The sequence below is a fragment of the Rhinopithecus bieti genome, unplaced genomic scaffold (assembly GCF_001698545.2).
Source record: "Rhinopithecus bieti isolate Rb0 unplaced genomic scaffold, ASM169854v2 scaffold_23898, whole genome shotgun sequence".
In the NCBI taxonomy this organism is placed as follows: domain Eukaryota; kingdom Metazoa; phylum Chordata; class Mammalia; order Primates; family Cercopithecidae; genus Rhinopithecus; species Rhinopithecus bieti.
Window position 1 is genome coordinate 284,082 of NW_016811065.1, and position 72,089 is coordinate 356,170.

A 72,089-nucleotide genomic window follows, 5' to 3' on the forward strand; every position below is an offset into this window, starting at 1 on the left:
TGAGACAATTTGCGTGCATGTGCTTGAGGATCTTGAGTCCCTGATTTCCTCTGAACCCTCCATGCCAGCCAAAGGAGGTATTTCTCCCACCCTACAGGAGAGCAACCTCCCCTTACCTGGAGACCTTGTGAAGTGCTCGTCTGAGGTGGATGGCTTGTTAAATGACTCCTGTGTCTTCAAGATCTAATTCTGCCTTCCCTGACTGCTTTTAGATTAACTAATCTCAGATTTCAGCTGAGAAGAAAAATACAGTCCTTGAACTGGGAAGAAATAGCTTATTTACTAAAAGAATTTTAGGTAGTGGTTAGTAAGTACTGGTAGTAAGTTGGAGAATATGAGTGAAGATAAGTCTTGTGTGGGCTGGACCAGAGAGGCAGAATATAAGGCTGGATAGAGGAGAGTTTACCGACACAGGAGCACTCTCTTATGACTCAAGGTATAGTATCTCATCTTTAGGACACCTGAGCTGGTTTTAACAGGCTGTTGGGGTGGCTTGGTCATGATGGCCTACACTAAATGAGGCAGGAATGCTGGAAATGCCTTATCAAAATGAAGAAGAGGTCAGAGGCAGAGAGAGGTGGATATGTTGAATGCATTTATTTAATGCCAAGAGAACAAAGGTAGCATTTTCCCAGGAAGGGCCCAGAGAACACTCTCTTGACTAAGATAATAAAGGATGTTACTGAGGGTGACATCAACATCTTTGATAAAATCATCAGAAGCTGTACCCTACAGGCCAGGATTCACAGTAGGATATGATGCTGTAGAATTAGGCTCTTTACTACTAATTGAGATGATAGGATTCCTTAGTGGCAGGAGGCAAGTAGTGGCATCCAACCATCAGCAGCAAAGTGACAGCAAGCCTGAAGTAAATGCTACCTATGTCACCAGGAGTATATATGGTAAACATTCACCCAATCTTTCTTCAAAGGACTTTAAACCACTTCGCAAAGTGAAACAAGTGGAATACTCAATCCTCGCAAAGGCTGTTGTATACAGGGCTCAGTTGCTTGACATCAAGTGATCTAAAATTGTCCTCATTGTCCCTCAAATAGAGTGGACACCACACCAAATAGAGTGGGTACCAGGGAATAGATGGAGTTTGGGCTCCAGTCTATTTCACAGTATTTTCAGTTGCTCAAGTGGGGTTCCTCTGATTGTTTCCCTGGTCTCTAGTGCATACCTGATAAATATTCTTAATAGCTTCTTGTTAGTTTCCTGACCTATGGAAAAAAAAATCCATTGTGGCAGGGAGGATCAAGTGAAAAATCCCTAAAATTGTACCTTCCGTATCCCAGCCAAAACAGCAAACCAGAAACAATACTGCATTCTGAGTGGAATTTTGGAGATTAGCACCACTTCCAAAGACTTACAGGATGCAGAGGTAGCATCCTCTGCATTTACCTGTATGGCATTTGCCATGGTGGAAGACAAGGGAATATTATCAACTTAATAAAGTGATAGTGCCAATCATGTCTACCATGTCAAGTATGGTACCTTTCCTGGAACAGATCAACACAGCCTCTGCATGATATGTGGCTCTTGTTCTGACAAACATTTTTTCAATCATTAGGAATATCAAAAGTGTTTACATTTATATGGAAAGGATAGCAATATGGATTAACTTGATTGCTCCAGAACTATGTTAGCTCTCCTGCTCTCTCTCACAGTGCAGTCTTTTTTTTTTTTTTTTTTTTTTCTTTTTTTTGAGACAGAGTCCTTGTCGCCCAGGCTGGAGTGCAGCGGTGCCATCTTGGCTCACTGCAGCCTCCACCTCCCGGGTTCATGCGACTCTCCTGCCTCAGCCTCCTGAGTAGCTGGGACTACAGGCACACACCACCACGCCTGGCTAATTTTTGTATTTATAGTAGACCTATCATTTATTTTCCGTATCATTTATATCTCTTACACTAATGCCTTTTCTTCAACTTACTTGTATGATCTCATGGAAAATCTTCAGTGGTCAACTGTATCAGTTATTTATTGCTATAATTATGTGGTAACAACCAAGAACAACAAAACACTGTATGATAATCAACAGTGAGTATTTGTTATTCACATCCACAGCCAGCTGAGAATTGGCTAGGTAGGTTTTCTGACCTTGGCTGGTCTTGCTCATGTCTTGGGTTGGCTGATATATGAACGTAACAACTCATCTCTGCTCCATGCATCTTTCATCCTCATTAGACTATCCAAGTCATGTTCTTATGTCAATAACAGAGCCACAAGAAAAGGCAAGACCAACCAAGTATTTGTCAAGCCTCTGCTTGGATCACATTTGTTAATATTCCATTGGCTAAGTTGAGAATCAAAAGTTGAGGCCAAATGCTCTATTCAGAGGGGGAGGGCAATGCAAACATATGGCAAAAGGCATGCAATAGGAGAAAGTGGATAATTGAAGTTACTTTTGCAATATTATCTCACCAGCTGACAGGAAGCAGTGGACCTTGTTGATGCATGGACAAGCTTGATATATTGGTGTGGGCAAAAATGGCTGGCTGCCACACTGCTGCCTCTGACAGAGGTGGCTCTAACAATTAGTGGTGGGGAAAATAATCTTCCTGATGGACACAGCTTCAAACAGTACACTTTGTCATGATGTTGCTGAAGAAGCATGTGGCCTGAGTTAAGTACTATAGACTTTTGATCTTGGTAACTGGCTTGGCTGGTCAGGAATAAGGAGGGAGCAATATTGAAGATTAGAGAAAGCGAGATTTAAGGATGAAGAATGTGGACAAAACTATAGGAATGTGCACAAAGTGTGAAGATTTTTGTAGGACGAAATGTCAGAAAGAAAACACTCACCTGAGGAGGCAAAAATTAGGTGGACAGGATGATTTCTCCAGTAGATGTCAGCTAGCCTTGTCCTTGATTGCCCCAGGTTACACAATGAGCCCACAAATGGAGTAATCATGGTGGCAGAGATGCCGGCTATGCTTGGGCCCAACAGCTTGGGCTTCCACACTAGTGGTCATCTGGTGATGAGCTAGATGAGCTAGGATCAGCTACTGCTGAATACCCTATTTGTCAGCAGCAGAGACCAATGATTTGGTACTATTCCTTGAAGAGATTAACCAGTCACTTGGGAGCAATTTATTTGCATTAAATTCCTTCTACCTTGGGGGCTTTCCTTTCCTTCCAGCGGCACCTCTGCCAGCATTGCTCTCTGATAGCCTACAGGATGCCTATTGCCAACATGGTATCTTGCATTACACTGCCTCAGATCTTCGGATTATTTTGTAGCAAATGAGTAACAATAGGTGCATGAATTGTTGGATCCACTGGTCTTACCGCATACAACATTATCCAGAAGAAATCAATCAAATAGAACAATGAAATGGTCTATTACAGGCTCACTGTAGGCACCATCTCAGAGATTCTGCAGGGTTGAAGTGCTAATCTCTAGGATGTGGTAAATGCACTACAAAAATGGCTAGTATATGATGCCATGTCCTCAACTACCAGGATTCACGGATCCAGGAACCAAGAGAAAAGAAATAGGAATGCCTAGACCAGTGGAATTTCTGATATAGAGCAGGAGAAACGTAAAACGGGTGGCGGAAGATGTTAAGTACCAGTTTGGGCCTTGCGTCCAGTTGTGGTGATAGTAACTGTGGCTTATCTCACTAATATTCCTGTGTAGATTTTAGAAAGACTGTGGCTGGCTATCACCTTGTGACAAAGTAGACTTAACATGGGACTCAAGCAGTTCTGAACTGACTGCTTTTGGGTAGACTGCAGCAAATATCTCTTTTGCACATTCCGTCGTCCACTTCCGGTATCAGTCACAGCTACATGGATAGTTCTAGGTGAGTAAGCTCGGACTTGTCCTTTCTGTTGGTGAAATCCCACTGCAAGTCAAAGCCATGTATCTTTCTGCTTCCTGTTCCAAGTCTTTCTTCAACACTGGGGTGCTGCTTTCCCACACAGAAAGTACAGCCCAGAAGTGCAAGGATAATTAACGACCCTGGAGGCAACTCTTAACTAACGGAGGTTGGAAACTGGTTAATAAATGTTCCCAGTTCTATTAGTTGAAAAACTTTGGGAGGCATTCTGAGAGTTCCTCAGAAGGTCTTGGAGCACTCAAACCCCAACTGGCAATCTTGATAACACACTTTTTAAATTTTGTTATTTTTGAGAGTCTCACTCTATCACCCAGGCTGGAGTGTACTGGTGCCATCTGGGCTCACTGCAACCTCCACCTCCCGGGTTCAAGTGCTTCTCCTGCCTCAGCCTCTCAGTAGCTGGGATTACAGGAACCCGCACCACGCCCGGCTAAATTCTGTATTTTTAGTAGAGACGGGATTTCACCATGTTGGCCAGGCTGGTAGTGATCCGCCTGCCTCAGCGTCCCAAAGTGCTGGGATTACAGGCATGAGCTACTGCATCCGGCTGATAATATACTTTTAAGTGGTTTTCTCCCTTTTCCACTCCCTGTTTTTTCACTTCTGTTTTCTGGGATCACCTTACAAATGACCTTATACACACAAGCCCTTTTCTCAGGCTCTACTTTCAGGTGAACTAAACTAAAACAGGCACAATTAGTTAAATGCATTTATATATTTTTTCACATAAGTACTTTAGGAATTTTCTAGACTGTGTGTAAGTAACTATGAATAATACTTATTTGCAAGGTGAGGTGAGAACATTTTAATCCTGCTGCACAGATTTTTTTTGTTTAGGTAATACAGGAGTTGATGGCAATGATGGTTACTCATTCTGAACCACACTGAAATGACCTTCAATTTCCATCTGCTAATAAATACAGTCATGCGCTGCATAATGTTTTGGTCAACATCCCCTAAGATTATAAAACCACCTTTGACTGCACCTTTTCTACATTTAGATACACAAATACCATTGTGTTACAACCGCCTACAGTATTCAGTACAGTAACATGCTGTGTGTAGCCTAGAAGCAATAGTTTAAGTACATTTGTGACGAAATCCACAATGTTTGCACAACAAAATCGCCTAACGACGCATTTCTCAGAATGTATCCCTGTTGTTAAGCAATGCATGACTGTATAAGAATATTTGACTTAAAAAACATATGAACTAATGGCCAAGTGGTGAAAGGCTGTGTATGCTAAAAAATACTACCAAAAAGTTCCATACCCATAACATATGTGATATGTGAGTTTTAAGTTGTCACAGAAAATTTCAACCCAGTATTACTTTCTACCAGAAATGTCTTTAACAACTCATGATATGAATCCATATACTTTTCACACCAAAATAGTCACAAAAATTGAATAATTCACTTAGCCAAATTTCCTTTTTTTTTTTTTTTTTTTGCATTGGGTCTATTATTGATCACTAAACTCACACTGACTTCATTTAAAATTGTTCATTGCATCGCATTTTTTTTTTTTTTTGAGATGGAGATTCGCTCTTGTCGCCATGGCTGGAGTGCAATGACTCAATCTCGGCTCACTGCAACTTTTACCTCCCGGGTTCAAGTGATTCTCCTGCCTCAGCCTCCCAAATAGCTGGGAATATAGGCAGCCACCACCATGCCCAGCTAATTTTTGTCACCACGCCCAGCTAAATTTTTGTATTTTTAGTAGAGACGGGGTTTCACCATGTTGCCCAGGCTGGTCTTGAACTCCTGACCTCAGGTGATCCACTTGCCTCGGCCTCCCAAAGTGCTGGGATTACAGGGGTGAGCCACTGTGCCTGGCCGTAATTGTTCATTGCATCTCTAAAATATTCCATCTTAGTATTTGTAGCACTAATTGTACTTTATTTAGGTTATCCTATTTTTCATTTCGAGGCCCTTTATTTTAGCGACAAGACACACTGGCAGATTAAAAATGCTTTATTATTATTTTTTTTTAACATAGAAGAAGCTTGGTAGTGGACATGTGGCCATTCGATATTCTTATGACTAAGAGAGTTCAGGCTCAATCTCTTACAGAATGTAAATGTACCCCTATGCATGCATATGTAATTCTTATGAAAATTAAGCTTAGTCACTAAAAGAAGATTCACTATCTGAACTTTCTTCTACGGTTTTTTGACTTTCACCATCAGGCACTGGAGCATCTGGCCTCCTAAAAGAAAAGGAAAAAAAATTTAAAAGTCTTTTCCAATTGAAAAGAACACTTACAAACTCTTAAAATTGGTTCATCTTAGAATATTGCTGCTACTAAATCTGCCAAGTCCGTGTCCTTAGTCTCCCGCACTACCCCACTAGCATGCTTCTCTCAGGCTTCTTCGGCACCATGGGGATTCAATGCTATGCCTGTAGAGGCCGCGGCAGTATTTTCTCTTGCCAGTCCTTACATAGTGCACTGCTTCAGCACTTTCTGCTTCTCATTACCATGGAGACCCAACTATAGACAGAGATGCGATCTGTAGAGGCTAGCATGACCAGTGCTAAATCCCTGAAGCTTCCAAGTGTGCATGAGGTACAGAGAAAGGAAAGCTAGAAATGAAAAGGAAACGCTTCATGTTCAGGAAAGCTTCAGGGAGAAACTTAGAAATGGAAGAGAGTTCAAAAATGGCTATTAAAAAATAGGTAATGTGGAAATTTTGTAGCGAAGGAGAGTGCCTGGTCAAAAAAGGTTCTTAATGTTTGTTAAACGTTTTCACTTACATGTTTTATCTTTACAGAATGAAAATAGAAAGTATGAGTTGGCAAAAATACTGTTTCAAAGATCCCCTAGGCATAATAAGGAGACATGAGAATGGTTAGATTCCAACTTTGCATGGATGTGCTCTAATAAACCTAAATGAAATTTTAATGATGTTATTAAAACAGTCAACTAGTTAAGCCTCAATAGTTTTGTGCCAGTAAATCATTTAATCAGTGCAGTGGCACTATCACTCAGCCTCTATTCACTCTTACCAAGAAAGTAAATTAAGCAAGAAAAGTATTTTTTGGGGGCGGGGGAACCAAGAGGAAAAGGAGTAACAATATAACTGCTTTATCTTTTTTTTTTTTTTTTTGAGACGGAGTCTCGCTGTCGCCAGGCTGAAGTGCAGTGGTGTGATTTTGGCACACTGCAACCTCTGTCTCCCGGGTTGAAGCCATTCTCTTGCCTCAGCCTCCTGAGTAGCTGGAACTACAGGCGTGCGCCAGCACGCCCAGCTAATTTCTGTATTTTTAGTAGAGATGGGGTTTCACCATGGTGGCCAGGATGGTCTTGATCTCCTGACCTTGTTGATCCACCCGCCCTGGCCTCCCAAAGTGCTGGGATTATAGGTGTGAGCTACCGTGCCTGGCCTATAACTGCTGTATCTTAATAATTAAAAACTACCAGACTGATTTCTCCCTCAGGCTTCTTGACTCTTATTAAACATTTAGGACACTTAAAAATAAAACTCTTATTCACCACAAACAGAAATTACTATTACTAAAATAAGAAAACGCACAGTCTAACAGTTACTTTAGGTATTAAAATTACGGCTTATATTTTTAAATATATTTGGCATACTACAAAAGAGAAAGAAATACTGGCATTGCTCCCTACTTGTCAAATATAAACCCATTTGCTCTGCTGAACAATTTTAGATTATATCTACAAGGAAGCCTTATGTACTCAATACAGTAAAATTTTAAAGCTGGGTATGGCGGTTCCAGGATTTGACTGATGCTCCATCTGCCTAAAATACTAACACGGGACCATCATCGTCATCGCTTTTCATTAGAAGCAACAACTCTAGAATTAGTGGGCATGAATACTAGGCACATTTTACCCAGTAAATTTCTCTTTGCTATATAGTTGATTTCTTACTGTCTACACTTTGTTAAGTAGGAAAACATTACCAGTGGGAATTATTTTAATACCACATCAACATTATATTAGTATCTATGACAACTCAAACAAATACAACAATGTACATAACTTCCTAAAATAAATGCTACTTTAGAAAAGGGTAGGTCAGGGATGTTGGTTCATGCCTGTAATCCCAGCACTTTGGGAGGCCGAGGAGGGTGGATTGCTTAAGCCCAGGAGTTCAAGACCAGCCTGGGCAACAGCGCAAAACCCCATCCTTTGCAAAAAAAAAAAAACCCAGAGAAATTAGCCAGTAGTGGCCTATTGTGCCAGCTACTTTGGAGGCTGAGGTGGATTGCTTGAGCCTGGGGGGGCAGAGGCTGCAGTGAGCTGTGACCATGCCTGGGCACTCCAGCCTGGGCAACAGAGTGAAACCCTGTCTCAAGAAAAAAAAAAAAAAAAAAGGAAAAGGGTAAAAGCTTAGGACTAGAAGAAACTGAAACTATAAAATTCATTAATTTACATGTGTAACCATTTATTGAAACGTGATGCTATATTGCATAGTAATTAAGAATATAGGCTCTGGGTACAGACTGTCTGTGCTGAAATCCCATCCTTGTTTCTTACTTGTTGGCCAACTTTGGGGAAGCTGTTTAACTACTTTGTGACTGACTGGATTTTGTGATGATTAAATTAATTAATAAATGTAAAGTGTGTTTGATAATATCTGGCACATAGTATCAAATAAATATCTGCTGTTACTATGATTATTTATTTTCATCATCTGCATCTACTATTTGCTAGAAAATGTGTTAGGTACTGGAGATACAGAGATGAATAACAAGTAGTTCCTTCCCTGAAGCAGCAAATATTTTTGTGAGGGAGACAAATGCAAACAAATTGTTACAGAATGTGATCCAGCCATGTGCCACATAATAATGTTTCAGTCAGTGATGGACTGCATATGATGGTGGTCCCATTAGATTATAATGGAGCTGAGAAACCTCTATCGCCTAGTATTTACTATACTGTACTTTCTGTTATTTTATTTTATTTGACAAGGAGTCTCACTCTGTTGTCCAGGCTGGAATGCAGTGGTGTGATCTTGGCTCACTGAAACCTCTGCCTCCTGGGTTCAAGAGATTCTCCTGCCTCAGTCTCCCGAGTAGCTGGGACTACAGGCACGCACCACCACACCTAGCTAATTTTTTTTTTATTTTTGGTAGACAGTAGGTTTCACCATGTTGGCCAGGCTGGTCTTGAACTCCTGACCTCAACTGATCCATCTGCCTCAGCCTCCCAAAGTGCTGGAATTACAGGCGTGAGCCACAGCACCCAGCCTCTCTTGTTATTTCATTTTATTTTACATTTTTTGAGACAGTCTTGCTCTGTCAGGCTAGGGTGCAGTGGTGCAATATTGGCTCACCGCAATCTCCGCCTCCGGGGTTCAAGCCATTCTCCTGCATCAGCCTCCTGAGTAGCTGGGATTACAGGCATGCACCACCAAGCCCAGCTAATTTTTATATTTTTAGTAGTGATGAGGTTTCTCCATGTTGGCCAGACTGGTCTCGAACTCCTGATCTCAGGTGATGCACCTGCCTCAGCCTCCCAAAGTGTTGGGATTACAGGTGTTAGCCACTGTGCCTGGCCTCTGTTGTTATTTTAGAGGGTACTCCTTCTACTTACTTTTTGAAAAAAAAAGTTAACGTTAAACAGCCTCAGGGAGGTCCTTCAGGAGATATTCCAGAAGAAGGAATTGTTACAATAGTAGATTTATGCGTGTTATTGCCCCTGAAGACCTTCTAGTCAGATAGGATATGGAGGAGAACAGTCATATTGATGAGCCTGACATGTGTAGGCCTTGTATGTGTTTTAGTTTTTAGCAAAAAAGTTTAAGAAGTCAAAATAAAAAGTTTAAAGAATACAGATATAAAGAAAGAAAATATTTTGTATAGCTGTACAATGTATGACTTGTCTTTTAAGCTAAGTAAAGTAGTATTACAAAATAGTTAAAAAGGTAAAAAAAAAGTTGATAGTTATACTAAGCTAAGGTTAATTTATTATTGAAAAAAGTTTTAAAAATAAATTTAGTGTAGTCTAAGTGTACAGTGTTTATGAAATTTACAGTTGGTATAATAATGTCTTAGGCCTTCATACTCACTCCCTATTCACTCACTGACTCACCCAGAGCAACTCCAGTCCTGAAAGCTCCATTCATGGTAACTGCCCTATGCAAGTACCATTTTTTACTTCTATATTTAGATATGCTTAGATACACAAATACTTGTCATTGTGTTACAACTGCCTACAGTATTCGGTACAGTAATATGCTGTACAGGTTTATAGCCTAAGTATGTCACACGCTATACCATTTAGGCTTGTGTAAGTACACTCTATGATGTTTGCACAATGACAAAATCACCTACAATGCATTTATTGTAACATATCCCTGTCATTAAGCGATGCACAGCTGTATATATATAAATAAGGCTGAACTGTTTGTTTGAACAGAAAAAATGGTCGCTGAAGTTGGTCAGAGAAGACTCCAAAGAATTGGAAATACTTGTGAAGAATTTTATGATTCGAGTAAGACTTCGCCAGAAACAGAAAAGGTGGAAATAAGAGAGAATGACAGCATTCTGGGTAAAGAATAAAATGGGATGGTGTAGCAGGCTGCACTCAGAAACTGTAAGTCATTTGGTAGTTAGAGTGTAAGGTACCCCAGGGTGCAACATCAGATGAGATTAGAACATCTAGCAGGAGCAATAGGTGGAAACTCTGTTTAACCTTCCGAGGAACTGCCAAACTTCTGAAGCAGCTGTACCATTTTACATTTGTACCTGCAATGTATGAGGGTTCCAATTTCTCCACACCCTCAGCAACACTTGTTATTGTCTGTACTTATTCATTTTTTTCTTTTTCAATTTTTCTTATTGTGGTAAAATACAGATAACATAAAATTTAACATCATAACCATTTTTAAGTGTATGGTAGTGTTAAGTACATTCACATTGTTGTACAGCCATCATCACCATCCATCTCCAGAACTCTCTTCCTCTTGCAAAACCGAATCACCATACTCATTAATATTCCCTTCTCCCTCCAGCTGCTGACAATCACTATTCTTTCTGTCGCTATGAATTTGACTACACTAGATACCTCATGCAAGTGGAATCATACAATATTTATCCTTCTGTGATAGGCTTATTTCATTTAGCATAATGTCCTAAAAGTCCATCTATGTTGTAGCATGTGTCAGAATTTCCTTCCTTTTTAAAGCTGAATAATATTCCACTGTATGTATATACCATAATTGTTCCTATTCATCCACTGATGGTTACTTGCATTGCTTCCATCTTTTGGCTATTGTGAAAAATGCTGCTATGAACATGCATATACAAATATCTCTTTGAGACTCTGCTTTCAATTCTTTTGGGTACATGCCCCAAATTGGAAGTGCTGAATGATAATTCTATTTTTAATTTTTTGAAGGATCACAATACTCTTTTCTATAGCAGCTGCATCATTTTATATTCCCACCAACAATGCACAGGGGCTCCAATTTCTTCATATCCTTACCAATACTTATTATTGTCTTTGTTTATTTATTGGGGACATCTCATTCTGTTGCCCAGGCTGGAGTGCAGTGGCATAGTCAGAGCTCACTATAGCCTCAGCCTCCTGGGCTCAAGTGATCCTCCTGCCTTAGCCTCCCAAGTAGTTGGGACTGCAGATACACACCATTGTGCCTGGCAAATTTAATTTTTTGTAAAGATGAGGTCTCACTTTGTTGCTCAATCTGGTTTAGAACTCCTGGCTTCAAGTGATCCTCTACCCTTGTCCTCCCAAAGTGTTGAGATTACAGGCATGAGCCACTGCACCTGGCTCCTCATTCATTTTATTTTATTTTATTATTTATTTATTTATTTAGAGATGAAGTCTCACTTATTTATTTATTTAGAGAGGCTGGAGTGCAGTGGCACCATCTTGCTCACTCCAACCTCCACCTCCCAGGTTCAAGCAATTCTCCCTGCCTCCGCCTCCCAAGTAGCTGGGATTACAGAAGCCTGCCACCACACCCAGCTAATTTTTGTATTTTTTAGTAGAGATAGGGTTTCACCATGTTGGCCAGGCTGGTCTCGAATTCCTGACCTCAGGTGATCTGCTTGCTTCAGCCTCCCAAAGTGCTGGGATTACAGGCATGAGCCACCGTGCCTGGCCCCCTCATTCATGTTAAAATAAATTTTATGCTACTTGAAATTGGAATTGCCAGGAGAACAAAAGAAAAAGTACATACTAGTTCTCTTTGGGTACAAAAAAGAAAAGCAAGCCACAAGAATCAAATGAAGATAGGAAAGCATTTTGTAAGTTGTAAAGTCTTTTAAGTATTACTAGTAATAATAAAACTCACAGCAATACCATCATTTCCAGCCTGGATATTTGTATTTTCAAGGGGAACAGAAATTTGGCTCTGCATATTATGATCATAAATGTTCTTACTTCACCCTATAAGTTGTTTTTCATGGAAAGAAATTTAAAGACATATTTGAAAAAGTTGCTACCTTAAACTACTAAAGTTTAGCTTCTCCCAATTCAAAGAAAACACACTTTGCTACTAAAATTTGGAAATGAGGACTTTATAATAGTCTCTTGTTATTTTAAATATATAAGTGAATTTCCAAAAAAGATTATATCAACAAAATACAGAAAAATATATATCATGAATATCATGTGTATTTTTTTAAACAATTTCAATCTTTGGTGGTTACAATAAAAACACTAAATTGGTGGCTACATTTTAATAAGCATATTTATATTTGTGACATCAAAATTATCAGCAAAATTCTTAATAAAAGCAAATTTTAAAAGTTTAAGCTTATTATTAAGTCTAAACTATCTTAAAATATATGTTTTCAAAGAAGTTACTAGGTTGACCTCAACTAAAAATGAACCAAAATATAGAAAGGTGCAGGAGAAAGGATGAAGTATATACAAATCTGCCCTTTTTAGCATACCAGATGCTGTGCACATTCTAATTTTGACACCCACTCTTCTCCCATTGATGTGAATCAGTGAAGGCTGTCAACTAGAATCCTCGCTGTCCTCATCTTTTCCCTATCCACTTCCTTGTTTCAGTCACACAGTCTAGGCCTGGCCAATCACAGGAATCTATTCCCTTGCAGAGAGAGAGAGAGATGGATTCAAGGAAAGGCACACAATTCAAGCAGGGCTAGTCAGAATGCTTCCTTATAAATGAGCTATGAGTTACGGAGAAGAGGGAACTCTCTCTCTGTTCAACTGGAAAAACTAGCAATATTCTGGGGGGCTATGTTCCCAGGCTTCAGAGAGGAAACTCATCAGCACTAGGAGAGACAGGGTTTATTACACCAAAGAAGTAAAGGTAGAATGAAGTGGGGAGAGAAGAATGCCAGTCAGCCAGCCCTGATGACACTGAGTCCCTAGATCCTGTCCTTACCTAGATTTTTCAGCTATGAGAGTCCATAACTTCCCTTCTTACATAAGCTAGTTTGAGTTGATTTCTGCCATTCTAAATATGAAGAGAGTCCTAAAATACCAATATTGTTGGTTTAATTTGTTTTCATTAAAGGAAGATTTGTATTTGTGTTTAAAACTAGCTACTTTAAGGACACAAAACCAAACATTCTTTGGGAAAACATGTAAGACAAAGAGTTTAAAACATTTTCATTTCTAGAGACTTAAAACATTGAATTTAAAGCAGATTAAGTACCAAAACATTGTCAGTAAAATATTGCTGAGTAGGAGATGATGAGGTAGTTATTATTCAAATCACTAATGGCAACTACACACACATAAAGTTATAATGTCACATGGTACTGTTCATTAATGGTCTGTCAGAGCTATGCAATGGCAATAGGTGGTCTTAAGAGAGCCAGGTGTCGTGGCTCACACCTGTAATCCCAGCACTTTGGGAGACTGGTAGCCCAGCACTTTGGGAGACTGGGTAGATCACCTGAGGTCAGGAGTTTGAGACCAGCCTGGCCAACATGGTGAAACCCTGTCTCTACTAAAATACAAAATTAGCCAGGCATGGTGGCATGTGCCTGTAATCCCAGCTACTTGGGAGGCTGAGGCAGGAGAATCACTTGAACCTGGGAGGCAGAGGTTGCAGTGAGGTGAGATTGCACCACTGAACTCCAGCCTGGGTGACAAGAGCAAAATTCCGTATCAAAAAAAAAAAAAAAAAAAAAAAAAAAAAAAAAAAAAAAGAAAACAAGACCGAAAACACTAAGATTCTTGAATTAGATTGTATTGACTTAATAAGGACCTCTGGGTAATTAAAAATGTAACAATTTTGACTTTGAATTATAGCAGCTAGTGAGATTAATTTGGTCTTTTCTCTTTTGAATTCTCATCAAGACAGGTATATCCTGTTCTTTGTCTTAGTAGGTAGACTCCTGCAACCATGAAAACAATTTAATGCCTAATATCATGAAGAAAAAGAAAAGCAGCTGTTCTAGGTAGGATGGACTTTTGCTATTGGTCTTGGGATCCTTTATTTCCCAGCAACTCCTCTGCCACTTGCTTGCTAGCCACACACAGACCCACAACTGCTTTCTAACATCTCCTCTTTGATATATCTATTATCTCTCTCATTCTTATGATCAAGTTCTCTAAAAGTAGACCAATTACAATTTTTTGATATGGTTTGTCCTATACTTTCTAGCTAGTGTCTGGCAGCTAATGAATGAGGACTGGTAATTACATTAAATGGAGAACCTAGCTCAGCAAAAACTAACAAAATGGAAAGAGTAAAAACCCTATTTTTGGATGTCCAGTTGTGCAACTGAGGTCTAATCTATCCTCAACCAGCCAAAACTCAATCTTTAATCCACTATGCTGTTGTATAGCAGGAGGTAAAGATCCTCCTGGCAGATAAGGAATGATTTTAGAGGGCAGGAAAATCTGCTGGGCATGCCATGTAAAAAAAGTTTTCTTGCTTTCCAGTATCCTTTTGTTTAACAATAATAAATCCCCTCTTGTCTCAGGGATAAGTAGGCTAAGGTGGCTACTTTTATTTCTGGCAACCATAAGAGTGGTCATTCCACCGTCTGGGAGGATGGTATAAATGTTTTTTGGGTAGATATATCCAGGAGAAATGCCAACTGAGCTGGTTCTGTTCAAAGTCTGCACAATTATATGCTCTCTTTAGTCAAATCGATAAGCTGCACACTGCACCCTCCCACTAAGGTTAGGAGTGTGTTCAATTGAACTTCAATTTCAGAAATCTGTTCTTTAAAGCAAAGTTAACAATATAGGTTCTCAGTTTGAGAAAACAGAATATAATTTAAAAAGATAACTACTCTGTATATGTTAAATACGTCTTTGTTGAGAACATAATAGTATATAGGCAACTACAGGATTATAAACAAGTTGTTATCCAAAGCCTGATAAATCCATTGTCTAGAATTTGCTACATACTCCTCGATTAAAACATTCATAAATCACAACTAATATGTATTAAACATTTACTGCTTATCCAGAGCTGTGTGTGCTGAGTGCTTACATCATTATCTATCTAGTCTGAACAGCTCTATAAGGAGCGAACTCTTCTATTTCCCATTTTACTGATGATGAAACTGATGCACAGAGGTTCGGTAATCAGACCAGGGTTATACAACTAGAAAGTGGCAGGGTAGAATCTGAATACAAGTAAGCAGACCATCTCTAAAGTCGGCCTCATCCTGAGCCTCAACCATCATGAATTTCATGGCCTGCCGATGGGCAAGTCCAGAAGCTAGTCTGTTTATCCTAGAATTGTAAAAGTAGCAATTACTAGGTAACAATAGTAACGCTAGTTCAGGGACATAAATGTAAGAGTACAGAACAGGATGGGGTGAAACTTTTTTCTTTTTTTCTAAGCAAGAAAATCTAGGCAGTGATTGAAAGAATATTTAAGGCATGACTTAGCCACTGTATATTTCTGAATGTATTAACCTTTGGCCAAAGACCTATCAAATTTTTCCATTTTCCCTTAACTCTTTTGAGTATTTTGATGACAAATACTCTTTCACATATCTTTTATCTCACTGGTACTGAAACTAATTTTAGAAGCTAAACAGGACTAATTCTTGGTTATATATAAATGGTTGTCATTTTCAAAACTTTAATTTTAAAACAATCACTTAGAAGAATCAAATCCAATATTTACTTAGCAATTATCAGGCATTTTCTACAGTTTTATAGACTTTCTAAATTCTGTAATAGTCATTTTCCTAGGAAAATTGCTAGGATCTCTTCTCTCTTATCATGTAAATGTTTTGATTTAAAATTATGTACTCTTAGCTTCCAATTTTCATACAAATAAGCCAATCAAAAAGCAATTTTTTTTTTTTTTTTTTTTTTTGAGACGGAGTCTCGCTCTGTCGCCCAGGCTGGAGTACAGTGGCTGGTTCTCAGCTCACTGCAAGCTTCGCCTCCTGGGTTTATGCCATTCTCCTGCCTCAGCCTCCGAGTAGCTGGGACTACAGGCGCCCGCCACCTCGCCCGGCTAGTTTTTTGTATTTTTTAGTAGAGACGGGGTTTCACCGTGTTAGCCAGGATGGTCTCAATCTCCTGACCTCGTGATCCGCCCATCTCGGCCTCCAAAGTGCTGGGATTACAGGCTTGAGCCACCGCGCCCGGCCATAGCAATATATTTTCTGATCAGTATTTATTTCTATATTAACCTCAGTTTTGCCCTTTGCTCAGTGCAGACAGAGCTAGGCCATTTCTTCCAACAGTTGTATGAGTTTGTCTTACTACTTAAAGCTAATAAAAAATCAAGTGTATGTTTATACTTTAAAAGAAAAAAGAACACAGAACAATCTTTACTGAAAGTTCTTGGCTGAGGCTTAAAATGTACCTAAGATTCTAAATAAAAGTGTACTCTTCCCTTGGATGGCACATTTTCTTCTCTTTCATCATCTCATACTTTTCTCCTGAAGTGAGGCTCCGTAACTTTTATGTAAACATGATTCCAAAAGCACCATAATTCCTCTGTTAACACAGTAGTTGATTGCACTTATCATATCTAGCTAAATGCAGTTGAAACTGGGTTGCTAGTAATGGTGATAGGTTATAGTGAGTCATCCCCACTCCAACCAGTGCCCCTGGTGACTAATGGCATGTGCATATGAGGTAATGGGTCAGAATTCAGGCTCCAGGCTGTGGTTGAGGAGCAGCTTTTCTGTAAGACAATGTTAATTGTTACTGGAATTCTACCCTTAAACTTGGCACTACCTCACAACTGAATGTTTCTCAACATTTATAGACAACGAAATACCCTCAAACTGGCCAAGTGAGACACAAGGAAATGTTGAAGGGCCTGGGATCTTCCCCCATGGTAGTTACCTATGGAGTCTATCAGGTGGTGATACCTGATGGAGTCTTGAAGAATAATAGGTTAGCCAGGCCAGTAAGATGGGGGAAGGGAGTTCCACAGAGAGAAAGGAGAACATTTAAAGACACCAAAAGGGAATAGGAAAATGATACATTCAGAGAACTGCAGGTCGTTCACTATGGCTATATGAAATAGGCATATGTGAAAGAAACGCAAGAGAGGACGCTAGTGAGAGAATCTGCATCTTGATGATAAAAGCATTTCTATGCAATACTAAGATGTTAGACTACATGTTGAAGGCAGTGGAGGGTCACAGGAAGATGTGAAGCAAGAATGAAGTATGAAGAGATCCACTCAGGCTTTAGTGGATGGCTTGAAAGAGACCAGGAAAACCAATCAGTAGCTACTATAGTAATTCAGATGACAAATGATGAGGGCGTGAACTAAACAGCAATGGATATGGAGGTATACGGTGAGAGTGAGAGATATTAAAAATGAGAACACATAGTGATTGACTATGTGTTCTCATTTTCCTTACCCATATGTAGTGGGTAAGCAAGAAGACAGAATCAAGGATGATTATCAAGTTGCTAGTGCAGGTAGTTGGTTGAAGTAAAGGATTATGAAGTAGGTTTAGGCTGGGCAGGGGATGAAATGAAGCCAGTAGCAGGTAAAAGTCTTGGATATCCAGCACATGCTGATGCTTACAGGGTGCTAGTTTTCCATTTATTATATTTTCTCTAGAAAAAGATAATCATTTTAAAGGTAATTTTAGTTCTCTGTTATTATAGGAGGTCTAACTGTATTTCCAGAAGCAAAAGGAGGTCATAGTTAATGTTAAATATATTTACAACCTATATACTGCAATGAGTACCAAAATGGATTGAACCTATAGGTCTGATTCACATTAAAATATATATCACAATCCATCTGGCTTTCAATGTATGTGTCAGAAACAATTTCCAGAACAAATGCCAAATATCTCAGAGATCCTTCAGTTCAAGTTGCCAAGCTATGCCATTGTACTTGAACTGTTTGCTACTTGGACGTATACCAAATGTAGATATATGTTTGAAATTTATTCTTGTAGACTTTAAAAGAATTCATAAATTTCATATTTTGGCAGATAAAATATGAGACAAAGACTACTTCATAAAGTTTTACCACCAAAGTGTACACCTTTTCTTGGAGGACTGAGAGCCAAGAAAAATTCCAAAGTATACTCTGCTAGTACAGTAATGAATGGTTGGAGTGTGCAGCTAAATACATTGGGGTGAACTACAACCCCAAACTGGAAAGATTCTTTACAAGTACCTAGATACTTGCAAAACAGAAGTCTTCTGAAGAATCTATTACACTATATTTTATACAAGGTGAACTATGCAGCCAGATTTGCTTGGATGAAATAAATTGTTGTCAAATTTCTGAGCCACAATTTTTTTATCATTTCTCAAAAATGTTTTATAAAATTCACACAATAAGGGATTAAATACTTTCAGGTTAAAAAAACTCAAATTAGTATCTAGTTTCATAATAACCATTAACATAGACATAGGGAAACTTTAGCCTATTTATTTCTCAATCTGGCTTAACCTAGATTATAGCAGACTAAATTTCTTACACACTGAGATCTTAAATGAAATCATCTACCCCCTGTAGATAATAATCACCCCCCAACAAAAAAGGACAAACAAACAAACAAAAAACCAAGAGGTAGTACAAAAAGGAAACCAAACAAACAAAAAAAAAAACAACTGTCATTAAATTCCAGCTCCTTTGGATATCTAGAATCACTACTAATCTATTGAAACTGTTCCTAAAATGTGTAAAAGCTGGTTTTAGTAGAATAGGATATTTTTCTTTTTGGTAACATAACAGAGACACTATTTACAAAGATGATATCCTCAACCATAAAACACTGTAGGGATAAAAATATAGAGAATTTGAAATATTTTTATTATAACTGACAAATTCAATGTCCTGGCAATAATATAATTATATTAGAAGAATTACTTACTCAAGAAGATCTGGGTCTAGTCCTTCTGATATCATTTTGTTTCTTATTGCCATCACTGGTACACCCTAAGCAAAGGATATAAGATAATTTCATCATTAAAAATGCCTCCTTTATATGTCTACACATACCATCTAAAACAAGACCTTTAGATGCCTCATTATTTAAGAGTTCTTATTCTACTTTTAAATTAACATGTGCCTAGCACTTGAATAATCTAGTGAAGTACCCATTTTACATTGACCTAACAGAATTAGTCGTATCCAATACCACATAAGCCCAAACTACATCATTTGAGCTTATTCATTACTAATTCTGCTGTATAGAGAACAGAAATCATATTCTCATTCTTCTTATATCACCAAAAGAAAGAAAACATTACTCAAATGATTAAAATACCAGCTGAAGCGATACAATGAATAGTTAACAACATGAATAGGTATCTTTTCAAAGATTTCAGAGACTTCCGCTCTTAAGTATAGCTATATTAATGTTCTTTTAATAAGCAAACAGTTCAATTCCATTTGAACACTTTAGACACAAAAATCAAATCTAATTCAAGAACCTCCCTGGGACTATATTACACATCTTCCCAACACCGGTGCAAACACTAACTAATGACAAATTTAGAAGTATATACGTTACAAAAATAGTAAAAACACGTGAATCTCAGAATTCAGGTTAAGAATATGAAAACAGTAAGAAAAGAATATGACAGAAATAGACACATTTACTTGAAAAGGAAAGAGACTTGATGTATAATTAAACATTTATTCCAAGTTCACTTGGTGAAGCTCCAAGGGGAGAAGATGTAATCAGATCTCTGTCAACTCCCCTCTCTTCACACCATCCCCAAGGATAAGAAACACTTAACTGATGTGTTCAATTTGAGGGCCTTGATTCTATCTCCTTAAAGGACGCAGGGTCACGGCCTGGGACCCTCTCTCTCACCCCGTGTGGCATAAGAAGGAAAGTACACCCAGGCACACTCAGGAAAAAGCCCAGTCACCTCTCTCTTGCTGTTGTACACTTTTCCTTTATCATTAGCCAGTTGTGATGTTCATTTTTTTTACTTTTATTTTTAATTGCCAAATAATAATTATACATGTTTTTGTGAATAATGTGCTGTTTTGAAACATGTAGACATTGAAGAATGATCAAATTAGGCTATTTAGCATATCCATCACCTCAAATATTTATTCTTTGTGGTAGGAACTTTTAAACTCCTCTCCCATAGCTATCTTGAAATATACATCTTGAAGATGGGATAGAAGTTTGTCTAAAATGAAAAACACAAATACTTAGAAATATACACAAATCTTTATATAGCCTATCATACGTACACTTGTCTCAAACTTTTAAGTATATACTTGTCCAGATATACTCCTTCCCCTCCAAAATGCTGATTTTGTATTTCCCAATAAAATCTGAGTTTAAGTCCAGGCATGCGTATGTACAAACGTGAGAGCTAAATTTATTACAAATTTAATATGAAAAGTCTTCAAAGTTAAGGACACTATATATAACATAGTATCTTGTATCTCACAGATCTTGCCAAATTAAGTTAAATCATTAAATTTAATCCTCTTTTTTTAATCAGAAAATTTTATGTCAAAGAATTTAATTTTATTTACTTTTAAAAAAACTGTCCAGAAAAGATAGCTATAGAAAGAGTCATAATCACTTATTTTGGCTATGGAGGAGAAAATACCTACATCCCCTTTCACAGCCTGCTAGGTTAAATAAGGCTAGGAAAGCAGAGGCTTTGTTTTGAGTTTACAGGTTACTAAGAAGACTCTCATGAGAAGTAGCAAAGGCAAGGTGGTCATTTGCAGGCCCATTTATACACTTATCTTGGTAACTGTTGTGTTTTATCTTATAAATTAGTAAAATTTAGCTTATTAAGACTCAGGTAAAAATGAATACTTAAGTGCATTCTAAATATTACATGAATCAATATAAATAGCACCATCTTCGAATTCTCTTCAAAACCATACCTCTGAAAGCAATATTGTTCCATGAGGCAATTTTTAAGATATTCTGAAAAGTGCATTATAATAGGTTTCGAAGTCAAAGAAGGTGGAAGATAAGTTTAATGACCAAAAAAGAGAAAACAAAAGGAAAAGTCCACTTGCTAGGGGCATCCAATGTGAACAGACTGAAGTTTGGAATAAAGAAAACAAGAAATTAAAACTAACACCACTTTTGAATATATTATCTAAAACTAAGACTTGAATGAAACATATTTAAAAACAAAACATACTTAATACAAAATTAATTTTAATAGTAGAGGAGAAAGCTGATTACTTGAATGACATAGCTGGGAATTTAACTTGATAATTAAATGCCATTCAATTATTTACGGTAACGGGGTAAGTTAGGAGTTTGAAACATTCCACAAAAAAAATATGAGTGCTAGGAGAAAAAAGAGAAGAGAAGAGTTAATGTCATAGTTCTTTAAAAAGACCTCTTGGCTTCTATTAACTATGGTTTGATAGTATAAGGTCTTTCTACAGATTCAAGCATGTGATTTATTTATTATACTTTAGCATAATCCACAGGACATCACTGGAAAGGTTACATAAATAAGTTACAAAGCCAAGAAAAGAGAAGGGAGGAGAATGAGGTTGAAAAAAAATTTCCTAAAATATAGCAAAGAAAGTGTATATTGGGTGGAGGTGACGGGAAGCAATGGGTGGGAAGGGAGGAATGGGGAACAGAGAAGTTGGTAGAATTAGATAAGCCCTCTATTTGAACATTAGCTTCATGGAATTGATTATAGTATAAGAATAATAGAAACCTAAACCTGTAAGCTCCAAATGTGAACCTTAGTTTCTGGGGTCTGCTTACAGCAGAACAGCACAGATACACAAACAATTTGGTATTTTTAGTCATTTCTGTATATGCATATGGGTAAAGAAAAATATATACAATTGCTAATATCTTACTTGATTCTGAGACTTATTATCACTACCTTAATACAAATCTCATAAAGCTTGATAAAAAAGAATAATTTGGCCTGTGTTCCAAAGAATGCATTCCAAAGGGATTTGCTGTTGTTTCCAGTGACGTTGCTTAGAACATTTGTTGTTTTGCTATATTCTTCCTTAGAAGTCAAGTAACAGTCTGGTTTGTTAAACACCAAAAAGAAGTGTCCAATTTCTGATCGCCAACAGACAAAGCTACTGGTGGTCTAAGAAGGACAAGAAAGACCTCAAAACTGAAGTCTACTGAACTGTGGGATTTTTTTTGGCAAGTGAAAATGACAGTGTGTCCAACATAAGTAATGAAGAAGAGAGAAGGCAGCCATAAGTCTGATGTTCCAAAAAATCACGTCTGTATTTGCGTCACTGGAGAAAGTGTGTAAAGAAGCCACACTAATGAAATTATGATGGCAACACTAATAGTTAAATACTAGTTTCTTATATCACAAAAAACTGTTTGGAGGTTTACAGGCCTGTCAATATTTACATTTATTTCTTATTGTGTTAAAGAAAGTCAAACTACAAAATCCTTCTATAAACTTTAGGAAATTTTCCTAAAGTTTTAGATTAGAAGGGGAAAAAAAACTTCGTTCTCAATTTAAGATAAATGACTTTCCTTGTTTAAAATAACTAAAATCCTCCTTATATTTTAGAGTTTTCCTCTTAGTTTAAGAGTGTGAATTGTAACAATTCAGTTATGAAAGATGAAAAACATGAAGTTTTCTTCCCCACCTAAGGCAACAATAAAAAATAGATCTACTGAATACGTTGTTGGAAAAAGCTTTTTCTTTGCAGAGAGCGGGAACTAGTAGAATTTGAAAAAATGCTACAGGTCGTTAAAAGGCAGCCAGTCCCCCAGTCAGGGCCCTTTTACTTAAAATTTAATAAAATGGACTCAATCATATCTTTGCCTTCTGAATTTCAACAGTCTTATTAAAAAAATATTTTATTGAGGCTGGGCACAGTGGCTCACGCCTGTAATCCCAGCACTTTAGGAGGCTGAGGCGGAAGGATCACCTGAGGTCGGGAGTTCGAGACCAGCCTGACCAACATGGAGAAATCCCATCTACTAAAAATACAAAATTAGCTAGGCGTGGTGGTGCATGTCTGTAATCCCAGCTACTCAGGAGGCTGAGGCAGGAGAATGGCTTGAACCTGGAAGGCGGGGGTTGCGGTGAGTCAAGATCGCACCATTGCACTCCAGCTTGGACAACAAGAGTGAAACTCCATCTCAAAAAAAAAAAAAATTTACTGTATTTTATGAAATAAATTAGTTGGATGTACATTTAGGATAAAATTTTCAGATTAAATATTACATATAATGGATTATTGTTCACTGAACAAATCATAACACAAAAGAAAGCAAATGCTCAATGACCTTTTCTCTTCGAAGCTTTCAATGAAGGAATATCAATTAATTTAATTTTTTAACCACGTAAAATGCATATGGCTATCTAAAAAAATGGAAACTTTATTTCTAATGACCTACACAGATCTAGAAAATACTTGGTAAACAACTAGTTCCTGGAAACAAATTCTTCAAAAATGAACATTTTCACAGCAATTAAATGTCACTAAGGATGGCTATAAAAAATGTGATATTAGTATTAAAATATTCTCAGCTATATGATTATGATAACAGTGGTATCAGTGAAGAATAAACACATGAGAATTGAGGGAGGCATATATGATATTACCAAGTAGGTACTGACAATGACAACCATATAACTATTTAGTATCTGCCCACTACATGGCAAGTACTTCCTTCCATATTCTAGCTTTATCACGCATCAGAAAAAGCGAGAAATTTAAAACCTGAACTTAGCAGTATCATTGTTTACTGCTCTCTAACAAACATTTATAACAAGAAAATTTAAAAATACGCAAAAGGGCAAATACATAATACAAAGATTTATGTTTTGAAACAACATTAAATCTGTACACAGTACGACTGGTTCTAAGCTCCCTAACTTTCAAGGCAACATGGAGGGTTCAAAAGGCAGCTAAAATGATGGAAAAATCATAATCTGTAAAACTGGCATAATCATTCTTCACATATGATTTCCTTTGAGGTCAGTTCACTGACTTTAGCAGACAGCAATTTTTGTAATTTTTTGCCAGAAGTATGACAAAAGTTATCTTTCTCTAGGTCCTCTGTATACTGGGGCCATGGCAAAGCATAGGTAATACGGCAGGGGCTTCCAGTTGGTGGCTAACTGTCACAGTTTTCTGCTTAAGGGAAAGCTCTATCCAAACCTTCTTGCATTTGATATAAGCTAGAAAGTAGAAGAAGGAGGACAAATGTCAGAGGTCACTTGAATTTCATTGATCCCAACTCAAAATTACTACTCATATAGTCTACCATTTTGCTAAGCTTTGTTTCTTTCTTTTAGTTGTAGTCACACAGACCTGCCTAACTTATTTAGTTCATGGGAAGAATAAAATAGTTTTACTCAAAATTTTCAAAGTTGGCTAAATTATACAATTAATTAAACAGACAAATGTTCATCTGTATCTTTTCTTCATATTCATAAGTGTGGCAAATCAAAGTCATTGGACATGAAGCTTTATTTCTCAATGAACAGAATGAAGCTAAAACAACACAAAAGTTATTCCCCCATCCCACAAACCTTCATGTACTCAATAAATATTGAGCTTGATATTGATTCGTAAACCTTAGGTATCATAAAAGAAATGAAATATGTATTAATATTATACCTATAGTTAGAAAAAAATGAAAAAATAAATCACAGCTATTAAGCTAAATCTGTAACAGTGTTGTTCACAGCTATGATTATATATGAACCAGTAGCTCCTCCCTTTTGACTATACTTTGACCATATTGTTGATCACTGATGAGGAACTTACCTGGAGTTCTCTGAACCATGGAAAGCCACACTGGGGTCATATCCAAAAAATGTTTTAAAGACTTTAATTACTCTTACAATAACTACATCTTGTTTGTCATCTAAAGAACATGCTATTTCATGCTTGATTGGGTTTCACAAGGTCCAAAGTGCATAACTTCTTGATGAACATCTTTAATAATCATTTAGAGCCTCTTCATCCTTAGGTAATGGAAGTCACATTTCCTCAGGCCAACATTCACCGCTGGCAACGGATGCATCAGAACCACCAGAACCAAAGAGATTATTCAATTCACATTTTAAGCCAGCCAAAGAAAATAGAGTTTTAAAAAAAATCGAAGTGTCCAAGAGACTGTTTTGGCAAATACGGTTTCAAAAAATACAAGTCATTAGCTTCTTAATGTGGAAGTCGGACTTGCCCAATGCACAATTTATTACTGGCAAAGGATTCACCAAGATCTGCCAGTAAAGAGGGGAGAATTGTTGGAAAAGTGATCTATGTACACAATTCCAGTTAAGTTATAAAAGCAATATGTAATTTAGTAAAGGCTTGTGCTGCACTATTATGACAACAAACATTAAATCAAAATCAATTATCTGCCACATTTGGAATACAACAGTATTACTCACTGAAAAATCTTGTATAAAACTTGCTTAAAAAGGAAAAAAAAGTCAGAAAATGCCAGCAGGTGTTCCAGGAACATTCATTAGTAATGAGGTCCAAATTTGGGGATCAATTAATAGATCATAAATCTAAAAGGAATTTCAGATCTCATTTTATGTGTGAGGGAACTGAAGTCTTGAGCGGTGACATGACCTGATGTGATGGCAAAGCTAAGAAACTATACCATGTTGTATTTCAGAAGTACTGGGGAAAGATCTGGGTGTGCTCCTATGCAATGGAATTGTCTCCCAGAGAAAGAACAACTTTTCTTTCATTGTTTTAATCTAATCATTGTTTTATCTCTCAGAGGGTAGTAATCCAGAAGTGATGGAAAAGGCATGGAGACCAAAAGTAAGGTATTACTTATTACTCTGTCAACTGGTACTTGTGATTAGTGAAGGACTGTGTTGGTTTTTGTTCAAAGGAGTTTATATTAATTAAATAGTTTTCATTATCTAGACTGTAAAATAGATTTACAGGTATATGGCAAGTGAAGCAAGGCATATAGAAAAGCAAGGCATTCCAGGAGATAGTTAGTTCCCAGGAAGAGGAAGTTTTCACTGCAGTTTAGGGAGGAACCCAAAGGGGACTGTAGTTCATCCTCATATCCAGGAAGCCTTAACATCAGGAAAATCTGTTTTGTAACCCACAAGACTTTCTGCCATATCTGAAGTGAATGATCACATCAGAAGTCTGCAAAATAAAGCTTTCTATACTACAGAAGAAGCTGAAAGGGCTTGAAAAACACGATTCTGTCATATTACAGAAGACAAAATCGTTCTAAATAATAATTCAAAAACTAGGAGAAATGGTTAAAAGATTGTTGAGGAGCTATGTATCAAGATGATACTGAGTGGAAGTATATTACACTTTGGAAAAAGAAACACAGTATAATTGGAATAGAGGTATAAGACTCTTCTTATGGGGCAGTAACTCATATTTTTAAATGACAAGAATATAAAGGCAACTGAAAAAGAGACAAATCCTATTATTACCCTTTCACAAGGTGAAAGAACTTGTGGCACTGTTAATTCCCTTTTGAATGTATAGAGATGGTTATTTTTAGGATCTTAGGATCAGAAATTGTTGGTATAAAGGATTAGATATTGTTGGTATAAATATAGTTTTTTTTTCAGAAACAGTTTTTGTTTGAGTTTTTTTTTTTTTTTTTTGAGACTATGCTATCTTCCTTTGTGTTAATATAAACAATTCCCTAAAAGCTGAGATGTAGGCTTCTAAAACTGTTTCTATAACCTGTAGTCATGTGTACAGTGGATGTAAACTACTCAAGGTTATACTAATAGACAAATTAAAACTCATTTAAAGAATTATGTTGTTATCGGTCTTTCTCTGCATTAAGAACTAAAACTGAATTTTGAGTGGTGGGTAAGCAAACGCTAGTCACCCCTAAAGTTGAGAAAAATTGGGTATTTTAATGCAAATCTAAAATCTTGTTGGGAAAGTGAAACACTTTCCAGTATGATAAGGTAGTCTGTAATGAAGTCACCCTCTAGAATTAGCTGGGGTTAGGCTCCTCCTTATAGCCAGTGGTCAAATTTGCTTTTCTATCTATATCCCTGTTTGTTCTCAGCTATACTCAAAGAACTGAACCACATTTTCAGAGCGAACAACCGATTAGAAGACAAACACAGAAAATAGGAAGGCATATCACCATCCTGAGGTATAGAGATACAAAGCTATCTGTATTCTTTCCACGTCAATGACAGAAAATGAATGGCTCAGTGGTACAAATTATAATAGGTTTCTAATGATTGTTCTTCACTCCACTTCTCTGAGGCATTTTCTAAAGCAAAGTGGTACTGTTATCTGCTCTCCCAGTTAAAAGTTATAGTTTGGTAACGGAATGGATATAGGAAACACAACTAGGTACGCAGATACTGCTGAAGAATAATATTTTAGGTGATAACTTATGACATTAGAATGACTGTACTCTTGGAAAAGTGCTAAGTGGTTTGGAAGAACCAACAGATTATGTTCAGCAATACCCACAGGTATGTTCAAGAAGCTTTACACTGAAATCAAAAGATTAAAAAATCCTCAATTAAAGTTTTAAGACTAGAGCTATGAATAACAACAATATAATGGGGAAAAAACAGTAGAAGAACTGCCAGGAAATTATTAGGAGGAATATGTAAACAGCAAACAAATCCAACAGCCTAAAAAAAAAAAAAAGTGTCTGTGTGTGTGTGTGTAAATAGAGCAAATCAGAAATTTCAAAATAAGTAAATCTTGGGAACTGCCAACACTTAATGGGAAGAAACTTGTGTATGAGAACTGGCATTTCAAAGAAACGTCTTACAATGTTTTCCAGCAGAAAGAGGACAATAACCACAAATCAAAATATAAACACATATATGGAAATTCTTGAACATGAGATAAAGAAACTCCTAAGTGAGGTTAAAAGAAGGCAAAAATTTTATCAGATGGAGCATACTTTTTGGCTACCTAGCCAGGTGGAAGATTTAGATAAGGCTTTCTTAAAATTAAAACGCTGTAAACAAGCAGAAAGATCCAGACACGATGGGGGGCTATTATCCATCTACAGGTACTAGAAGCTTAATTTTGCCTATATTAGAATATCCGATAAATTCCTAAGTTGCCTCACTGAAAATTTAATTCCTCAATAGATAAAGGGAGCAATGAGGCAAACATGCAACTATTTGTGCCTAAGTTTGAACAAAAAGGCCAAAATAAATGATAATGAAGAAGGGACAGGAATTCTGGTAGTAATCATGCCAAGGAAAGAAAATTCCTGGGCATTATCAAATGTGTGGCCTACATCTGTTGTTGGAAATTTTGACAGTCACTCATGATATACTTAGAAAACAGAAGAAGGAGTGAATTGATAGATGGCTCAATAATCATAATCCAAAAAATAATGATTGGCAGATTCATGTCAACCTTGAGGAAGACCTCTGCTGGGTCTATTCTTGTTATGGTCCTGAGAAACATTTTAAATTGATAACTTGAAGAAATGAGAGCATATTTATACATATCCAGGGAGCACAAAGTGAGGAAGGAGAGATCATATGCAGGATTACATATAGAGTCCATTAACAAATATTGATTGAGCACCTTTATGGGTAAGGTGTTAAAATGAATACATGGATTAATCAAGATACCATTCTTCCTCTCATGATTCCATTTTCAAATGGAGATATAAAAATATGTACAGATAATCATAAAACAAAGTATTAAGTGACAAACTCCAGAAAGAATACCGGTAAAGTCATTGGACAAGTCAACAAAAGGAGCTATTACTTCTATCTAGCTTTATGTGTGTTGGTGGGTTTAGAATCTGGAATGATTTAGTGGACACAATCATAGGAACATGTTAGATAATAGAATTTGGACATGTAATAATAAAGAGAAGGATAATCTAGATTCAGAGAAGGAAAAGCATGGCGCTTACATAGGGAACAGTTTGTGGTTTTGCCTGATTGAAGAATGGAATTCAGGGCCGGGCACGGTGGCTCACTCCTGTAATCCCAACACTTTGGGAGGCTGAGGCGGATCACCTGAGGTCAGGAGTTCAACACCAGCCTGGCCAACATGGCGAAACCCCGTCTCTACTAAAAATACAAAAATTAGCTGGGTGTGGTGGTGGGCACCTGTAATCCCAGCTACTCAGGAGGCTGAGGCAGAAGAACTGCTTGAACCTGGGGGCAGAGGTTGCAGTGAGCCGTGATCATGCCCCTGTGCTCCAGCCTGGGCGACAACAGCAAGACTCCGTCTCAAAAAACAAAACAAAACAAAACAAAAAAAAAAAAAAGAAATTCAGGACAGGGAACAATAGGAAATAAAAGTTGGGTAATAAGGTTCTGGGATGCAGGTTGGCACAATAAACTAAAAACAATAAAATTAAATTTAACTTGGATGAACTTCTAGTTTTAGGATGGCAGTTTGATGTAGCTCCCCCCTTTCTTCTTGAAAATCACCCCTAAACAATTTGAAACAGAATATGACCTCCAGCTTTAATGACTAAGAGGCATATATGAACCAATTACATAAAAATTAAGAGCAGATAGAAGAATGATTGATGACTTAGCAGAGCAAAAGGTCAAGTCCATGTGCCTGACGAAGGACATGCCAGGAAGAAGCAGCACTTCCAGAATGCTGAAAATGCTTAGGAAATAGAATATATCCTCACCAAAGACAGAAAGGAGACAAAGGGCTAAAAACAGAAAAGTTTGTCTTAAATCAGAAACAGTCTGAGGCAGAAGAAATTGAACCCCTAATCATACCCAGTGACATCAAGCAAAAAGGATAGGCTGGAGTTAAGTGCCAAGTACTGCTAGAAAGTTTAGGTTTTTAAAAAATAAAACAATTATTTATTTTCTTAAACGCTTTTAAGTTTAAAAAATGTAAATGATATTAAGACATAGTTTAAAATGTTTTTAAGGAATCCTTAATCAGGGTTTTTTTTTTTTTTTTTCCAAAATACATATGCTCTATGTATCAAGTACCAATTTTAGAGATTCTAATTTTGTAGGGTAGGGCCCAGGAACTTATATTTTGGAAGTTTATCAAACTACTGAGCTAGTATGAACAAGGAATCTATCACCTAAATCTATCAAAAGGTGAAATGGTATGGACAAATTATAAGCATTTTCATTCACAGGACTACGTACAAGGTATTGTTGCAGGAATGAGGAATAGTGTAGTACACAAAAAAATTTCCTCTCCTTTTGGAGTTTATAATTTTGTAGGGAAGAGAGAGAGAGTAAATATATAAAATATGTAGAATGCTGGAAGTCGATAAGAAGAAAAATACAGCAGAGAAGGGGTAAAGGGAATTAGGTAAGAGGACACTGCAATTTAAAACAGGGTGGCCAAGGAAGGCTGTACTTAGAAGGTAATATTTTTGAATACAGATTTGAAGGAGGTCAGGGAGCAAACCATGAAGGTATCTGGGGAAAAGTGTTTCAGGCCGAGAGAATAGCTGAAGCAAAGGCCCCAAGACAGGGGCTGCCAATGTATTTTATTCAAGGGACATAAACGAGGCCAGTAGAGCTGGAGAAGAGTGAGAGAGGATATGAGATCATAAAGGTAACAGAGGAGCTAAACTGTATAGGATTTCATGGGCCTGTGGAGGATCTTGGCTCTTATTCCTATGAGGTGATAAGACATATGATTAAAAAAGTAAATATTTAAAGGGTCATTTATTTGTTGTTGTTTTTTTTTTTTTTTAGACAGAGTTTTACTCTTGTTGCCCAGGCTGGAGTACAGTGGCATGATCTCGGCTCATTGCAACCTTCACCTCCTGGGTTCAAGCTATTCTCCTGCCTCAGCCTCCCGAGTAGCTGGGATTACAGGCATGTGCCACCATGTCCAGCTAATTTTGTATTTTCAGTAGAGACAAGGTTTCTTCATGTTGGTCAGGTTGGTCTCAAACTCCCGACCTCAGATGATCTGCTTGCCTTGGCCTCCCAAAGTGCTGGAATTACAGGAGTGAGCCACCGTGCCCAGCCTGGGTCATTTATTTTATATGTATATTTATGACTGAAAAGCAATCAAACTTGTTCATGTAATTAATAACAAAAATAAAAATTGCAAGTGGTATCTGGAAACCTTAGCTGGCTAAATAAATCTAGACAGTACCTAATATAGTAGCTTAGCTTAAATTAAGTGTTTGATAAATATTTGTGAAATAAACAGATGGTGGATTTATAATGAAAAAAGAAAAAGAGTTTTTGAAGTTCTTGTAAAATTGAAGGCAATATATCAAGAATTTAACAATTATCCTAAATGCAGCCTTCATAAAAGATTTCAGGGCATTTTTTACGGAGTATCATCTAATAGATTTTCCTATTTCTTATTTTATATAGGTTTGGCAAGAAGGGGCTAATATAAAAAAATCTTTCAGAGTCATTTTGAAGTGTCTCCCTTTTGTTTAAAAGAGTGAAACAGTTTTTTTTTTTTTGTTTTTGTTTTTGTTTTTTAACAAGTCTATCTTTTAAGCTTTAGGTTTTCTGGGTTCTAGTTTTAAAATTGTGTTCATCATGATTCAATTAAATGGCTTTGTTTTATTCTTGTTAATTAAAAAACTTCATCTATTTTCACCCCAAGTTTGGGTTTCATTTTTTTTTTTTCTAAATGACCGCAATATCTGAGCTCTAGGCTTCAGGAAAAGGAACTGTGGAAGGAAAAAATCCACTTCTGATAACTAAGGGAAAAGTGCAGCTTCCAATAAGAGAGGCCAATCTACTCTTTCTGGTTGTCAGAATTTGCTTTTAAATTACTAGGTATAAACTATCCCATGGACAGCCAAAAACAAAAACTCGTCCTTTCAGTATTAGATATCTCTGCCTCTTTTGCTTGGTAATAGAATTCTTACAAAAGCATTATTATTATTATTATTATTATTATTATTATTATTTTTGACACAGGGTCTCTCTCTGTCACCTACACTGAAGTACAGTGGCACAATCATTGAGGTAAGCCAGTGCACCCTTGAACTCCTGGGCTCAAGCAATCCTCCCACCTCAGCCTCTTGAGTAGCTGGGACTACCAGGTGCATGCCATCATACGGAGTTTTTTTGTTTTTTTGTTTTTAAATGTAGAGGTAGGGGGTTTTGCTTTGTTGCCCAGGCTGGTCTCAAACTCCTGTCTTCAAGTCATCCTCCCACCTCAGCCTCCTAAAGTGCTAGGATTACAGGTGTGTGTCACTGCGCCAGGCTTTAACTGTTTGATTAATAGAAAAATGAGGGACAACTAACTCCTTCAACTATTGAAATAGTTTCTAAAGGAATAAAAAATGTTAACTTCCGCTATTACAGACAACTGCAGATATTTTTGGTACCATACCATGTTATGATTTCTCAGGAAAAATATGAATTCTGAAGTCATATAATATCAAAAGCATTACCTTACATGGCCAAGAGATCATTGATAGATGAACATAAAAATTTTAAAAAATATTATTTGTGCTAATATATGGAGATTAAGATAGAATCAACTGATTTACCAAATGAATAGTCTACTTTCATTACTTTCTGTATCTAAGATTTGCATTGATAACTTTGTGTAATGCAAAAAAAATTTATATAAATCTATATTAAACTATGTTAAAGTGTGGGATCGATTCTAATTACAAAGATTTGACTTCTTTTTTTTTTTAAATCAGAGAGTTAACATAGGAAGTAAGAGAATAGAAAACTTGGTTACTTGGTTTAGCAGTTTTCTCAAATTGAAAAAAATAACAGTAAAACCTCCAGGGTTAAGAATTTCAAATGAGGCTGCTACACAAAGAAGACAGACCAAATTAGCTTACCACTTGAACCATTTTGAGATATCTGGCATATCTTGGATCCTTGGCTACAGTTAAGATATTTTCTGCTGATACTTCACTTTCCTGTAGTCCAGAGTCTTGTGTACTGCTCTGCTGTAGAGAGTATTTTGTGTAAATCTTTAGACAATTTACAAAAGGGGTCCATCATGTTACTTAAAAGGAATGCTTCTTTCCATAATTCTAAGGCAATAAATTGCAGAAAAAAAAGCATCTCCCCAAATTTAAATACCAATAATTTAATTATGAGATATGTTTCCAAATATCTACAAATATTTAAATATCACTTCAGAGGAGGTTACACTTCAACACTATATTGGTTCCTATATTTATGCATTAAAATAAAATTCTACTTTACTTGTCCTCAGAGTGCTGATACAAAGCATGAATTATATATAGGTGGTTATACTATTTTAACAAAAGTTTTAAGAAAGCTAATAAAACTATAAATTGTTTATAAATTAATAATAAATTTATTGAGATAATGATGAATTGATTTCCTAGGTATCTATAACCTACCTAATTGAGCCCTTTATTTAGTAAATCATTTTATTCTAAGTGGACATGGCTCTTCCAACTTTTTAGAAAGCAATTTTTGGAGAAGTTGTAGAAGAGAAGCCAGTTTGTCAGACAAAATTATCTGGTTTTATATATTTCAGCTACTGATGGAACTATTAATGGTAACATTGTCTACAGAGTGGTTAAAAGTCATACTAAATACAACTTACAATAAAGAATCTTGGGGAATGGTTTTTTTAGATAAAAATGCTATTGTTATACAGGCAGTCTTCACTTTGCATGGTACCATGTTACTGAAACTTGTGCATATCAGAACCATATCCTTGCTTAAATGCAAAACTAGAACTGCCTGTATACAGTACTTGATTTTCTATCAAACCAAACATTTAGAAAAGCTTACTTTTGTGAATCTCTCTCATTATCTGTATATAAGCATTAAGAAGAATTTCCTTAGAAGAAATCAATTTTATGTCTATTGTTCATGCTGAAATGTAGATAAATCAATATCTTTATATCTTCACAGTTCTTAGACTATGAATGTGAATTACATATTGAAATTTTTTTCTCAGATAATTCAAACATAAATTAAATCTGTCGAAAACTCCAAAGCAAATAAAACATCCAAAAATCCTTTAGGTTTCTTCTGTTATATGATATTGCTAAGTTTTACAAAAGTTGGTGTGTGTGTGTGTGTGTGTGTGTGTGTATATATATATTAATCTATAATATACATAAATACAAAAATTCCAAAACACTGTTAATTAAATAAAAAATTAAAACAATAACCAAGTATTTTTTTTTTAACAATTTATGGAAATTAAACTCACATAATAGCAACATGGTGCAAATGAGAACTATATCCTGGCCAGATATCAACTCTCAGTCGTTAACTTTTGCCTAATAACCAAGACCTCAACAAGGTTTAATTATGAAATGTATTACACCTTTGCTATTTGAATGATCCATTAAATCCTCTATCATATCTCTCAACTGTCCTTCATTTATTCTCAAATCAAACTCACTCTGCACAATTGGATATTCTATTATGAATAATGATGAAATCTGAACCATGAAATTAAAGTTGCAGAAAAATCAGTACACAAACTTTGGGTCTTTGACTCATGTATAGATTAGAGAGAGTGATAAATAGATGATTTTTTTTTAAAGTGCACTATTCCCCTTTATCTGATAATTAAGTGAACTATAATGTCAATGAAAACTCTGGATTAAGCAATACTTAAGCCCACTTCAAAATATTTTGTATAAAATGTACCAGTTGATAACAACGAAGAAATGAGAAGTTGATGTGAATATTAAGAACATGCTGAGCAGTTATTTTATTAAGCTAATCAACACACAACTTTATCACAGTATTTCAAACTTTGGAAGCCAAAAGAACTTCATAAACCCTCTAAATAAATACATAAACATTTTAAAATAAAACTGCCAGAGATATACCAGGTTATTCTGAATTTGCAAAGCAAATTAAGAAATTCAGCTGTGATTACTGGTAATCAATTTTTTGGGACATTAAATATGTGAGGACCAACACAACTGCATAAAAATTTTAAAGGGCATATTATAGGTGGCATTCATAATAGCACCTGGAAAAATTAATAATCAAAGTTAGACAGGTATACTTAAAAATATTATAGAAATATATGACTGCTCTATCCACCACATAATAACTAGTGGAAATATTTTCTTGATATTTTTTATAGATGCTTTGTTTTAGAAAGAGGATAGTCATATTTAATTGAGAGAATATAAAGTTAAACTCCTCTATAACATCTGGATATCCTCTTGCATTTTATATATTTGAGTGGCCAGGATAATGAAATTTGCTATATTAAATGGATGTTAAATTTTATAATATCTAATTAAGTAAATGATCATCTAATTTATTACCCAAATATATACTATATTCTAAATATATGGCTTTTCCTACAGGGCCTCACACCACACATCCTCAATATGTTTAATAAATTGAACACAGGTACTGAAAACAGAGTAGTGTAGTGTAGTATAGTGTAGTGTAGCAGGTAAGTGCTAGGGCTCTTGGCATCAGACTGTCTGGGTTAAAATTCTAACTCTTACATTACTTTTCGACCTTCAGCAAGTTACTTAACCTCTATATACCTCATTTGACCCATCTATAAAGTAAGATTGATAATATGGTGCTTATATTATAGGGCTGTTGTAAAGATTAAATTAGTTTATGAAAGGCACTTAGAAACGTGCATGCCTTGGTACAGAAAGCACTCTTGAAGTGTTAGCTGTTATCATCATTGTCAACATCATCGTGATCTAAAAAATATCCTGTGAAAAGTGCCTCCAGGTACAAAGGCAGAATTCCATTATAAGTCTATTTGTTTTATTTGCTTATTATTACTTTGGTAGGCCACCACTTTGATAATTATTTTGTTTTAGATTTTAATACCTCGCTGAGATACACTAGAGATCGTTCTCAAAAAACAAATAATTTTATTTTTTGAAATAAAAGTAATAGAAAATTGAAATTCATACAGAAGCATAAGTAAATGTTAAGATCTAAGAGCCAAATGTAAAGTATAGCTTTTATTAGGATGCTGATTCAAACGAATCAACTTCAGAAACACAGTTTTTAGACAACTGGTATTTCTAAGATCAGTAGCTCTCAAATTTTAAGAGCCTACAGATCACCTAGGGGTCTTGTTAAAATGTAGATTCTCAGCAGTTTTGGGGTGGAGCCTGAGATGCTTCATTCTAACAAGCTGCCAGGTGATGCCCATGTGGGTTGGTCCATGGGGTGTACTTGAGTAACAAGGGGTTAGACAATACCAGCGAATGTTCATTTATTTTTATTTTTTTTATTTTTGAGGCAGGGTCTTGCGCTGTCACCTAGGCTGGAGTGCAGTAGTGCAATCTCAGTTCACTGCAACCTCTGCCTCGTGAGCTCAAGTGAGCCCCTCACCTCAGCCTCCTGAGTAGCTGAGACCACAGGTGCGTGCCACCACACCTGGCTAATTTTTGTATTTTTAGTGGAGACAGAGTTTTACCATGTTGCCCAGGCTGATCTCAAACTCCTGAGCTCAAGCAATCCACCTGCCTCAGCCTCCCAAAGTGCTAGGATTACAGGCATGAAAGACTGCACCTGGCCAATTATTGTTAATTACATTGTATATGATAAAGGCATTTATATAAGAAAAATGTTACAAAAGAACATGTCAAAACTTTTCAGAGATGCTCAAAAATTTATGCAGGGGTGAGATGATAAGATGTCTGGGATTAATTTCAGCACGTGACCAAGAAAATAGATAAAGCAATTGTGACAAATCATAACTGGTGAATTCAGGTCTATTTTTATGTTTAAACATTTTACAATAAAACATTTTAAAAGTACATTTCTTATAAGAACTTAGAAAAAATTCTAATTATTTTGAAGAAAATAATTATTTGAAGATTTTTCCTAGTCCTATATAGACTGATTTTCTTTTTTATAGGCAAAGAAAGTATTAACTTAAGGAAGCCCTTCAAAATAACACAGCTAATTTGTTTTTCCCAAACTTCATTTTCTATGTTAAGGTTTTAAAATTTTACTATTAGAAGTTTTACATTTTTATTTTTCTTCCTTCCAACCTGCTGCTTAAGACTATCAGTTTCAACCAAAAACATCTGCTCATTTCTTAGAACTCACTTACCTGTGGTTGCTCTGAAGTGGCTTCAGGATGTGCTCCATTTGTGACACTGGTGACATTTAAAGGAGATACTTCAACTGTGACATCATCTAGGCCTGGGATAGATGACAACTGAAAAAAGATGAAAAGAAAATTGGTATTGAAATATGAAGATAGTACCTGCATAAACACTATAAGTTTCTAGGTTTGTATATTTTTAATAGCTGTCTTAAGTTTTAAGGCTATACAAATAGGTTCATAATATCTTGTCTTTAATTTTCCATGTCATAAACTAAAAGTGAAAGACAGTCACAAATTATTTTGAAGAACTTCTCAAAAATCTAATTTAGTTTATATAACCATTATTTTCAAAAGACAGGCAATCCTAGTGTAACAACTGAGAGCTGGTCTTTGAAGTCAGACTGTCTAGGTTTAACTTTTAGCTCTACCACTCACAAGCTGTGTGATCTTGTGCAAATCTCCCTATGTCTCAATTATCTCACCTATAGAGATAAGAAAATGTACCTAGAAAAGTTGTTGTAAAAATATTTCTATTAATAATACTTTGAAATAAAAGGGCTTTGTGCAAATTTTGAGTTTCAATTATCTAGGATATGCCAAAGCTCTTGTCTTTACACTTTAATGTATGACACAGCTCATTCTTTTTTCTTTCTTTGAACATTCACCACTGAACGTTATTAAAATATGTTTCTTGTATGCAAAAAAAATGGGCATATTGTTGGTATTTCAACCTGAAATGGTTTAGCATTTCAGGTTAGATCCGCAAGACCCATAAAAACCTTCTTTTCTGAGTTCATCCTGATATCAATGACACACATTTGTCAGACATTTGGCTAATTTTGGGGATAACTCTATGGCCATGGAAATAACTAAGGTTAACTTGTCCATATGGTAACTTAATGTGTGACCTTGGACTCTAACTCCCTAAGAATTCCTTAAACACTAAAATAAGACACATATTCATAATAAATAATAATAAAAAAAAACCCAATGGTAATAAGATCTCAAGCAGCAATACTCATTGAGAACTGTTGACTGATAACCATAGTTAGCACAGTGGCTACGGCCCAAATAGTTTCAAGTGGGTATGGCTGCTAGAGGAATATCTTGAACATGTTCAAGGCCGGGTTTCCAAACAAGAGAAATGTTCTAAGAGAAACACAGTTGCTGAAATCCATAAGGACACGTAGTAAGTACAAACTAGACATTCTGGTCATATTAAAAAGGGGTATCATTTTTTTCTTCCTCATAAATATTCACTGAATATTTCTTAGGTTTTTTTTGGTAAATGGACAAAGAAAATATTAATTTCAGAAAAGTTAGTAATGAAAATACACTAGTGTCTCCATAACTTTATAAACAGCAAAACACATGTAAAAAATATTAAAAATGAAACCAAACTAAATACATCACTGTTATCAAAATCTTTAAGCTTTCAATCTAAAACAGTCTTCCGTTTTTCTTAGTTATCATTTGCAATTTCTGACATCAAAACTGTATTCTTCATTAGCATTTAAGGTATTCGCAAATAGAAACAGATGATAGTGTCTCTAAAATTTGCTCTGAGACATCTAAAGATTTATATAACTATTACTGTATTATCAAATAATAACTAGTAAAATAAATTTGGAATTTTCTATCAAATGAAGTGTGCTTGATAACAGCTCAACTTGTTAACATGTTACTCGCATTATGCATTTGCCTAGCACAATGAAAGAAATCTCACACCATGTGTACATTTGAATTAATGGTTCATAATGAACACCATTTTCTTTGCAACTGCAGTAAAATTAAAAACACAACCAGTATCACTTCATAGATATAGAAGTTAAATGGAATCACACCCAAATGCAATGAAAGTTAAGTATGATTAAGAAAGCTGGTATATGTACAGCAAAGTTTATACTACAAATTATTCAGAAATACTAACCTTTGCATCTAAAATATTGAGAGTTGTTTCAATTTGTTGGATACGAAGCGAAAGGTCTGCCAGTTTCTGGAAAAGAAAAATTAGAGGCATAAAAATAAAGATTTTAATTAAAATAAACTGTTAACAACTAAGGGCAGATTTGAAAATATTAAAAACCATTAAATATTTGTCATACTCTAATATAGTACTGTCTTATTTACATAAGTAGGAATAAGAACTCTTCTATTACCTGTATTAGAATGCTTCTCAGTTTTTGGTTTTTTTTTGGGACGGAGTCTTGCTCTGTCACCAGGCTGGAGTGCAGTGGTGCGATCTCGGCTCCCTGCAACCTCTGCCTCCTGGGTTCAAGCGATTCTCCTGCCTCAGCCTCCCAAGTAGCTGGGACTACAGGCACGCACCACCACGCCCAGCTAATTTTTGTATTTTTAGTAGAGATGTTGTTTCACCATATTGGTCAGGATGGTCTCAATCTCTTGACCTCGTGATCTGCCCGCCTTGGCCTCCCAAAGTGCTGGGATTCAGGTGTGAGCCACCGCACCCAGTCGCTTCTCAGTTATTTTATAAAATTATATTCACTTATAACAAAGTGACATTTTCTGCAAACTCATTATCAGAGCAGTAAACAATTGTTGAGACCAGAATATAAACAAACCAGGACAGAGCCTTTTGTTTACTACTGTACCTGTAGTGCCCAGAATAGTACCCTGACACTTAATAGGAGCTTAATAATTATTTGTTGATGAATGAAGAAATTTTTTCATAGAAAATAAAAGAATAAAAATTATTCAAAGACATCCTGCAACAAGGTCTGCCTTTATAAATTACTTAAATGCATAAGCATATACAATTTGTCCCAGATTTAAACATCCATAGTTTGAAAAATAAAGGGGGATGGAATTGGAAGATGAGTAATTCATTTTGGAAAGAGAAGAGAAAAAACTAGAGTATTAAAACAAAATCTACCATCAAAATGCAAGGTAAACCAGATTGAAGAGCTTTTCATGCTTGTTACTCTATATAAATTATCAATATACCTTGTAAATATACACCTACACAAAGAAAGGTAACATCATAAAATATGACCTGTAAGAACATTTACTTAAAACCCCCTAATCTTAAACATTACATTCAGTCACATAATCCAAGAGCAGTTAGCCAGTTTACAAGTTGGCAGATACACAGCATCCTGACTGTATTCTGGGCTATTATTAAGATCCTGACTTTTAAGCAGAACTTTATCATCCTGTGACATGTCACTTTGCCCACAATTAGAGGGGACAAAAAACTGAAAGTGGCCACAAAGCTTCTTTACAGATCACTTATTTTTAGGTTAACATCTTGATATCCACAAAGATATAATCCTCAAATAAAGTATTAGGATCTAGTTTTCACGGTATCAAAGCTAAGTTCACCCTTGACTTCTAGAATTCATTCACATAAGGCTTTTAGGTAAACACCAATACAGGTTTATAACATGTATTATGGATGAATCCCTCTCCAAATTATAAGTGTATTCCTTAAAATCATAGAAATTTAATTTTGGTAAATCTTATCAGTGTCTCAATTCACTCGAGAAGAAATTCCACAGCAAATTAATATGTAAAGTGAATGACAATTTCCAACTTATTTAAAATGGACGTATTGGTTTGACTGAAGGAAACAAAAAAGGAAACAAAAAATTGAATTAAAATTTTCTGTTTTAATATNACAGGTTTATAACATGTATTATGGATGAATCCCTCTCCAAATTATAAGTGTATTCCTTAAAATCATAGAAATTTAATTTTGGTAAATCTTATCAGTGTCTCAATTCACTCGAGAAGAAATTCCACAGCAAATTAATATGTAAAGTGAATGACAATTTCCAACTTATTTAAAAATGGACGTATTGGTTTGACTGAAGGAAACAAAAAAGGAAACAAAAAATTGAATTAAAAATTTTTCTGTTTTAATATACCTATAGAAGTGTTTACTTTTAAGCAATAATCATCAATATTGTAAATATTTGAGTCTTTACCTTGCCACATATGGCAGACTGTATATGCAACATATCAATTGAAATCTTACACCAAATCTATGAAGTAGGAACTATTATGCCAATTTTAAAGATGAGAAAATTGAGTCTTATAGAAGTTAAATATCCCGAACTCAAACCCTCCAACTCCAGAGGCAATACACTTCATCAGATTTTTTGAGAGAATTTTACATTGTTAAAACATAATGGTAAATTATTGGGTATTGCATAGAATTTTTGTTATCCAAAGCTAACAAATGATCAATTCGTTTCTCACTAAGATGATTCTGTGCCAAGAGGAAAAGCCTTTTGCTCTTCTGCTTCTGAGATGATCACTTACAAAGTGGTTCTGAACTACAGTACATGAACTAGGATGAGAGAAAACATTTCTACCTTTATTTTTATCTACTTCTAGCTTAAATTTGGCATTGTTTAAAAACACAGTAAAAAAAAAATCACCATAGGTCGGGCACAATGACTCATGCCAGCACTTTGGGAGGCCGAGGCAGGTGTATCACCTGAGGTCAGGAGTTCGAGACCAGCCTGACCAACAGGGTGAAACCCCCATCTCTACTAAAAATACAAAAAAATTAGCCAGGTGTGGTGGTGTGCATCTGCAGTCCCAGCTACTGAGGAGGCTGAGGCAGGAGAATCGCTTGAACCTGGAAAGCGGAGGTTGCAGTGAGCTGAGATCACGCCACTGCACTCCAGCTTGGGCGATGAGTGAGACTCCATCTCAAAAAAAAAAAAAAAAAAAAGAAAAAGAAAAAAATAACAGTGGTTTTAGGATCTATGACTGTCACCAATAGAAATCATAGATTTTTTTTTAAAATCACATCACAATTGCTGTGGATTTCTGTACACTTCAAAATCATGGTTATTAGACATACGAAAGGATAATATAATTTAATGCTTTAATAAAGAACCTACTAGTATAACATAGTTTTAAATTTTCTTAAGTATATAACTGGTTTCTTTTGTAATCCTATGCATTTTATTTTATCCACCTGAAAACATTAATTTGGTTTCACTAGAATGTCAAAGCGTCCATGGCATGACTAAGAAAAAACTCCTTTTCAAAGATAATTGAGTCTAATAAATGGTTTTGTATGTTCCAATATAATTATTGCTATAACATATCTGAATGCATACTTTTTAAAGAGCCACTGTCAAGTGAAAAGGTATACCTGGGTTCATTTATGGGTTGCTGAAGTTCATTTCTAAGGTGTTTATGCTTGTGGTATTTTCCTCATACAATTCCCAGACCACTATAAAACAGGTTTTTCAACGCTGGCTATATTGACATTTGTGGGTGAAATATTCTTTGTTGCAGGGGACTGTCCTGCACACTACAAGATGGGTAGCAGAATCTCTGGTCTCTATCCACTAAATGTCAGTAGCACTTCCCAGTTATTACAATCAAAAACACCTCTAGACATAGCCATATGTACCCTGGTTGAGAGCCACTGCTCTAAATTATGGATGACTATGGATATAACGTAAATAACATAATTGGTGACAGTAGCTGTTCTCACCTCTGAAAGTTTTAGCAAGAGGAAATGGGAAGGTAACAGTCTTTATCATCCATTTAACCATCGTCTTTATGAAGACTGAAAACAAACTTGAAATGCTATGGTCTGGGTAACAGGGGAATTTATAAAGTCCCTGATATTTGTCAGATAAGCTGAAAGCTTGATTTACTATCCATCTATTTCCAAGGCAGTACATTTTATAAAGTTTAAAAAAGGACAAAATAAAGAAGGAAATATGGAGTTACTAGTTGAATATGGAAACAAAACACTGGTTTTTCATGGTTGTAAAATATCTTGCTTATATATCCATTTCTCTAAAAGAGAAACAGTATTTTAAGATAATGGATCTCTTGGTATACCCCACTGTGTTGTATGTGCCCCAGAAGCCAGAAAAGGAAGCAATCAATAGTTTTATTAGGTTGTGTCTGATACTTAAGCCCAGCAGTTGTTAAAGATGTAAGAGCAAATAAGGATTTAAGCAAAACATCATCTGATTAAAAGTTAAGTCCAATGGCAGGCTAAAAAAAATGAATGTAGAAGATAAGCACTAAAGAAACTTTTAGGTTATGTGACAATTCTCAGCACTTTTGCTTGTACCTAAAGATTTTAGAAAAAAGAAAAATTTCAGAATATTAAAACGTTATTTAAAAATCCAATATCTTAGGCATGTAATAAGTCTGAGTTTGGCTGAGGACGCTTGTAATCCTAGAACTTTGGGAGGCTGAGGCAGGCAGATGGCTTGAGCTCAGGAGTTCAAGACCAGCCTGGGCAACATATGGAAACCCTGTCTCTACAAATACAAAAAACTAGCCAGGTGTGGTGGCATGCACCTGTAGTTCCAGCTACTTGGGGCACTGAGGCAGGAGGTCTAGGCTGCAGTGAGCTAAGTTTACTCCACTACACTCCAGCCTGGGTGACAAAGTGAGACCCTGTCTTACAAAAAAAACAACAAAAGTTTGAATTAAAATAACATTCTGGCCAGGTACAGTGGCTCATGCCTATAATTCCAGCACTTGGGAGGCCGAGGCCAAGGGATCACTTAAGCCCAAGAGTTGGAGACCAGCCTAGATAATGTAGTGAGATGTCATCTCTAACACACACACACACACACACAAAATTAGGCTGGTGTGGTGACACATGCCATAGTCCAAGCTTCTAGGGAGGCTGAGGTGGGAGGATCACTTGAGCCTAGGAAGTTGAGGTTGCCCTGAGCTGTGATCATGCCACTGCACTCCAGCTTGGGTGATAGAGCAAGACCCCGTCTTAGGGGGAAAAGAAAAAAAAATTATAAAAAAACAAACAAAAAAACCCCAAAGTTCACATTTGACACTCCTGTTTACAAAGTACCTCTACTTTAAAACTCACTATAAGGTTAAATGCTCAGATTTTACCTGCAATATGCATAGATCTTATGTTGCTTCCCGCCAATCCCTCAAAATTTGCAGTCCCAATGGATGACCATAAGATTTTGCTGACTAAAGCAAGAATAAAAATGCTCACTGGGGATTTGTGATGGAAGAGGAGATGACCCTAAGTACCTCTGTAATGTGGATCTGATTCTACTACTTTCTCTGTCATCTAATCTCTCTTCTACTCTGGTGCCAATCACTGGAAGAGTTACAAAAGTAGCCTAATATGCAGAAAGTTTTTGCAAAGTTGAGTTCTTCACAGAATGTAGTTTTATACTCTTTTCTTTAGTGAAGAACTCTAAAAACAGTGCCACTGATGAAGAAAGAAGCCTAGCAATTTGTTTCAAACTGAATTCTGGCTTGAGGGTTTATCTATGACTGAAGTTGTTTAAGCTTGGGTTTGGTTCAAACCAGATCCTGTCGGGGGAGTGGGAAAAATTTTCTTTTTCCTCCCAGTTCACTCTCAGTTCAAAAATGAACAGTTGAGGTTCCTCCTTTGTTGAGAGAAACAGTCAGTTGGTTCTTGTTTAAGGCTTTAAATAAATAAGGACTAGAGGCCTATTAGGTACTATTAACAAAAACATTTCAAAACACCAAAGTGACTTTAACTTGGGAGAAAATGGCACCTTACATTTGAATACATATATTCTTGGAATTGACATAAAAATATATTACATCAAATAGACATAGCATAGCAAAGAAGTGAATATGAATCTAAAAATAGATTTTAATATAGCTATAAGAAGGTACTTGTACTGCACACTCTCACTTGAAACTGACATAAGCATGCTTCTTAATCAGGTAAGTCAGTGCAATGTAAGAGAGTAATGAGATATTGACTTTTCCAGTTAAAAAATCAGTGGGAATCCAGTTCTGCTACTTTCTGTGTATGTGCAGCTAATGCAGCTACAACTACTGGGGGCATGCAAAAATATGTTGAATGAATGAATGACTAAGCAAATGATTTAAACTCCTCTACATCTTAGTTTCTGTATCTGTATGAGTGGGATAACTAAGCCTCTCTCAAAGGGCTGACTGCGATAATTAAATACACATAAAGCACTTAGTATGATGCCCAGCACAGAGTAAGTACAGAATAAATATTAGTTGTCATCTCATTGAGCAGTCTCCAGCTGACATGAATATCCAAATTGCTAAAATATATATTGTAGAAAATCAGTTACAGTCAACCCTAGATTATCATACATAAAGGAGAAAAAGGTGGGACAATAGCAAGATGGGGGAACAGGACTTTCCAGCACTGATCCTCCCACAGAAACATCCATTTGAAAAACTATTCACGCATGAAAATACCTTCTCAAGAGCTAAGGAAATCAGGTGAGAAATTATAGCACTGGGTGTAGCACAAAAATAAGAAAAAACACATTGACGGTAAGAAAGACAGTTTTACAGAACTCATGTCACCCTTCCCCCAACTCCAGGCAGCACAGCATGGAGAGAGATACCCTCCAGGTGGGCAAAGGAGAGGCAGTGAGCACAGGACTTTGCCTTGGACCACAACACCAGGCCCACCCTAGCAGAACTCAGTGCTGAGCAAGCCCCCTCAGCCCAGACTCCAGGCTGACACCTGCAGGCCAAGCCTTTAGGCCCCTCCTGGTACTAGGCTGGATCACCCAGTCCTGAGTTCTAGGCTTGTCCCACTGGGACCCCAGGCTCCAGACCAGCTCAAGACTCAGAACAGCCCCAGCACCAGGCAAGACTGCATAGATTGTCTCCAGGTCTGCCCCAAGGGCAGGCCAGCCCCAGTGGCCCTAGGTTCTAGACCACTCCCAGTACAGGGCTGGCCTCCATGGGCCCAAGATTCAGGCCCACCCCAGCACCAGGCCAGCTCCTGCAGATACAGGTTCCAGGCCTGACCAATGCCAAGTCAGCTCCTGTGGCCCCAGTCTGGCTCCTGCAGCCCACACCCCAGTAGAAGTAGGGTTTAGGCCCATCCCAGTAGGCCCTTCTGTTGGGCTGGCACCCATAGACACAGGCTCCAGGACCATCCCTGTGGACTCAAGTTCCAGGCAAGCCACCATTGCCCTAGGACCCCGGCCAGCCTCATGTAGCCCAAGTCAACCAAGGCAGACCTTATAATCCCAGGCTCCAGTCTTGGCCCTGACCCCAGGCTGCACACTTGCCCCAGCACCACGCTGGCCCCAGGCAAATCCCTGTGGTGAGTCAGGATCTAGGTATGTTCCAGCAGACCCGGAGTCTGGGACTACCTCAGTAGATTCCATTGCCAGACTGGCCCCCATGGACTGAGGCTTCAGGACCACTTCTGCAGACTCAGGCTCCAGGCTAGTCACAGTACAACCAGGACCCAGGCCCACCTCCACATACTCTGGCTCCAGGTCCATCCCAGAGGTCCCAAGCACCAGGCCTACCTTGGAACCTGGCCAGACACTGCAGACTCAGGCTCAAGGCTCACCCCCGTGCCAGACCAGCCCCTGCAGACCTAGGTTTCAAGTCGGAACCCTAAGGATCCAGGCCCACCTCTATAGAGCTAATCAGCAGATCCATCCCAATGGATCAGGCTCCAGGAACAACCCTATGACCCCAGGCACCAGGCCAGCCTACACAAGGACTCCAGCAGCAAGCCTGCCATGCACCACACCAGATGGCCTGTCTAGAACTTCTGGATGGGCTTATTGATGACAGGCTTTCCCAGACAAAGTCAGTCTGCAAAGACTGGAATAAGTCCTTACTTCTTCAAACACATACATACCAACACATGGCCACAAAGACCAAGGATAATCAGGGAAACACGTCACTACCAAAGAAACAAAATAAATCACCAGTAACTGACCCTTCTTCATAACGAATTCAAAATTATTGTTTTAGGGAAGCTCAGCGGACTTCAGGAAAATTCAGAGAAACAATTCAATGAAATCAAGAAAACAGTAAGTGACCAAAATGAGAAATGTAACAGAAAGATTGGAATTATTTAAAAAAAAAAATCAAACAGCAATTTTAGAGCTGAAAAAAAATGTATACAGTCAAATTCAGAATATTCTAATACTGTCATGGTGATTAAATCATTTGTATCTTTAGTATGAAAGTTAACAGATAAAACTATTACAAATAATAATAGCTAAAATAACTTAAGGGATATGCAGTGTAAAAAGATGTACACAGCAAAATCAAAAACAAAATGTGGAGAGGTGGAGTAAAAGTGCAGAAGTTTTTTATGTTATCAGTTATGTTATTATCAGTTTAAAATAGCCTGTTACAACATGTTTTATGTGAGCCTCATGTGAACAACAAAACAAAAACCTAATAATAAATACACAAAAGATAAAAAGCAAGGAATCACAGTATATCACTAGAGACAATCATTTAATCACAAAGGATGACAGCAAGAATGGAAGAAAGGAACAAAAGATCTATAAAGCAACCAGAAAACAATGAACAAAATTGCAGCAGTAAGTCCTTACCTATCAATAATTACCTTGAATGTAAATGGACTACATTCTCTGATCAAAAGACACAGGTTGTTGACTGAATAAGATACAAAAATAAGACTCAACTACATGCTGTGTACAAGAGACTCACTTCACCTTTAAAAAATGGACACACATAGATTGAAGTGAAAGAATGGAAAAGAGCTGGGCACAGTGGCTCACATTTGTAATCCTGGGATGCCAAGGCAGGAGGATCCCCTGAACTCAGGAGTTTGAGACCAGCCTGGGCAACATGGTGAGACCCTGTCTCTACAAACAATTAAAAAATTAGCTAGGCATGGTGGTGTGTGCCTGTGGTCACAGCTACATGGGAGGCTGAGATAGGAGGATAGCTGGAGCCTGGGAGGTTGAGGCTACAATGAGCCATGTTCACGCTACTGTACTCCAGCATGGGATGTAGAAGGAGACCCTGAAAAAGGGAAGGGAAGGAAAGGGAAGGGAAAAGAGAAGGGAAGGGAGGGAGGCAGGGAGGGAGGGAAGGAAAGAAAGAAAGAGAGAGAGAGAAGGAAAGGAAAGGAAAGAAAGAGAGAAGAATGGAAGAGAATATTTCAAGTAAATAGAAACCAAAAAAGAGCAGGAGTTGCTCTTTTCAGATAAAACAGACTATAAGTCAAAGGCTGTAAAATGAGTCAAAGAAGGTCGTTATATAATGGTACAGGGAACAATTCATCAAGAAGATATAACAATTGTAAACATATATGCATCCAACATGGGAGCACCTAAATATATTAACAATATTAATAGATCTGAAGAGATAGACTATAATACAATAATAATGGGGGATATCAATAACCTACTTTCAACCATAGACAGATCATCCAGGCAGAAAATCAATAATGAAACACTGGCCCTAAGAGACATATGTAGAGAATTCAATAAAACAGCAACAGAATACACAGTCTTCTCAAGGGCACACAGAACATTCTCCAAGTTATATGATATGCCACAAAACAAGTTTTAATACATTTAAGAAGACTGAAATCATATCAAGTATCTTTTCTGACCATACTGGTTTGAAACTAGAAATCAATAATTGAAGGAATCTTGAAAAAAAATCATAAATATCTAGAAACTAAGTAACATGCTCCTAAACAACCAATAGGTCAAATAAATTAAAAGGGAAATTAAAAAATATTTTGAGACAAATGAAAATGGACATACAACACATCAATACTTATGGAAGGTGGTAAAAGCAGTTTTAAGAGGAAAGGAAGTTTCAGCAATAAAGACATATAACAAAAAAGATGAAAGATCCAAAATAAACATCCTAGTGTTACAACTCAAGGAATAGAAGAACAAATAAAACCCAAAGTTAGTAGAAGGAAAAAAATAATAATGATCAGAACAGAAAAAAATGAGAGACTAGAAAACAATAGAAAACATCAATGAAACTAAAAGCTAGATTTTTGAAAAGATAAACAAAATCCACAAACTTTTAGCTAGATTAAGAAAAGGAGAAGATTCAAATGGTATCAGAAATGAAAGAGGAGATATTATAACTGATATCACAGAAATACAAAGAATTGCCTTTTACAGCCACAGAGCGCAACTCAGCTCAGGGACGTTAAAATGCTGATGAACTTAAGGTCTGGTGTGTGTTTGAAAGAATCAGTGAAGCTTTTCTTTTTTTTGTTTTGTTTTTTTGAGATGGAATATTGCTCTGTCAGCCAGGCTGGAGTGCAATGGTGCGATCTTGGCTCACTGCAACCTCCAGCTCCCAGGTTCAAGTGATTCTCCTGCCTCAGCCTCCCAAATAGCTGGGAATACAGGCGTGTACCACTACACTCGGTTAATTTTTGTATTTTCAGTGGAGATGGGGTTCCACCATGTTGGCCAGGCTGGTCTCGAACTCAGCCTCAGGTGATCTGCCCACCTGGGCACAAAGTGCTGGGATTACAGGTGTGGGCCACTGTGCCCAGTCCATCAAAGCTTTTCAAGTAGATAAGGAGTATTTGAATATGGGACCACTGATATATTCAGAACAGAAGTTTTTGCTTTCTTTGTCTCTTTCATGGTGGTAGCTGGGGTGAATTCTGAGATGGTCCCAATTTTGTATAGGAATGTTTAGATGAGAATTTTTTGTTTCTGTCCTGTGGTTGAGCTGGGGCCATAGAGAATTTCCATAAAATTCAATTCCATTACTTAAAATAGTTTTTCTTTTTTTTTTTTTAACTAGTTTTTCTATCAATCAGCCCCAGTCTGAAACTTGAGACACTGTTAACACAAAAGAGCATACTCTACCTACAAAGACATGACCTAGAGTAGTTCTTCAAGCAGGTCAGTTTTAGGACACATTAATTCTATCCAACTAGACTAGCTATTTTACAACTATGTAAGACAACTTTATAAACTCTGCTTTAACTTACAAAGGTCATTTAATAATCCCATTGTTTCAACGATTCTAAAGATTATAAGTTTATTTTTACAGTCTACTCTTAAATATTACTGTTGAGGCATATATACAGCAATGGTGGACTTAATTCCGCCTAAGATATCTGAGCATCTGCAGTAAAATATGAAGCTACCTTCATTTGGTTGGTATGCTAAAGAAATTTTGTAAGTATCTCATTTTTAAAAATATTTGGTTTGTGTGTTTTGTGTGCTCAGGAATTTTTCCACAGTACTAGAGATCACTGTAGTGATTAAATTTGACCTTTTTGACAGAAAACAGAATAACAGATTCCTAGGGATAAAAAAGGGGTGACTGCAAAGGAACATGAGGGAATTTTTGGAGTGATTCTACACCTTGTTCTACAACTATTCTACATCTTGATTATGTTATGATTATGCATTTGTCAAATCTCATACTTAACGGTAAATTTTAGTGAATATAAGCTCATACTTAAATAAACATGACTTTACAATTAAAACAAAAGAAATATGAAGGCTCATAAGAGACTGCTATGACCAATTATATGCCAACAGATTGGATAACCTAGAATGGATAAGTTCCTAGTCACATACAACCTATTAAGACTAAATCATAAAGAAATAGTTAATCTGAACAGACCAATAATAAGAGATCAAATCAGTAGTTAAGTCTCCCACTAAACAAAACCCCCGGGACCTGATGGCTTCACTACTGAATTCTACCAAACATTTAAAGAAGAACTAATACAAATCCTTCTCAAATTCTTCCAAAATACTGAAGAGGAGGGAAAATTTTCAAACTCAATTTAGGAGGCCAGCATTATCCTGATTCCAAAGCCAAACAAATACACTACAAGAAAAGAAAACCAAAGGTTAATATCCCCAATGAACATAGAAGCAAAAATCCTCTACAAACTCTAATTGCTAAGGCTATACCTTACATAAGGCAGAATGTTCAACAGACTTACTTGTGAATTATCTAAGCCCCATAATTTACTTTTCTTTCCTTAAAGGCAATTTCAACCCATGGTTCCCATTGTCCTCCCCATCCTCTTTTTTGGCTTTTTAAAACACAGGGAGTCCCTGGATCCTGGATCTAGTACCTATCCTCTTTTTTAAAACAAAAACAAAACACTGAGTTTCTCTATGTTGTCCAGGCTCGTCTCAAACTCCCGGGCGCAAGTGATCCTCCTGTCTCTGCCTCCCGAGTAGCTGGGATTACAGGTGCACACTACTGTGCCAGCTCTGGCACCTAGTCCCTAGTTGGATAATTAATCCTTACAAGTCATTTGCAGAAAATATTTTTATTTCTATAATCATATTTGATGCCAAAGTTATGTTTCCAGCCTACCTCCTCTAGCCATCTTTTAGATTCAGAATGTAAAATAAATTTAATATAAACAATGTGGTTTTGGGGTACGAGAACGAATAACAAATAGCAAAATAAAAACTATTTTGGGGTACGAGAACGAATAACAAATAGCAAAATAAAAACTATTTTCAACTAATTTTAGAAGTCGGGCACGGTGCCTCGGGCCTGTAATCCCAGCACTTTGGGAGGCCGAGGCTGGTAGATCGCCTGAGGTCAGGAGTTCGAGACCAGCCTGACCAACATGGTAAAACCACGTTTCTACTAAATACAAAAAATTAGCCAGGCATGGTGGCGCATGCCTGTAATCCCAGCTACTCAGGAGGCTGAGGCAGGAGAATCGCTTGAACCCGGGAGGTGGAGGTTGCAGTGAGCCGAGATCGCGCCACTGCACTCTAGCTTGGGTGATAGAGTTAGACTCTGTCTAAAAAAAAAAAAAAAAAAAGGAAATTTTAGATTTCCTGTTGTTCTCTTTAATCGCAATAAGCCTGACTGAACTATCTCACAAGGACCTCCAGAACACTAATTCAGTAGAGGAGGGTGGCAAGATTGATTGTAACAGAGTAAAAGAGAACTTAAGGTGTGTTAACACAATTGGGTGACGAGAGGTCATGATACATGAATAAAGACTGTAATTCTTGTTTTACTCCATTTGTCAATCTCAGCAGTGCAAGGTGATTTCTAGGCGACTCTATAAACCAGTATCACAGGACCTACCTCCTCACAAACTGTAGAAAAGCGGTTGAGGAACTGTACAGTGTGCACCACAAATTGGTTTAGAAAAGCCACCGTTCTTTTCTGTTGAATAGCTGGCACCTGTGTTACGTAAAAACAAACATGGTTCATACAGGAGGAACGTACACAGTGCAAACCTTTTCATATTTGGAAATAATCACGAGGCACTTTGCTGTGTGATATGAATTTCTTGAAGGACTGGAAATAGTCATTAACTTGTTTTCCTAAACTGTGGGTGGGGTGTCCGAAGACGACAGAGGTGCATAAAAGTTTGAGAACAGGCTCTAGACTCACTGGTACGAATTTTGGCAGGCAGAAGCAACACACATAAACACACACAAAAACTTGGGGGCTGAAAAAGAGGTAGGGCTAGCTATCACAACCGGCATCTGTCGCCGGCGGCACAGAGACACGAGAGATGGGAAGCGAAAGTTGGGAGATGCACACCGTCTCCTTAATCAGTTCAGGAGGGACCCCATTTGAAGGTGGACTGCGGATCTCTCCCTCCTGAGGCCGGCAGAAGGGCCCGGGGCCGTGACAGAGTGGGGACCCGGAAGGTGTAGTCTCCCCGGGAAGCTGAGTCTTCCCCATCCTCCTCCCGGAGGAGGAGTTTAGTATCGTCTTTTACAAACCTTGGTCAGGTCTATGCCTGACCCCATGAGAGGAAGCCCGTCCTCATCCATCTCCTCTGCGGGCGGGAGACCCCGAGTTCACCCACAAACCCCTCCCAGATGGGGCCCGCCCAACCCAGTAATCGTGTCTCAACTTTCCCCCTAAGTCCCCGCCTCCGGGGCCCTTCCCGCCGGAAGAAAATGCCTCCGCTCACTAATCACTCGGCGACTTCCGGAGAGCCCGCCTCCTCGCTTGGCATTCTGGGATTGGTAGTTTTAGTTCAGATTGTGACGTCAATTTCGGGATGGTGCAAGGATGCAGTTATAGCAGTAAAAATCTTAGAAAGGAGGCAAACAAAACAAAACAAAGCCAGAAGTTGCGTCCCTTTGAGGTTACCCCTACTTAGTCCTGTCTGTTATATAGCAGCTCCGTCATTCCTTGAGCAACATTTTTTTTTTTTTTTTAAATCCTAAGTGCCATATATACTCTGCTAGGCTTTTACTGTGAAAACAAAGATTGAATTTGATTGCTGCACTGGAGAGGTTTATGCTCTGAAGAATGAGAAATAAGACCTACTTCCAAAGGATGTGTGTGTATATACACACCAGTTCCCAGGCTGGTCTCGAACTCCTGACCTCAACCGATTCTCCTGCCTCAGCCTCCCAGAGTGCTGGGATTACAGTCTTGAGCCAACCCGCCTGGCCTTCCAAAGGTTTTTAAAACATGAAATAAAATGTCAACTACTAGAGGTGAGGCACAAACCTACGGAAGTGACTGCCATTTACAGGGAGCATGGAAAAGATGAAGACCAAGTGGGCAGCTTTGTTTTAAAATGGGGGTCTCGCTGTGTCACCCAGTCTGGTGTGCAGTGAGGATCATAGCTCACGGTAGTCTCAAACCCCTTGGCTCAAATGATCCTCATGCCTTGGCCTTCCTAAGCACTGGGATTATAGGTGTGAGCCACTGGCACCTGGCCCTGTTGGTTTGGTTGAAGCAAATAATCCCATAAATGGAGAATAGTAGGAAATGAGGTAAGAGTGCTACCGGTGGAGGGTGTCCAGGTTCTTGACGTTTTGAACAAAGAATTGGACAAAATGCACAAAGCAAGGAAAGAATGAACCAACAAAAGCAAAGATTTATTGAAAACCAAAGTACTGGCCGGGCGTGGTGGCTCAAGCCTGTAATCCCAGCACTTTGGGAGGCCAAGACGGGTGGATCACGAGGTCAGGAGATCGAGACCATCCTGGCTAACACGATAAAACCCCGTCTCTACTAAAAAAAAAAAAATACAGAAAACTAGCCGGGCGAGGTGGCGGGCGCCTGTAGTCCCAGCTACTCGGGAGGCTGAGGCAGGAGAATGGCGTAAACCCGGGAGGCGGAGCTTGCAGTGAGCTGAGATCAGGCCACTGCGCTCCAGCCTGGGCCGCGACAGAGCGAGACTCCGTCTCAAAAAAAAAAAAAAAAAAAAAAAAAAAACCAAACTACTCTCCACAGTGTACTGGATACAGAATCTCCTTAGGTCCAAATACCCGCTAGAGATTTCCCATTGGCCACTGGTGTTCTCCTCATGCAAATAAAGTGGTGGCCACAATCAGTATGATTGGTTGTGGAAAGCAATCAATCAGAGGCTGAAGTAAAGTTACAAAGGTCACACTCCTATACAACCGTCTGATTGGTTGTGGAAAGCAACCAATCAGAGGCTAAAGTGGTGTTACTAAGTTGCACTTCTATGCAAAGGAAGATTTGGCCCGCAATCAGTCTGATTGGTTGAGGTACTTTCAATTTCCATCTGCCTGTCAGAAAAGGTGGGGATTTGCAAAGGGAGTAGCCGCTGGTCCTTTTGTTACTTAGGTGTGGAAATTTGGGGTTTACCTTTTGCTTTCGTTCTAGGAAGTCAGCGTGAATCGGCCTTATGTTCCCTGCCTCCAGACCCTGTTCTGCTTCAGGAGACGTAGCCAGAAAAATTTCATTTAAGGGCCTTTTATGCCAGATTTGATACTATAGTCCATGTTTATCTAATGTGATCCATAGGCCATCTGTAGCAATTATTTGGGTGTGGGTATTTTTTCTTAAAGTTGCACATTGCACAGCTTAACCTTACAGTGATCACCTTCTGATTGAACTTTCTTAATTTTTCTTTCAGGAAGGCAAATCTTCTCTGGTTTTCTTTGTATCACTATGGTCATTTCTTTTCAGTTTCTTTTGCTGGTTGCTTCGCATGTCCCCATTCTCTAGAGTTTCTCACATTTATATATCTAACCCAGATCTTACATTGGAAGCCAGTATAACTGAAGCAGAGCGAGCAAGGTGGGGAACTGAAGGACATAATGGCTAAAAGTTATGTGGAGACCTGATCATGCAGAGCTTTATGGGACATCATAAGGACTTTGGCTTTCACTTTGGGTGTGATGGGAAGTCATGGAAAGATCCAGAGCAGAGAAATGATGGGAGCCACTGAAGAGCTTTTAAGCAGGGGGTGGCATGATCAGAATTGCATTTTGGGACATTCTGTTTGGTACAAGGTAATGAATGTGACTTGAAGGTAGGTGGCTGAGCCTGGAAAGGTTACATAGCTCTAACAGTCACTCTTTACTCCATCCTCCTTTATATCTAGTCATTCATCAAATCTTACCTCTTCTATTTCCTAAGTAGCTCTTGAATCAATCTGTAACTCTCCATCCTTACTGCCATATCTCAAGTTCTGTACGACACAGTTTTATGCCTGGGTTACTGCAATAGCTTCTTCCTGCCTCCATCTTGTGTCTCCAATCTATTCCACACATTGTAGCCACAGTGATTTTTAAAAAGACAAATCTGATTATATTACCCAGGATATAATTTCATTCCCCATCTCCCTCAGTTTAATATGCTCACAGGTCCTCTCTATGGCTCTTGGCCACTTCTTTAACCTTAGCTCTCACTGTTATAACTTTCTCCTTAGCCCCAAATAATTTCTTTCAATTCCTGGAATTGCTTGCTGTGTGTGGGTCTTTCAAGATGTTGTCTTCCCTCTGCCTGGAACAATCTCCCTTGCTTTCCAGCAACCCCTGCCTGGCTAACTCCTACTCATTCTTCACATCTCTTCTCTCCTTTATCCTTGGTTTTCAAGTTTGAATATAATGTGCGTGGGGTATGGTTTTCTTTGTATTTATCCTGCTTGTGGTTTGCTGAGCTGCTCAGATCTGTGGGTTGGTGTTCTAAATCAAATTTGGAAGAAAGATTTTTGACCATTAATTCTTCAAAAAACGTTTTGTCATTTTCTCTTTTCTGGGACTTCAAAAATACTTGTATGTTAGACTGCTTAATATTGCCCACAGATCATGGTGCTCTGCTCATTTCCCCTAAAACATTTACTTTTCTCCCTGTGTTTCAGTGTGGATTATTCTTACCAACCTATCTTCAAGTATTTTCTAGTTTCCAATTTAGTTCCAAAACACATCTGATAAATTGATGCCAGATATATTTTGTTCTAAAATCTGTTTTAGAGTTTGTTTTCTCTTGAAATTCCCTTCATTCATCTTTTCCTCTATATTAAAAAAAAACAAATTTATAAGTTTTAAAAGTCCTTATCTAATCATGCCAATTTCTGGTTCATCTATGTGCCTGCTTCTATTAACAACTTTTCCTAATTATGGGTTGTGTTTCCTGCTTTTAGCATGTCTTATAATTTTAATTTTATTATGAACATTGTGAAAAAAAGAATGGAAAGTTCAGTGAGAAATGGAACATTCAGATTCATTCACACTTTGAATTGAGCTGATGCTGGGCTGCAGCTTTAGATGAAGTTCACCTGCAGTTAATTCAATTCAACCTCCTGCAAAGGACTGAGCTCTTGGATCTTGTCAGTGTTTGTGTTAGAGAGGGATGGGCCATAGTTTCAGATCATTTGGTTCACCTTCGGATTCAGCTTCAGCAGGGCTCAGGAATCCAAGCACTTTAAGAATGTGCAAGATTTAGTGAATTCTCTCTACTTACTGAAAACATTTCTTCCATTGCTGCTTTCTTAGCAATCTTGGGGGTGGGATGTAGGCCTAAGTGATTTATTTTCATGATTGAGGTTCTTCCAGACCCAAGTCTGTCTCACAGCTTATACCATTAGCAAAGTCTCAGCCACTTTCTCCTTAACTCTGCAAAGTCTCCTAGAGTGTTGTAGGCTTGTTCTTCCATCTACTTGTATCCAGACCACGCCCTTCTCCCTGGGCATGGCAATGCCACAGCTCTCTGCTCAACTATGTTCCTCCAAACATAGGCATGACTATAGAATTTATTTCATTAAGGTCTTACATACATGGCTTTTCAATAGCCCCATAAAAAGTATGGTTTTTATCTGGTTTCTTATTACCACTATGTAAAAGGCTTTCATGCATCTTTCTGTATTCTAACTAGTAGCAGAAGTCTTAACATTCCATCCTTAGAGCTTTCCTGAAGCCAAAGATTAGATTAACTGTTCGTACATGCTTCTGTAGCATTCTCTGCTTAACTCTATCATAGCACATATAATTGCCTGTTTGCTTGAAAGCCTGCTATATTATCAATTTAGGGCAGAGTCTCTGTTAGTTCACTATTAAAGCCCTAGCCCAATGTTTGTCCTATAGTAAACGCTAAGTATCTTCTGAGTGACATTTGAGCTTAATGGACCTTGTACTTCCACATCCTACTTGATATTTCATTAACCTTTGATTTAGGTGGGACTCACAACTCTGGGTACTCAATCAGTCTCCCTGAGCAGAATTCCCCACTGGTCAGCCTAGCCTTCTTCTCTAGAGCCAAAAGAGACTCCCAGCCAAGAGAAAAAATTCAAACAAACAAAAACAACACAGCAACTTTATGGTTATAGTTATGTATAAGTAGCAGGCATTTATATATGTGTATGTGTGTATATACATGTATATGATATAGTTCTATACACAGTTATGGGCCACAAAGCATTTCATCAGTGATGGACTACATATTAGAGGGTGGACCTATTATAGTAAAAGGTATAGTATTTTTACTACACCTTTTCCATGTTTAGATACACCAACACCATGGTGTTACAATTGCCTATAGGATTTACTACAGTAACATGCTGTACAGGTTTGTGGCCTAGGGGCAATAGACTATCAAAAAAAAATTTGTAAAATGGTTTGGTTTTTAGAGTGGCAGTTTCTTTGCCTTCTAGGATCTTTGATGATTACTGTTCATCAGTCATCCTTAGCTCCTCGGAGCAGGGCCATTCACATTTTAATAACTGATTTCCAGGACTATTAAAAACAATCTATACCTAGAAGTCTTGGCCAACCACCAGATGACCTTTGAAGTATGTACTCTTTCCTTCAGGCTTTCTTGCACTGGTAAAAATGAAAAGTATTGCCAGATTTCGTTTACTGTAGTGAATTTTGGGGGCCAAATAGATTGTAATGAATACTGATTTCAAAGACTATGTGTGCCACCTCCATGTATTCATTTTATAAAAAACTAAGAAATTTTCAATGTCTTGAAATGTTTTCATAAGATTACCAGAAAATTGCTGTTATCACGGGTATAGTCTTGGGTGGGGAAACAATAAAAAATGGTCCCCATTTTTTTTTTTTTTTTTTAATTTCTCCCTGCTTTGCTTCAGGATGGAACAGTTAGAGTCATGGTGTTGATTCATAATAGTGGGAAAATAAAATTAAATGTTTCCCATCCTTATTCCCTCCTCAATCCCATCTCTCAGGAGTGATACCAATAATCTGCTGAGACTTGGTTAAGTGAAGGAATTCTAGCCTTGTTACTTCAATTGTGTTAAGAATTCACGTTTCCCATTATTCCTTTTAATTGTTGTGGCTTTCTAAACTTCGTACAGAAAATTGAGTTGTAACCTTATATCCTCTAGGCAGGAGACTTGATTCCACTTTGGAAAGCTAACTCCCTCAAGAGAAGAGACCTAAAGATACTTATAGTCAGCTATTCCCCAGTGAAAGAGCAAACAATCTAAATTATCCTGACCTCTTTGAGGGGATTGGGAAAAGGTCTCACTGTACTCATTTGTGCTCATAGGACTTTTACTTATGGAGACAACCAAGTGATGACACAGGCCAATGCTGTTGAAAGAATTTAGTACTTACAGTTCCCAAGAGGGCACACCATGCCATGGAAGGCCACAGGGGAAACACGAGTTTGGTCAGGAGAAAGAGGCAGAAGCAAGGGAACTTCTTAGGAGCAACCATTACCATTTTTATAGAGCTATGGTACTTTATCTTGAATTCACTGAGTGATATTTTTCCCCTTTTGGTGCAGTAGAAATTAGGTAAACCTCAGTCCTGAATGTTTGCTTAGTTTTGTACACTTTCGTTAGCACTCTATCCTCTTCATAGAATCACCATCTCTGTTTATTTTTTTTTTAAAGCAGCAAATGATGCCACTATCAGCTGCTTCTAATTAACCTCCCCTGGCTGTGTCTGTAAATGACTCAGCACCTGGATTTCTTAAAGTGGTCAGGTTATTTGAATCACAACCATATAAAATCACTTAAAACTACTCAGAAGTTCAACACCAACATTTCTTCCTGAAGCTCTGTTTCTAGAGTTCAAAAGGATCACATGCTAGAGCCTTTACTATCAACTTTAAAAAAATAACTGGGCCACAAATTAAAAGTCAGTCAATCCAGGAAAATGGTTCATGGTGTTTTCCAGTATGAGAAGCCCTTTTAATAATATTCAAAACATTCTGAAGAACATTGATTATGACTGTGGTTGGACATCTAATATTCACTGAACACATAGACATTGTTGTGGGAAATTGAAAATAGGAATATAGGTGAGCTCTATTGGGAAATTCATCTTAAAATCCCAAATTTTCATTCAAAGATAGTATTTCTCTCCATTTCATTTTCCAGGCTAGGTTCTATTAGTTTTCCTGTAATACATCCTGCCTTAGAAAGTCTTGCCTCCTGTATATTACACAGGAAGGAATGGTTGAAGTACACTGGCTTATTTCCAAACACCAGAGCTAAATCTGAAGACATGTAGTAGATTATCAAGTTGATAGACACACCTCCACATATCTGGGAACACTTTTACCTTCTCAAGATTGCTGAGTGAGATCTACAAAAGCCACTCTCTCTGAATGTGAATGGAGAGCTCCTTGGCTGGGTCATTCCCCTCCTTCCTGTTATGGTGTTTTGGGGAGGAAGTGGAAGATGGCAAGACACCTTAAGTCAAAGTCTGTTAGGAACATGTGAGCAAGTTTGATTTGGCGGCTGTCTATATTATCTCAGGACCCCAGGAGGTCATGGCTTCTAAGAAAAAAGAGAATTTTGCTAATGGTAGCATGAATATAATTTTGAGAAACCCTTGCAATAGTTCCCTATTCTCCCAGGTACTTACCACCAAGGTTGGGGAGCAATGACCCAGGGTTACATGAAAATTATGTATACATAAAAATACATCTTAGTTATTGTGTTAGGTGAGTATAACCATGGGAAGAGAGAGGTCAAAAACACTTGACAGAATTCCGGAATTGTTCCATTGTCTTGGGGTTTAACGTATTTGTGGGTTAAGTCTAGGATGAGGTGAGACTTCTGAAGCAGCTGTCTATATAACCACATCCTGTACTTGCTCAAAATCAAGTGCCAGGAAAATCGTGTTAGACCAATCCAATATTAGCGCTCTACAGATTTCAGGTGAGGGGTACTACCACAGATGTTCTCTTGGAATAGGCAATTTGGAGAAAAATGCATTATTAGCTGTTCACAACACGGCTTGAGGTGCTAGTGTCCAAATCTCAGGAGAATCAGCCCTACAGAACATTTGGCAAAGTATTTAAAATTCCAGAAAGTCTAATACTTAATGAAAAAAAATTTTTTTTGTAGGCTGGAAACCAAAATGAGCTATTACACAATTACAATAAAATATATCAAGTTATTCTATTTGTAATAAACACCTAGTTTTATTATTAGTGGAAGAAAGTACTAGCAATTAACCAAAGAAACATTAAGATGGTAGAAAGAAGTTCATTAAAAAGTAACTTATATTGGTCTGATTTAAACTTAATGTCAACTAAGACTACTATGGTAAGAAGTGACTTTCTAAGTCAAAATGAACCAAAATGAACTTATTTGGTTATACAGTTTCCACCTTCCCATCTTCTTTATCACTATGGTATAATTTATCATTAGTTGCGTCTGGCTTACTTTAGAAGTCAGTTGTCTGGAACTTACTTCCTTTTATGCTGTCTCAAAAACAAAGATTTCCTAAAACAGTATTAGAAAGCTCTTACTTGAGATGGTTGCAGAGATTAACCTTAATTTTGGACAGGGTTTAATCCTGTCTGAATTTGGCTCAATTATAGGATAACAGCTGTGTTTATAAGAGCAAAGTTTTATGTTTAACCACCATTAGAAGCACAGATACCAGCAGCATTTATTGTCTTTTACTTCATAGAAACAGAAACTCAACTCATTACAGCATTATAAATGAAGTTGGTGGAAATGAATATTTCATAAATCTTTAAGTCAAATTGTTTGTAAAGGCTGAGAAACCCGGTGGTCTCCCCATTACTTACTATTGTTCATGTGGATTTTATAAGCTTACATTGTGTTACAAGTCCCAAGGTAGAGTATCCTGTTAGAAATTAGTTTAAAAGGCAAATAGCTGTATGAGACGTAAGTTACACAGAAATAAGCTGATCCAAGGAAATTTTCAGACAAACAAACGTCACTTGACCTGACATAAGGACAATTTTTTTTATTAAGGTAGTTCAAAGAACAGATGAAAATGTCAGAAAGTAGATTAAATGCTTTTGATTTTCCATGAAATCTGTGCCCAAAGCATGCAAAAGGAAGTGCTTATGAGTTTTGAGTAATGGATATATCATAACGTGTGTTTTTTAGCTTTTGTGAAATGAGATCTTCAAAGCTGATACACTAATTATTTTGTTGTGTTACTGTGATTAGGTAACAAATGGTTGCTATAAATTAAAATCATGTTAATAAAAAAAAGTTCTACCTACATTTTAAAGGGCATTATTTCTTTAATGTATAATTAGAAAAAAATGTTAATTGTTTTGAAATTCTTTTCAAATGCCTGTTAAATGTTTTTGAATCAGCAAGGTGTTAAAATTAAATAAAGAGTGTTCTCTCCTGTCCTTGTTGCTGAGCACACAGTTTGATAAAGATATATCGGAACACAATGCTGCTTCTGAGGACTTGACTAAGCTTTCATGAGGAATATGTGGAAATGGATCATAATTATCATTTTTATTTGGTAAATTGTATTTAGGCTCAGAGCTAAGACTATTATTACTTGTATGGTATAAAGTTGGTTTAAACTGAGTTTAACTTTTGAGGTATAGAAAACATGGAAAATAGTCTGGAGTGACTACTTTTCTCTCCTAAAACTATTAATATCAGTCTTGGGCACAATACTGCCTCATAACTTCCCAATCAACATTTCTGGGACAATGTCAGATTTTAGACAATTACAGAAAACCAGGCACAAATGTGCAAACCAGATTTCAATTTCTTCTCCACTGACATGAGATTTAAAACAGCAACAGAAACATTTCTAGGTCAGTGCCAATATGTAGTCACAAATTACCAACGTTAAGAAACAAATTGGAGTGCATGGGTGTGTGATTTTGTGTTTTGGCATGGGAAAGATATTGAAATACTCAAAACGTAGAAGCCAAATCATAAAAATGAAATGGGACTTATGATCCCATCATTCTGAAAATGTAGGATTTAGCTCTGACATCTTGCAGATTTGTGATATCCTGACTTTTGCTTCAGTAGTCCTAAATAATACAAGTTTTAGAACATAAGTACAACTTTTTTCTCTTTGATGTTTTAAGTGAAGCAATCCTGAGGAAAACTTAAATTTCAACAGAAGAAAAACCCTCTTGGACATATTTATAAACAAACATGGAAAAACTAAAACTGGGACATACAATGTGAATATCTCATGTTATCATCAGGAATTAGAAGTGATGACCAATAACTAATTCCTCATAAATACTTCCTCGTGTCTTAGTCTAATTTAAACATATTTCAAAGAACAAAGTTTACTAAGAAAAAAATCATTATACATTTTAAAATAATTAAACACAATAAAATTTAACACCAAAGTATAAGTTGGAACATGGTCCTGTAGCCTACTGTTAAGATCTAAAGAAAAAAAGAGGTTAGAGTTCTCAATGCTTACGGAGGATAAAGTACATTTCACTCCTGAAACTAACAGTTAAAGGCAACCCTCTCCTCTCTTGAGAATGTCTTATCTTAGTCACTATATTAGTCCACAAATGGAATCACCATTTTCTTCTCTTTGAGGATAACATTTCCTGCCTCTTTTTGGCATAACAGTATACAATCATCATGAGTTTCTTTTTCCAACACTGCTTCCCCTACTAAAAGACAGAAGTTCTATTGGGTTTTTTTTTTTTTTTTTTTTTTTGAGATGGAGTCTCGCTCTGTCACCCAGGCTAGAGTGCAGTGGTGTGATCTCGGCTCACCACCACATCTGCCTCCAGGGTTCAAGCAATTCTCCTGCCTCAGCCTCCCAAGTAGCTGGGATTACAGGCATGCACCACCACGTCTGGCTAATTTTGTTTTTGTATTTTCAGTAGAGGTTTCACCATGTTGGCCAGGGCGGTTTTGAACTTCTGACCTCAAGTGATCTGCCCGCCTCGGCCTCCCGAAGTGTTGGGATTACAGGCATGAGCCACCACGCCCAGCCCTACTGGGTAATTTTATCAGACAACTTTTATATTTTGGTTAAACCCTTATTCCAGAGAATCCATTTCTTATACACCCAAGCCCAACATAATCATCTCCCTAATTTCCATCCCTAAATAAAACCCACCCACTTCATACATCAATTTTTCTAAGTATATGACAACAATTTTTGAATACACTGGCCTTAGAGGTGACTTTTTTATTTCTTGGACACATCCTGAAATGACAAATTCTTGTAAGAGTCACTATTGATAGCCCTTTGGCTATCCTGATGCTTTTAGGAATCCTTGCCCCATCACAGAGACTCTTAAAGAGAACCATGTCAAAATTCCTTGCTCTTTGCTTTTTACTTTGTTAGTTCAAAATCTTATTATGAAGGGGTAAACAAAACCATTTATATCATTTGGTTATAATATTTAACTGTATTAAAAAATTGACTAGGAAATTGCTATGAAATTTTTCATCTGTACTTTAAAGCATGTAAAAGTTGAACCCAAACATCTACATATTATAAAATTTCACTGAATTCTTTCTTTTAATTACCTGGAACATTCTCCTATCTCTTAAAAATATCATGTTCTTGATTCTATAATTATTTTAAGACACCTTACGAATAGAACTGCAGTAAAAAATATTTACTGACATTAAACATAAATCTCTAAAACCTCAAAAATAAAACCTACTCATCTCTGAAATAAATAATTTCTATACATCTCTGAACCGTGTGACAGACACATACTAGGTATTTTCATTCACCTTTATTTAATCTTCACAGCAACTCCACAAAACAATGATTTCTATCGGTACTTTACAAGAGGAATTGAAGCTTCAAAGAAGGTATTAACTTGCACGAATGGGCAGTTCGTCAAAATGTATTGAATTCTGTATGTGACTGACAAGCAGAACCATAATTTTATATGCTTCTGATTGTACCATGATGTATCCCAAAAATGTGATACAGCTGTCTTAGATAATGTTGATTTTAATGATCTTTGACAGGGTGAACACGGTTCCATTGCCAATAGGTCCCATCTCAAAAACACTTGTTTCTTGGTAAGAACAGTGAAGATTCATAAAAAGGAGGCTGTTAAAGGTATACACTAGAAGTCATTTTTATCCCATATACCAGATGTTCTAAGACTGTTAAAACACCTAGTCCAAAGGAATCTGCATATAATAAACAGGGTTAAGTAATATAATCAATTACATATTTCAGAAACTGAAAACCATATTTTACATTGAGTATACATACACACACACACACGTATATATATATACACACACACTCAACAACCACTTCCTGAGTACCCTAAGATATTTTTTTCTCCTTTGATTTGTTTTCTTTTGAGATAGTCTTGCTCTGTTGCCTAGGCTGCAGTGAAGTGGCACGATCTTGGCTCACTGTAACCTCTGCCTTCCAGGTTCTAGTGATTCTCCTGCCTCAGTCTTCCAAACCATGCTTGGCTAATTTTTTTATTTTTATTTTTTTAGTAGAGATAGGGTTTCACCATGTTGGCCAGGTTGGTCTCGAACTCCTGCCCTCAAGTGATCCACTCCCTTCGGCCTCCCAAAGAGTTGGGATTATAAGTGTGAACCGTTGCACCTGGCCTTTTTTTCTCTTTTGATAAATGTGTCCCTGAGAATTAGAAAAACAGCATACACTCAAAGTACAGAAAACAGGTACACTTTAAATACTCCTTTTCTGATAAACTCAAAAGCATTATTTTTCCTTGGTCATCTCTTCTCTGGAGGTCAGTTGCTGAGTCAATATATGATTTTATAAGATTATTAAAACAAAATATATATATATATACACACCCACACAAAACAGAGTAGAAAATAATTTTAAAATCATTCACATTTTATTTAATAAAAGCAACTGAGACATTTTCTAAAGTATATGGTATATTTGATATAAAATTCTTCAAAATATGTACTATAGAAATTCTTCAAAATATGTACTAAAAATACAAAGTTTGTGAATCTAAGGTACAGAGAAAACTTTATACTTCAGTCACCCAAAACAACAGCTTGTGGTCTCCTCCAACTACACACAGAGGAAGAGTTCGATGCCAGGACAGGCCAGATCCAACGGCTACAGAACCCATGAGGATGGGCTATAAAATATGTGAAGAATTAAAGAAGCACAGTAAGTCCCCAAAATTAATAAATAAAAATGACTTGCAAAAATACAAAATGCATTGATAATTTATCTTTGTAGCAGAAACAAAATTTAAGAATATGCTCCCTTACAGGTGAAATACACATTATTGATATGCAGCTGGAACATGGGATACAATCCATGTATGAATAACTGGTACAATCCAGACTCCATTTTTGCAGTGTACACCAACCAAACAAGCAAAATTAACGTATTTAAATAAAGAAGAAAATATAAAAGTGACAGAAGAAATAAAAAGCTTCTTACATGAATATTGGCCAAAAAAACCTGTCGTCACTGGTAATGCAAACATCAAAAAAAAAAAAAAAAAAAAAAAAAAAAAACCAAAAAACAAAACAAAACACACACACATAAAAAACAAAAACAAATGAACCACCTTTTCTTGCAATTTAAGTAGATAACAAACATAAATGTCTTTAGTTAACAAATTACAAATTTGGGGCTATGAGTGGAAAAGTCAAAAACACAAATTAAGAAAAGCACATATGTTACAAAACATTTCCACATTACCTGAGGGTGTCCTAAATGATGAATTTGAAACTGGCTTGCCATTTTGCCAGGATAACCAGTGGTTGCAAACAGATTTTCACTAATTGTGGACCACCTATGAAACAAGGAAGCATAAAATTAAGTATCGTATCCTATAGATAACGACAAGCTTTTCCGAAGCGGGTTTTTTCTTTTTCTTTTTTTTAAGAGACAGGGTCTTGCTCTGTCACCCAGGCTGGAGTGCAGAAGTGCTAACAAAACTCACTGTAGCCTCAAATTCCTGGGCTCAGGTGATCTTTCCACCTTAGCCTCCCTAGTAGTTGGGACTACAGGTGTGTACCACGATGCCCAGGTAAGTTTTAATTTTTTTTTTTTTTTTTTTTTTTTGTAGCAATCGGGTCTTGCTATCTTGCCCAGGTAGATCTCAAAGTCCTGGCCTCAAGTGATCCTCCTGCCTTGGTCTCCTGAAGTGCTGGGATTATAGGTGTGAGCCATAGCACCTAGCCAGAAACAGGTTTCTTTTTGTATAAAACCAGTGATTTTAATAATCCTAAATTTGTTAATATGTCTTTACAATTAGACTGGGAATTTGAGGAAAATATTCCATTAATATTTTCTCATACTTTTAGTATTTATGAAGTGCTTATTTTGTGTCATTTCATTAAGTTCCAAAGTTACACAAGGTTAATACAATCCTTTTTTTCACAACCAAAGGGGTAACAGTGTGGTATAAGACACAAATAAGGCATCAAATACGACAGCCATTCTGCCCATTTTCCATGTTAACTGAACCCCAACTTTGTTCAGGGCACAGTGTGTCCAACCCTAGGGGATTAGACATAATTAGTTTAAGGCAGTCATAGCAACCTCCCATAAAAGGATAGGGTTCCTTCTTCTCCTCTTACTTTTTTTTGTTTAATTGTTCGGCAAATGGAGTACATCTCTTATGCCTGGAACTCTCATAGCTATGAGAAGCTATGAAGCAACAAGTCCCAGATCCTTGCCATTGAGAATAGCAGAGGGAAAGGATGAAAGGGGTCTGAGCTCTTGATAACAGTGATGAGCTGCTAAACAAGCCCTGAGATTACCTCCTCTAGACTTATAAGTACCATAGCTCATTGATTTTAAAATTGATGTACACTTGCTCATTGGTGTATATTTGTTCACACATCTCTGAAGTCAGGATATATCTTATGATCCATGGCATTCTTACATTTAGTCGAATGTATTTTCTTCTCAATAATGGTATCTCTAAGTTCTACAACTTCATTGGGGATATTTTATATCCCCAATATATTGGAATATAGCATATAATAAAATTTCACTGGTTTTAGTCTCTCATTTGGTTTTGCTGTCCCTTAAAAAGCAGAAATAATAGCTTAATGACCACACGATACAATGGAGTATTATAAAAAGAACAAGGTAGACATGTATGTTAATTTAAGTGAAAAGCAAAAACACGTTGCAGAGATACACTATCTAGCATGGTTTCATTTAACACACAATAATAAAGTTTATATACATAAGCATGGGCTCCCCTACATTTACATCCTTAACAGCACAGAACAATCAGGAAGCATAATATATTCCAAATTGTTGGGGTGGTAGTGGTGGAGTGGTTACATGTTTTTCTGTGTAAAGAAAATATTTGGAAAACCTAATCAACTCCTTGTCTAGACCAAAAGACACAATCGATGACTTAGTTGGGAAAGTAAAATAACCACTTATAAAACAATCAGGGGAAAAAAAAAAAACTCAGTGAAGAGAACTACAAAAGTATCCCAGTGGTGGCACAGCACAACGTCAAACGATCAAATCACAGCTCTGACAAAAATGGTACATTACCTGAATAAGCAGGCTCGATCCATGTGAACAGGTCTCTTATTTTGAGGATAACTAAAAGATAATATTTTGCATTTTATGAATTATGTGTTAGACTCAAGTGGGTGAACTTAAGGTTTAAACAGTATTTTCTCTTTATAGGACAGAATGTCCAATGTGTTTAAACTATAATAAATCCTAAACAAGCAATCACTTAAAACAGATGAAATACAATAAAGACATGACTTAGAACCACTGCAGGGAACCATCATGCAACAGGGTCGGTGTTTTTCTTATTTTCCAATATAAGTAAACATTGCACAGATCCAAGATTTCCTCTTTTGCACTGTCCTTTCTGGGTTACTCCCAGAGTAAATCTGGATAGCAACTTTATGTTATATAAAAATCCATAGCTCTGGCCTTCTATAGGAGAGACTTGTTTTCGCTTGACAGTGTAGTCTCAGGTATAACAGGATGGACGAGTGGATCATTTAGCAACAGTTACTGCCTGTTTTTTTTTTTGTAATAGACAAACATATCAAGAAAGTACCTGGACCGAGTAATATCCCAAATTAACCAATCATTTCCTGCAACGGCTCCAACTTTGAAGGTGTTTTTTAAGCACCAGTGTGCTGACATTAATGGCACTTGTTCTGATTCAAGAGATAAAATAGCCTGTTGGGCCAAAAGATCATAAAATCGGATTGTTCCATTCTTCTCTGCAACCATTAGCTGTAAGACAGAAAAATAAAAAGAAACTCAATCACTTAACTCACTAACTATACCTGAAGTGTAAGCAGAGATTCACTGTTGTACGGTAAAATGTAAATACTTGCAATATACAGGTTGAGCATTCCTCATCTGAAAATCTGCAATGCTCCAAAACTAAAACTTTTGAGTGCCAACATGATGCCACAAGTGAAAATTCCACATATAAGCACTTAACACAAACTTTGTTTCATGCACAAAATTATTTTAAAAAGTTATATAAAATTATCTTCAGGTCATGTGTATAAGGTATACATGAAATATAAGTGAATATCAAGACTTGGGTCCCATTCCCAAGATTTCTCATGTATATGCAAATATTACAAAATGCAAAAAATTCTAAAATCTGAAACTCTTCTAGTTCCAAGAATGTCAGATAAGGATCCTCAACCTATATTACAGATGGCAGATCAAATATAAAGGAAGTAAGAGGCTATGTAAAAATCTCCAGAGAATATAAAAAACCTTAGAGAAAACTGGCAGGATAAATGATTTAAGATTTGGCTGGGTGTGGTGGCTCACACCTATAATCCCAGCACTTTGGGAGGCTGAGGCAGGCAGATCACTTGAGGTCAGGAGTTTGAGATCAGCCTGGCCAACATGGTGAAACCCCGCCTACACTAAAAAAAAAAAAAAAGCTGGGTGTGGTGGCACGAGTCTGTAATCCTAGATACTAAGGAGGCTGAGGCAGGAGAACTGCTTGAACCCGGGAGGCAGAGGTTGCAGTGAGCCGAGATTGCGCCACAGCACTCCAGCCGGGGCAACAAGAGCGAAACTCCATTTTTTTTTTTTTTTTTTTTTTAAAAGAAGGTTCGAGATTTGGTAGAATTTTAAGTGATGATGTATGGTCACTAAGAAGAGATCAATTTAACAATTCCTTCTGGGAAAAGTTACTTTTAAGTATGTTAGTTATGTTGTCTAGAAAGAATACCTAAGTATGTATCTCTCAAGAGAGACAGACATTTATGTGTTACGCATACTTACGCAACTCAAGTTTGTTTCTAGAATGGAAGGCCGGGCAGCAGAGTTAAAGAGCACAGACAGGCCGCTTCCTTCACTTATAAGCTGAGTGACTGCCATGTGACTGGCAGCTTTCTCATTTCTAAAATGGAGATGGGAGGATAAGAATGGCTACAGGATTGCTGTGATTATTAAATAGTAATGTGTGTAAAGTACCTCAATGTAATGCTTGACAAATAGTAGCCACCCACTCAAAAAAATAGTAGCTATTACTTCACTATTTCCTTTATTCTAAGATACCATTGACTTAAGATGTTTAATACATTTATAAGTTTTATGTGTGAAATACTTTGTCAAATGCACAAATTAATTCTAATGTGAATTCCAATTTTACAAAACAATAAAATGTGAAAAAATTTTTCTTAATCTCAAGGAAGCATGGCATTGGTATACCCATTCGTGGGAGATAAGGTATGAGATTGCTGTAAGTATCTAAGTGCATGAGTAGTTGATGCCTGAATAAAATGCTTTTCCACTCTCTACATCTCTGTCAAGTTCTTACTTTTAAACAGTGTTCTTTTAATTCTGGTTCTATTAAGTTGAAAAATCCTTGAGGGTGTAAAGTAGTAATGGTAGATTGGTAAGAATGTGGGATTTGGCATCAAAAATCCTGAGCTGTACCATTTAATCTGTTGAGTAACCTGGAGTTAGCTTTCCTATCTGTAAAATGGAGGATAATTATATCAGAGTCAAAAAGTTACTGTATCGCTAAAATGTGATTGTTCTTTAAGAATGTACTTTTGTACTTTCCTAAACACATAAAACATCATTTATTCTACTATTCATCTAACAGGCTTTTACTGAGCATCTATTTTATACACATATACGGATAGTCAATTATTCAGGGTAGTTTGTTGTTATAAAGTTGCTGCAAACACTCAATTAGTGAATACCGAACCATTAGGGAAATACACAGTTAGGTTCCCTGCCAGCCTGTGGTCACAACCTTTTTGACGACTGATCAATATGTAGCTTTTAAAAACTGTGTTTCTTTTTAAAGAGATATCTTAATATATACTGATTCATTAATATAAACCTCACCATGAACAGCGCTATAACTCATGCCTAAACAAACCTTACCTAACACATTTATTTTCTTCATAAGGCACATCACAGCCTTCTTGCACTTAGAACACTAGACAGCACTACATTACTGTGCTTGGGGATGATTTTACACAGCAAAATTTTACACAGTAAAATTACCCACAAAAGTACAAAATGTTAAAATGTGGCACTAAACTGATGAGGAAAAGACACCTATTTACAGTATGAAAGCTAAAATAAGAAGCCAGAGCTCACCTTGTTCAACCTAAGCTGAGCAAGTGCACATAAGCCGACTCAAACTTTTTGTTGTTCTGTGCTCCCTGCGTATGTCTGCGACTAAGGAAGTGCTATCAGTATTGATTTTGGGGTTACAAATAAAGTTTAGTGAGGAGGGAAATTCAAAAATGCAAAATCTGTGAATAATGAAGATATACTATATACAAACATACACAAAACACTATATTAATTCCAACAGAAGTCAAAGATAAAGGATATAATCCTTGATCTCAAGAAACTTTCTATCTAGAAAAGAGAATTATGAAAAAATCGGACAATAATTTAAGGCAAAATGCTCTAGAGTACAAAAAGGAATTATTCCAGAATATAGACAAGGTTTGGAATTACAGTAGTCTTAGAAGAAGTGGAATTTGAAATTATTCTTATTAGCCAGGTGAGGTGGCAAGTGCTTGTAGTCCCAGACACTCAGGAGGCTGAGGCAGGAGGATCACTTGGGCCTGGGAAATAGAAACTGCAGTGAACTATGATTGTCCCGCTGCCTCCGGCCTGGGCCACAGAGTGAGACCCTGCCTCAAAAACAAAACAAACAGAAAACAAAAATGATTCTTTAAGAACAGGCAAATGTTAAGATAACACTAATGCTACTAACAATAAATACAATGAAGTCAATGACAAACATACAACAAAAACAAGTACAACACTGAGGTAAGAGCTTTACATGTCTGCTTTATTTAATCCCCTAAGCCACTGTATGAGGAAATTACTATCGTTAATCCCATTTTTCAGATGAGACTGAGGCTCAAAGTGATTCATGTGACTTGTTCAAGGTATCAACCCTAGCCCATGATGGAGCCTGGATTTGAATCCAGGTCTGTTTAACTACAGTGCACACATGTTCCTTGCTACAAGGCTAGGCTGCTGAAGACTGGTGAGTGGTCTAGTGTGCTATGGTCTGGAGTGGGGAAGGATCAGAAAAGGTAAGAGAATGAGGAAGATTTACCAGGACCTAGTAAAAATATTTGATATTTTGAGAGTGACTTGAAAGATCTTGCGAATTTCAGGTATAACTTATGGACTATGGAAGGGCTAAGACTACCTGAGCCTGGTCCGAAGGTACTAGGGGCAGTAAAGCATGGTAAGCAGGTGTGCAGCCTCTATAGCCAGACTGCCTGGATGGGGCCCAGCTCTGCCTTCAGGAGCTGTAAGATCTCGGACAAACTGCTTACCTTTCTGTGTTTCAGGTTCTTATCACTAAGAAGGGGCTAATAAGAGTATCTAC

At 37.1% G+C, this 72,089-nt stretch overlaps 2 protein-coding genes across 8 annotated transcripts in view; both read right to left on the reverse strand.

The window, feature by feature from the left end:
• Positions 1–5,802: 5,802 nt before the first annotated feature.
• On the reverse strand, positions 5,803–52,870 carry WASHC3 (WASH complex subunit 3). Of its 6 annotated transcripts, XM_017893466.1 has the most exons (8): positions 52,392–52,570; positions 51,927–52,025; positions 39,049–39,114; positions 37,122–37,229; positions 32,908–33,018; positions 19,102–19,166; positions 6,601–6,666; positions 5,990–6,055 (listed from the first exon to the last, which is right to left on the reverse strand). In XM_017893466.1, exons 1-7 carry the CDS (start codon positions 52,533–52,535, stop codon positions 6,612–6,614), a joined length of 648 nt encoding a protein of 215 aa, XP_017748955.1. In that variant the 5' UTR covers positions 52,536–52,570; the 3' UTR covers positions 5,990–6,055; positions 6,601–6,611. The 6 variants fall into 6 exon arrangements, 5 of the variants coding, with proteins under 5 accessions (XP_017748957.1, XP_017748956.1, XP_017748954.1 ...); XR_001889480.1 differs by lacking the exons at positions 6,601–6,666; positions 52,392–52,570 and adding an exon at positions 52,771–52,870 and having other exon boundaries at positions 5,803–6,055; XM_017893468.1 differs by lacking the exons at positions 6,601–6,666; positions 52,392–52,570 and adding an exon at positions 52,577–52,789 and having other exon boundaries at positions 5,803–6,055; positions 32,908–33,015.
• Positions 52,871–65,097: 12,227 nt separating this feature from the next.
• Positions 65,098–72,089, reverse strand: part of NUP37 (nucleoporin 37) — a 47,078-nt gene continuing 40,086 nt past the window's right edge. For both annotated transcript variants that reach the window (XM_017893453.1, XM_017893455.1), the window contains 4 exons: positions 68,292–68,473; positions 67,766–67,816; positions 65,942–66,035; positions 65,098–65,366 (listed from right to left, as the gene is read on the reverse strand). In XM_017893453.1, coding sequence (XP_017748942.1) covers positions 65,253–65,366; positions 65,942–66,035; positions 67,766–67,816; positions 68,292–68,473 — 441 coding nt within the window. In that variant the 3' untranslated portion in view covers positions 65,098–65,252. The remainder of the gene's footprint in view (positions 65,367–65,941; positions 66,036–67,765; positions 67,817–68,291; positions 68,474–72,089) is intronic.

What these genes read in the sequence shown, in the direction of transcription:
- WASHC3 (XM_017893464.1), bottom strand. Translation starts at nt 52,535, where the DNA reads ATGGGGAAGACTCAGCTTCCCGGGGAGACTACACCTTCCGGGTCCCCA. An exon ending in CTGAACTGATTAAGGAGACG is followed by an intron (nt 52,026 to 52,391) that starts GTGTGCATCTCC and finishes TACGTAACACAG; the next exon opens with GTGCCAGCTATTCAACAGAA. An exon ending in CCACTTCAGAGCAACCACAG is followed by an intron (nt 33,019 to 37,121) that starts GTAAGTGAGTTC and finishes TACTCTCTACAG; the next exon opens with CAGAGCAGTACACAAGACTC.